The 72,089-nt window shown below is 37.0% G+C and overlaps 3 protein-coding genes across 4 annotated transcripts; 1 reads left to right on the forward strand and 2 right to left on the reverse strand.

Moving 5' to 3' along the window:
- The first annotated feature begins 2,950 nt into the window (after positions 1-2,950).
- LOC105057925 (formin-like protein 8) lies at positions 2,951-15,839 on the forward strand. Its single transcript, XM_010940648.4, has 4 exons — positions 2,951-4,380; positions 4,490-4,689; positions 13,895-14,136; positions 14,611-15,839. Exons 1-4 carry the CDS (start codon positions 3,110-3,112, stop codon positions 15,394-15,396), a joined length of 2,499 nt encoding a protein of 832 aa, XP_010938950.1. The 5' UTR covers positions 2,951-3,109; the 3' UTR covers positions 15,397-15,839.
- Positions 15,840-26,374: 10,535 nt separating this feature from the next.
- On the reverse strand, positions 26,375-35,792 carry LOC105057924 (syntaxin-61). The gene is made up of 8 exons (XM_010940647.4): positions 35,482-35,792; positions 34,401-34,474; positions 32,817-32,930; positions 32,411-32,524; positions 31,965-32,164; positions 31,251-31,341; positions 27,079-27,144; positions 26,375-26,613 (listed from the first exon to the last, which is right to left on the reverse strand). The coding sequence occupies exons 2-8, from the start codon at positions 34,452-34,454 to the stop codon at positions 26,503-26,505; spliced, it is 750 nt and encodes a 249-aa protein (XP_010938949.1). The 5' UTR covers positions 34,455-34,474; positions 35,482-35,792; the 3' UTR covers positions 26,375-26,502.
- A 6,609-nt stretch (positions 35,793-42,401) lies between these two features.
- On the reverse strand, positions 42,402-51,076 carry LOC105057923 (uncharacterized). Of its 2 annotated transcripts, none has more exons than XM_010940645.4 (9): positions 50,578-51,076; positions 50,228-50,387; positions 49,974-50,035; positions 49,763-49,857; positions 48,928-49,041; positions 45,993-46,058; positions 45,799-45,896; positions 45,244-45,680; positions 42,402-43,788 (listed from the first exon to the last, which is right to left on the reverse strand). In XM_010940645.4, exons 1-9 carry the CDS (start codon positions 51,020-51,022, stop codon positions 42,707-42,709), a joined length of 2,559 nt encoding a protein of 852 aa, XP_010938947.1. In that variant the 5' UTR covers positions 51,023-51,076; the 3' UTR covers positions 42,402-42,706. The 2 variants fall into 2 exon arrangements, with proteins under 2 accessions (XP_010938947.1, XP_073105142.1); XM_073249041.1 differs by having other exon boundaries at positions 45,799-45,892; positions 45,989-46,058.
- Positions 51,077-72,089: the final 21,013 nt, after the last annotated feature.

A 72,089-nucleotide genomic window follows, 5' to 3' on the forward strand; every position in this document is an offset into this window, starting at 1 on the left:
AGATTTAGTCTACCATGTCAGTCTGAGACTAATTCAATAAAAATTGAAACATATCAACCATTGAAAATTATTGTTGCTTCCAAGAGTAATCATGATTAACCATTGTTCAGAAGAATAGAAAATAAAACTCATGAAAGCCATATTCATGTTCAGCACAAGCAATCTTCTATCGACCTCGGTGGTGCCACGACCTAAACCAGTATCCCATATGAGCCCTTAGTAATAATCTCTGCGGTGTTGATGCCTTTCTCTACCTCATCTCTCCCTTAATTTTTTTCCTCCAATAGAAAAATTTATTGGTTACAATTGTCCTGTCATATGGACTTGGAACTATCCAATAAATCATTGCCATATCATGTGATAGTTCAAAATTTCAAAATTTTTCACTTAATGAAAAGTATAAATAGAAATAAAATATATAATTAATCATGATTAGTCATTTCAAATCAAATTTTTATCATTTTTTTTTTTTTCGAATCTCATTGAATGATGCGGTGATATTTTATTAGATGGTTCAAATTTATGTGGTAAAATAGCTCTAGTCAGAAATTTCTTCTCCCATAGCCTTGTCCAGCACCTCACTAAGTTTTACCGGACCAATTTATGGCTAATGTAGTAGGCTAAGCCTATCTAATAATTCCACCTGCAATGCCGACTGGCATGGTAATAAGTTTGGTATTTACGAGCTCCAGTTTCTTCCGAAGAAAAGATGCTTGACGTGCGACATTAATAAAAAAGAAGGGAATCGTAATAGAGGGCGGAAAGAAAAGGCTCTGCCACTGTATTTGATGGGGACCCAAACATCTATGTCTGTATCAAAGGAGCCTGTGTACCTACCTTAGGGTATCAAACATTTAATCAGCTCAGCTGTTCTTGAAAGCATTACCGTTTATGGAAGGAGCCTTTGACTAACCAACCCAAGTGGCAATTGGAGCTTCGCTCATAAACGGCTTCCTTATTAGGTAATTAATGTTCCCAGATTAATAGTTTATTGCTGAACCTGAATATTTTATTTCTTGGAGTATGTTCCATAAGATCCAAGTAGAAATTAGATGATTTCATGGCATTAGTTAATTTAGATTGTAAACATGTAGCTATTAAAATGTAGAAAATAAATAATAATCGGCAAAGTTTAAGTAAGGAAACCCATGTTAAAAATAATGAAGTTTTCACTTTAAACTAGATAAAAGCAACGACATTGGCATTGTGATGATTCCACCATGCTACTAGGTAATACCCAAACATCATTCCTGTCTCCTATAATCCAGTTGTCCTAGAATGTTTAAAACCTTTACTTATCTTTGAGAAGATCACGATCTCAATTTTAAAATAACCTTGCTCTTGGATTATATCTATGGGTTGCCTGGATTATATCTTATTTCTTGAGCTTTTGGAGTTTTATTCTCTATAACCATTAGAGGGCTCTTCATTCTACTGTTCAAGACATCTTTCTTTGGTGTGGTTGGATGCAATTCTACTATCGGACTATGTTGCCTTATCTAAATATCTTTAGTGGTTACTGTAACCCAACTTTCTCAGAACTATCCCTTCATGTCTCTGTTCTGATATTGCCAGTAGTTTGGGAGCAATCACAACAAGCTATTAGCTTTCACTTAATTTTCTACTTCTATTCCATGCCACTGTATCTATGCTGTTTACTACGTTGCTTACTGGATATCTCCCTGTAACATTTTGGGCTTTCATATCCTTTATGTACTTCACTTTTTTTACTCTCTTTAAGTAATGCAGATTCTTGTTCTTACCCCCCCCAAAAAAAAAAAAAAAAAATTCCCTACTCCATGAGGTCCTGTTCGTGTTTTATAAATAGTTTCATCTTTTATTATATTTTTAATATTAATTTAAAAAAAACTTAAAAAATAAAAATATTTATTAGTAGAGTCATTAGTCTCATAATTAAAAATAAAAAGCATAATAATTTTTTCTTCTACATCTTTAAAACATACTTTTTATCGATATATATTACATAATCAGGTGACGCACACCAAACAAATTAATCATCAAGTAAGTTAATAAACATCTCTAGACAAATCGATACATTCTTACTAGAACTTGAAATTCACCAATATACAATATATACCTGAATGATACATATTTAGCAAATTAATTATCTAGCAAACTAATACATATTTCTAAATAAATTGATATCTAGATTTAGAACATCATGTTCATCATAATATTCATCGATCTTTTTATTTATACTGCAAGCTTTTTTAATATACATTAAGCAGTGATCTGGTATACACCTTCAGATAAATTGATACATAATTTTTATAATATATTTTTTACTCGAAGATGTGTATTAGATCACTATTGGGTATGTATCAAAGAAGTTTGTAGTATACATCAAAAAATTGATGAATATGTATCACCAGTCCATGTAATGTATACTGGTAAAATATGATCTTCTAAAAATTATATATTAATTTATTTGAAGGTATATATTGAATTGTTAAATAATAAATTTATTAAATATATCTAGATGTATATTGTTATTGATGAATTTTATATTTTAAAAATTATATATCAATATATATTGATTATAGTTCATTTAGTATGTATTATTTGATCATGTATTATATACGAATAAAAATATATTTTGAAATAAGGAAGAAAGATAATACTGACTTTTTTTTTTTTTTTAACCATGGGACTGATGGTTTTGTTAGTAGAACTTTTTTAGAGGCAACGTTGCAATATAAGAAGCTCGTTTTTTTGTCCCCCTGGTGCCGGCCCCGTATGATTATTGAAAAAAAAAAAAAACTAAAAATAGAAAAAAATAGGTTGTCATGCCACGTGGCCATTCCTTGGGACCAAAAAAACTAATATAGAAAAAAAAAAAAAAAAAGGGTTGTGATGCCACATGGCCACTCGTAGGACCAAGCACTCCAACCAACAGTATCGAACTTACGAACTAAATGGCGGCACTCCTTAGACGTCACTCCCTTCCACCGGAGACGCTCCAGTTCTTGCCGCCCAAAGAAGCTTTCTCTCTCTCTCTCTCTCTCTCCCTCCGCAAATCGCCCTCCCTCTGTCTATAACCGCACTCTCTTCTCTCTCCCTTTCCGAAACTAAACCAATTCCCGAAGCCATGAGGCGAAATCCGCTGATCCTATTCTTGGTCTCACTGTCCTTCCTCTTCTCTGCCGTCGGTTCCTTGTCCGACGGCCACGGAAGTCGCAGAGACCTCCACCAGCCCCTCTTCCCCATCCAATGGGTCCCTCCCCCTCCCCCTCTCGATTCTTCCGACCCTCCCCCCGCCCCCGCCGGCCAAACCCCGACCGCCGCCAATGTTTCTGCCGCATCCTCCCCCTCCAATTCCCGCTCCACCACCACTAAAAACATCGCCATCGGCGTCTCAATCTCCGTCGCCGCATTGGCCATTCTCTTCTTCTGCGGCTTCCTCCTCTACCGCCACCGAATCAGAAGCCCGCCGGATTCCGCCCAACTAGTCGCCAGCGAAGATGGTAGCAACTGGCGGTTCCGAACACCTGGCCGCCCCGCGGCCACCTCCGGGTCGGAGGTTTTATACCTCGGGACGATGGAGCCGGCGAGCGGGCGGGTGAGCGGCGAGCTATTCAGCTCGCCGCATCGGAAGCTTAGCTCGGAGTGCGTGGTGGAGGTGCACCACCCGAGCCCCGAGCTGCGGCCGCTGACCTCGCTGACGCCGCGGCCTCCGCTGCAACGAGGGGTCGTTCCTCCGCCGGAGGCGGCGTCCGATGATGAGACGTTCTACACACCGCACCGATCGTTGGCGTCCATGACTATTGGGAGCTCAAGCCCTACGGTGTCACGTCAGAGCATCCCGAGCGTAGGAAGCGCCGGGAAGGAGGTGCTGGCCCTTACGGAGGATGCCGCTCCTCCCTGGTCCCAGAGAAGTTCTCCAAGAAGGCAGCTTTCTAATGGTTTGGCGTCCGATAAACTAATGGTACCACCGATTACCCAACAGCCTCCGCCACCGCCGCCGACGCCTCCACCTCCTCCACCACCGCCACCTCCTCCGAAAACGGAAAGGATGGTCGGGATGCGGCCATCTCAGCCACCACCGCCGCCACCTCTGGATGTTGCAGGGAAGAAAAAACCACCTTCAGGGGCTCCTGCTGCGCCAATGCCAGCTGAACTATCTCAAAGGCGTCGGTTGTTGAGGCCTCTTCCACCCGAAGGTGCTCCAATTAACATACCAATTCCTATTTCCAAATTTAGCAAGGGAGACGACTGCTCTTCGTCCCAGCCAGTTGATCGAACGGGAGACGATTTGGAGGGTGATGCGAAACCGAAGTTGAAGCCCCTGCATTGGGACCAAGTGATGGCGAGTTCGGATCGGCCAATGGTCTGGGACCAATTGAAATCGAGCTCATTCCAGTAAAGACTTTAGCTTGCCCTCAAAAATCTCATTTTTATGTTCCTTTTCTGTGTTTTTATGTAGGCAAGCTCATTGCTATTCGCTCTGTTCTGGTTTTCTCTTTGGCAGATTGAATGAGGATATGATGGAGGCTCTGTTTGTCCACAATGCCACAAATCTAGTTCCTAAAGACAGTAACAGAAGACCGGTCCTTCCGCCATTCAAGCAGGAGAACAGAGTGTTAGACCCAAAGAAGGCACAAAACATAGCAATACTCCTGAGAGCATTGAATGTGACACAAGATGAGGTATCTGATGCACTTTTAGATGGTAATGATCCTTATCCTCTTCCCTGTTCATCTAGTGCTATTCTTTGCTTGTGTCATGCTGTTCATAAAAAATAAAATAGGAAAGCATCATTTGATATTGAATCTTCTGTGTCGCTTGGCAATTATTTTCTCTTATCTATTGATGGAGGGCGATGGGTAGGAAAGTATCATTTGATATTGAATCTTCTGTGTCGCTTGGCAATTATTTTCTCTTATCTATTGATGGAGGGCAATGGGTTGTCGGATGTGCTTCATTTCAAAGTGAGGGGAATTTTTCTCATGTTCATTGTATTTTGGTGGGAAGTTATTTTCAAAGCGACTTGAAATCTGTTTGTTTGTCAGATAGTTTCCTTGGCATTACGTATCTTTTTTGGTACACGCCAGCTGGAGCTAGCAGTTTGCCACTGAAGATGACTTCTAACACATAAAGCTGGGCAGAAAGCAGTAATAGTTACAGCTATGAAGGACTAGGACTGTATTGGAGTTAAAAGAACTTTAGACTATGACAATCTTGGAGTTCAAAAAGACAAAAAAAAACCAAAAACAAAAAATCCTTTCTCTCTTTAAACAAGCTCAGGCAATTGGTCCAAGCAAGAAGTTTCTGTTAATTCAATTGTCCTCTAGAGGAAAAGGCAAAAAATAACATTTTTTCTCCAAGTCTACAGTTGGTGCATTGATGAAGGCTAGTTTTAAATTCAAACTAAATCTCTTGAGGCTAGAGTTTTTAAAGTTCAAATCACTAAGACCTTTTCATATCACATGATTTCCATTTGTGTGATATCATCAGTTCCTAGTTCCCTCAGCCCACCTTTTAATGTCAAGTTTACTTGCTTCCTGTATTGATATCCAGGAGCCTTTCTAAATGATATGTTCAATTCCATGAACGATGTCAATATTTTTACAACCTAGTAATGGGTTTTCTAGTTCAGCATACAGTTTAACAGTCTCTGGGCAGCTAAACAAGTCAGCAACTTTTAAAGCAGTTTAAGTCTATGATTGATAGCTTTACAAATGCCAAAAACTGTTAGCTTAGTTGATTGGCACATCTTTCCTAAGGTTTCCCTTGGAGGAGGTCCAAGCTTCAAATTCTGAGTATTGCTCTAAAAGACTGAGCATTACACATATTGTCATCTCTAAAATTGACTTTACAAGCAGTAGTTTGGTGCCATTGTTCTTCATTTTGAAAAGTAGGTGCCAACAATATGACTATTTTGCAAGATTTTTTTTTTTTTAATCATTCTCACTCAAAGATTCTCCAGATTCATCCATCAGTTATTCTGATCTTGGAAAGATTTTGGAATGCAGATGGAGAACCAGTCAGACTTTTTCTTACCAATATAGGTTTTCTGTTTATTTAAGCTATTTTTTAAAAAAGTGCTTATCAGTATTGGTGGCAGAGTGATCTTTTAGAACATCACTGAGACCTCTTAAATTTCAGGAGTCCTATTGAAGAAACTTTAAATCATCAGCCAGAAACACAATTTATGCTCTCATATAACATCAGGTCTCCTTTTAGCAAGTCTGGAGTACAACATACTGTAGTTTTGTAATAGACTTGCAACATAGTCTAGGTCAATGGGAACTGTAATAACTAAAGGAGCTGAATAAATCAGATGATTAAAGAAACCCCACCAAAAAGGGAATGAGTTCATTTGTTTCATTCTTTGATCTTCTTAGTATGCTTAGTTGATTATATAACTTGCTGTAATTTTCTAGGGTAGAAGACAGAATGTCAAAATGGAACAGAAACATACACAGTGAGCATGTTATGTTGACAGTGCTTACAGAAATATAAAGTAGATAAAAAATGAAACAGAATAAGAAATATCATAAACTTAGGGGTTCTTAATACTCAGAAGTTCATATATATTGAACATACTGATAATTATAAGTTGTTATTTTCTTGTGTTTTTCAAAATTTTGTTTTTAAAGCATTTTGCATGATGTTTGTTCTTTTTGTTGGCAATTGCTTGACTAACCTGGTGATAAAAGAACATCCTTGCCTTGGGTTCAATTCCACAACCATCTCCAATTAACTTATAAGACATTATGAGCTTCTATGAAATCAAAATATACTACCTAAAATTTGCATTAAGTTCTATGGGTTGTCTTGTGGCTTGGAAATCTCAGTTTCTCTGCTATATAATTATTTTGACTGAGAAATTTCTAGAAAGAGAGCAAATCATCTCTTCTTTTTTTCCTCAAGAGATGCCTGAGAGTAAGTTGGGCGAAGCGGTGCTTGATAACAGGTAATCCAACTTGTAGAGGATGTTCTTCAAGAGTCAATTGATGCCTTTTAAGCAGGGCTAGGGGTCTAGATTTAGTCATTAAAGCCTGATCCTCGAGTAATGAAGAAAAGAATGAGAAGAGCATGGCCTCTAGTCCAAAGTATATGCAAATAGTTAAAAACAATGCTTTTTTTCAAGAAAAGGGATCAAGATGATTCAAGACATGGTTTTAGTCCTTAAGATTCCTGAATACATGAACTAAGTGTGATACACACGAATTAGTCAAACTTTAATGAAAGAAGGTACTCTTTGACCAAGTTTTAGCACTTATACTGATTGGGTTAGCATGGCATTTGCTGTACAATGTCATTCTGTACCAGTCATATTCCTGATCGTATGGTAGGGCTCCATACCAACGCATACCAACCCAATTGGGTGCATGCCAAATTGGCACAGTGGTATAGATAGCTGTGCATAATACGAAGGTACATCCCTTCGTCTTGTGCCCATATCTAGCAATGTTTGCAATTATATTATATGGTCTATAAACCAGTACCATAACTTCCACTCACTGGCACAGACTGATACAAACTAGCATGCAAGGTACATACATATGTCTATGGTGCTTGTTCCTTTCAACATGGTACATACCATACTGTCTGGTCCAGTAAATTACAACATCTGAATCCATGGTCTGAACTAACCAACATATTTGGTATTTATGCCTAAGATGTGAATATTTGGCATTGCCACAATGCATTTCGTACATCAAAGTCTGGTTATTGCTATTTCAAACATGATCATTTTTGTTCTTGCCTAAAGCATTTTTTTGCCTCAGTTCTTACCTTTTAGGAGTCATAAAAATTCGTTTTTCATTTAATCCACTATGACATTTTGATCCTTATGTCTAGACTATATATCACTGAGATGATTTTATCATGAAGAGCAACATGATGGCATATTTCTATATTGTTTTAGCATTCACAGTTTCTTCGATCTACCACAAGGTGAAAGAGGATAGGGGGTCATAGTGATACTGTTGTATTCATTGTTTAGCCACACATTGAAACTGCTCAATGTTTTAACAATATGCACCTTCAAAAGAATGTGATCTATCAAATAAAACCTAATTCTCAAGGTTTGAAGTTTTGACTACAATCTAGTTGAAAGTTGAAAGTTCCATGGTTCACCATACCAGTACACACCATCTTGTATTGGGTATACTGTACCATATCGGTATTGAACTAAAACTTGGTATGGAGGGTGTTGGTGCGAGAAATCATCTGGCATTGGGGCACTAGAGTTGGTGACAAGGTGGGCCTCCTGAGCACGCGACCTGCAAAAAAGTTCCTAACCAAAGGTGGCTCCGGCGAGGATCCTCTGACGCTCAAGTCAAAATCTCGTTCAACAAAAGGAAGAGCGTGAGAGACAGAATCCTTGCGTACCTCTTTTAGGGTCCTCTTTTGATCTCCTTTATAGCGGAGAGTTGGAGCTTCACTTGGCAAGTTGGTTGGCACGATCCCACATAATTAGGGTGTGATTTGTTGGACGTGAGATTGTCACTCGATATTTTTGGGGTGTGGCAAATATGATTGCCTTATCGATCTAGCGACAGCTGTTGCCAGGTGAATATCGCATTTTGAATGGAATTGCCAATCTGAGCACGGTAAAGGCAAGAATTGGTTGGCGACAATTAGGGGTTAGTCGTCTTGTGCCATCGTCAAGATTTACTCCGTGATGCATGAGTGGTCGACCGATGAGGAGTCATCAGTGATAACGTGCAGGGGCCGCAAAGTTGCTGTCGATGAGTAAAGCTCTAGTCGGACGATCGCGGAGGATCAGTCGACGAAAGTAGTTGTTGATCTCGAGTCATCTGAGAAGATGGTGGCTGACCTTGGATCGTCGGAGATCCCTATTGATGGGCATCTGTTGGACACAGTCATTTTGGGCTCTGGATCTTTTTATAAATTCGGTCTGTATGAAATTTTCTCTAGCAAAGCGCATATTGAGTCTCGATAGACTGAACTGACCCATGTACCAAGCATATTGACACCATACCTGCATGATACTGGTACAAGATCCAATATCAAGATGATGAACCTTACTTGAAACTAATCCATGAGACTTAGTTTTAGTAAGTTTAGGCTGAAACTAACTACTTTAAGTCAAGTTTTAGGTTGCGTTTGGTGCATCGCCAGGCAATCTTGGAAGGTAACATGGATTGCCTTCAAGATAGATTGCCATCATTAGATTTTCAATAAGGTTGATTACTGTGTCTGGTACACATAGATAATGTTATAGTAAAATGACTGAAAATCTTGATTTGACAATCAGATTATTGATAATGTGAAATTAAATTCTCAAAATATCTTCAATAATTTTGCCCTAGTGCTCTTCTTTTTCACTGATGAGAAGTAATGAGAGTGATGTGGGTGTGGTAGTGGTGCGGAGAAGTGGTAGGCCGAGGGATGTGGGGAACCACGAGCACTGGGAGGGATGGAGAAGGGGTGGGCTTGTGTGGAGCCGTGGGGGTAGTGGGGATGGGCGTGGAGGAGCCACGGGGGGGTGGTGGGGGACAAGAGCAAAGGAGCTGCGAGCAGGCAAAGGAAGATGGAGGAGCCGTTGGCCAGGGATGCACGTGGAGGGGGGTGGGGGGGAGGGGGAGGGTTGGGCAATAGGTTTTGTGTGATTTTTTTGAGGGATAATTTTATCCAAAATTTTTTTTTGCAATATTGCCAAAGAAATGGTAATTTGGATAGCCACCCCTCTCCAAGACAATTCAGATCGTCTCCCATGAGGCAATCTGGATTGCCAAGGCAATTTGCATTACCACCCAAAAAGCATACCAAATGTAGTAATTCAGATTACCACATTAAATTACCAGCAATCTGGATAGATTGCCGGCTACCAAATGCAACCTTAGAAGTTTCGGCCAGTTTTTGCGAACTAACCAAGATATGCCATGGATGCTATATTTTCACATTATATTGGTATATACTGACATTATGATCTCTCCATTTCTGTTAGCATACTCGGATAATAAATTTATCCTCGGAGAAGTATTTCCTTGCAATTCAACTTTTTCATTTCAAATGACATCTTAGCCAAATTATTGGCTTGTATAGGTCTTGAGCAATTACCAACATAAATCTACAATTTATGGCCGCCTCTCTATGGTACCAGTTCTTGCTTCTTCTTCTTTTTTGCTTCAACACTTTGGCTCATGATTCCACTTTTATTATTATGGACTAGTACCAAGATCGAGTCCTAGGCAAGTTGTCCATTATATTCACAATAAGGCACGGTGAGTGTCTAAAATTGCTGGCTCTATCCATGATGGCACAGCTAGCATAAGGCAAAGAGGTTCCCTCAAAGAGGCCCAGGACATAGGATTGTGTTGCCTTATTTAGGGTGGCAAAGGTGGAGTTATGGAAGCAAAATTTGCTTTGAAGTTTCGTGCCGTCTTCCAGATCAGCTCCTAGAAGGACACCTTTTGAATGAGGAACATATCTCCTCCATTGCCTCTATCCATGATGGTCCTTTTCCATGGTGTCCATCATCTGAGTTAATTGCTATCTCACTTTCATTTCTATGTGTTCCAGATGGGCTCTTTAATGTTGTCTAAATTTTGAAAAACCCATTTATCACAATATGTACCATGGTATGTGCTGTGCTGTATTATTCTATCTCAAGAAACCTTGAGTAGATACATGGGTCTGCAGCATTATGTTCTATACTGATACATGACCATTACACACTCTTATGGTATTTTGATCCTTGATCTCATCAAACTCCATCCTAGATGAAAACAATGGTTTCTCACACACACACACACACACACACGCATGCACGTGCAGAAGAAATTTTTGAGGAAAGAAAAGTAGACAAAATAAAGGCATTGTTATTTGTAAAGCAATCCTTAATTATGTTTGTATCAAATCATGTGATATACTAATTACTTTAAAATGCAGTACATGTAACTTTGTATGCAGATATGCTCCCTTAACCACACGACATTGCCTATATGTTTTACTATATGCGATCATATCACATATGAGCTGAAAAAGGCAGTTTACTTGGTATTATGCATATGTAGTTTGCTTAGCATTTTGGGGCCACACGCAACATGCTCTCATATGGGTCCATGAGGATGAAGTAGGTTCAAATTGATATTTTGGTTTGGTGTGGATTTCAAGTGGGCCTAATATGGATATTTATTATATTATATAATAATTATCCTATAACTCTCTCTATTAGATATCAAGTACTAAGTAGAATGATAAATTGTTACCTATTATTGTTATTGTTTATCCAAAAACATATTGTCATTATTATTTATTTTATTGTACTTAATATATTTTGTTTATTTTTAAATATAAAAAATAGTTACAACATATGCACCTGCATATACCACCGGCTGCTTGCTTGGATAGAATTACCTCTTACCTCTTGGGCAAGGGGGCGGAGTTCAATTCCTATTGGAGTCCAAGGTTGGGTACATATAAGGTAGAAAAAGGTGGGGATTCACCCCTCCTAATCTCTCTCCCTCTCTCTCTCTATATATATATATAAGAACAAATGCACCCGCATATGTGGCTTGCATATTGCATATATAATTATATACCACGCAATCTCTTGACTGTCCGCGTAGTTGAATTTTGAAACATTGGATATACTAATGTCTCAGGTTCCAGTTTTGGCTGAGATCCTAGGTTTATCATGCTTATTTTAATTTTTTCCAAAACTTATCTCCACCTAGATAAAATGTTATATCATTTCATCTCAGTACCAATCACAACTGAGATAACTATAACAACCAAGATTAAAACCTTTGTTAAAATTGAGCATAATTGCTGAAATTATGTAGAAAATTGGAAATAATTGGCAGTTTGGTTCTGATATATTTGAGAGAAAGGTGGCTTTTCTTAGAAATGAGACTTGTTTGGGTCTTTGAGAGATCTTTTAAGCAGGTTTATGCAGTATACCAAACTTCCTGAGCAGTGGATTCACATGATTCATGCTTTTACTAGAACTTAGCTTAAAGCTTAGAAGGCATGTAGATGAGATTTGTCTACTTGTAATATATTTCATTGTATTAGTGAAGGATGTCTTGGAGATTCCATATGGAATGGATGACTGTACCCGTAAATTCCTTTGGAAACCTAATCTTGGTCGTTGTGTTATTTTTGAAATAATCTTCCAGCTGCCAACCAGATGGACAAGGCTATTCTATCTCGGCTGGATTGACAATCATTCATCCATAAAGTGATATTGCAGCAATTGAATAGAGCGGTAGTTTTCTTTCAAGGATTGGTAGATTCCAATGATGTCTCTTTGTAACTTCATTAAGGTCCCATCGTCACTATCCCATGCTGTAATACCATGAAATTTTGAGGAACAAGTTTTCGGGGGGAAAGTAAGCCAAATACTTGCATTAAAAAGATTTAAACCTGTGAGCATGATGGCATGCACATATGGATAACAGAACAGAAAATTTCTCTATTTTGATATATAACTTATGAAAAGTCTTGCAAGGAGGAACCAAACATGCAGATAGGATAAAAAATGCGAGTCTCATGGTCATTTTGAATGTGCTACTGCAAAACTGTCTCAGATAATTGCAAGAGCAAACTCAATGATGAAAGGCATATGAAACCATTTACGTGAATATCACTAGAACTCATTTAAAAATCTCAGCTTTGATAAGAGGCCACCAAAGGAGAGCCACATACCACCGGTATTTCACATTAAGTACTTGGATAGGATAATTGTAAAGATAGATTCAAAAATGAACATACATTAACATGGATCAGAGATACAAAGAAAAATTTTAGACAGCCTTTGGATCCTGCAAAATGAGCACATACCTATTATGTCCCATCAAGATAGCTCTCTGGAATTATAGGTTTCTGTATTTCCAAATAAGATATTCACTAGACAAAGATTGTTCAACTCCTAGGCTAGAAAACTTTTCTACCACGCCATTGTCCTGTAGAGCAGTGATAGAAAGTGTGGAAGAATCCAGAGTAATTTAGACCTGAGAACATGCACAAGATTATTTTGGAGGATCTTGGAGGATGTCGGCAAACCAAATTACTAAGGACAAGGGAGGAAACAAAAGAAAGCAAAACTTAAAAAGAAAAAAGAAAAGGAGAAGAAGGAAAAGAGATGGCAAGGGGTCATATCCACCCCAAACATCAAGGCCTGGCCTGACTAAAAACAGCCCAAAAACATACTACCCCAGCACAAAACCTAAGACTGGACCATATCCATTCAAGCCACCTAGAACCACCCCAAATTTTAAATTCAAAATTTTGAAGCTCGAAAATCATGGTATAAGCTGTGTGCTGGACTCTGATTAGTGTGGTCATGCTAGAGTCAATAATTACAATGGTCTCGTTATGTTCTTTTAGGCCTTAATTTTGAATTAATTTGATCCTCTGCTTGTTTGTTATGCTTTTTGAAGAAAAAGAAGTATATACAACTCCAAGAAACTGAGACATCAGCAGCACTTCAACCAAAGTGTGTGATCCTTATCTCGTCTTAGGATGCATATGATACTTACCAGGAATACTGGCTTCTGAGTTCAAGAAGAAGTATCTTAGAAGTGTTTGCCTGGTAGTACCCTGGATATGGGCTCTTGTTGAGAACAAGAACAGTGCTTTATTCTTTGTACTTTATTGTAGCTTCTTGTGCCATTTTATTCACCAGCATTTTTCGGACCTTATTGTAGTCATCTGATGACTGATTTGTTCATGAAGATGATTCTAATTATCTAATTATTATCATCTTCTTGTGACAATTATCTCTTAATATTGTTTTTAAATTTAGATAAGAAATAAGCTGCCATCTTGTAAACAATGTCCGTCATATCTCTTTTTTGTGAACTGTGTCTAAGTGGTGTTTTGCATTTTCTTCAATAAATCACGAGTATGTATATATTGGTGGTAGAGTGATTCTAATTGACACCTCTTGCAGGTAATCCTGAATGTTTAGGTGCTAACCTTTTGGAGACTTTGGTCAAGATGACTCCATCAAAGGAGGAAGAATTAAAACTCCGAGACTACAACGGCGACATATCAAAGCTTGGTTCAGCAGAGCGCTTTCTAAAAGCAGTGCTAGATATCCCTTTTGCCTTCAAAAGAGTTGATGCTATGCTATACAGAGCCAATTTTGAGACAGAAGTCAATTACCTCAGGAAATCTTTTGAGACTCTAGAGGTAAAAAAGCTCTTTCCTTAACTCTTTCCTTGATGCTGCATCGTTCTTCGTCATTGGAGCTTGTTTATAAGTGAACATCTGAAGCTAAAACACAGAAGAAATATAACATAAAATCTCTTTCAATTAAATTGTCCACGTGTATATTCTTTTTATTGACATTTACCAACTCTCATTAAAACTACAGCAAACAGTGGACCATGTAACTAGAAATTTTTTGAGTATGAGATAACTATATGGTCTCCATCATATAGGACGGCATGAGTCATGGTTTTTTCAAAATTAAAAAAAAAAACAAAATTTAATATATTTCTTGCTCAGAAATCTTACAAACATTGTTCTAAAATACCCAGCTTGTCTGAATACAAATTTGTGCACTTATGCTTTTGATCTTTTTAGCTTTCTCAACAAAACAAAGGGGAGATAATTTATAATTCCATGCATTAGTCAGCTAATATTTTCTCAAATATGCTTTAGGCAGCTTGTGAAGATCTAAGAAGCAGTAGACTATTCTTAAAACTCTTGGAAGCTGTTCTGAGGACTGGTAACCGGATGAATGTGGGCACCAACCGAGGTGAGGCGAAAGCTTTCAAGCTTGATGCTCTCCTAAAGCTCGCAGACGTGAAAGGGACAGATGGGAAGACAACACTGCTCCATTTTGTTGTCCAAGAGATCGTCCGATCAGAAGGATCAGGTTCTGAACCAACAGCAGCAGATCTTCCTAACAATGCCAGGGAAAAGCAATTCAAGAAACAAGGCTTGAAAGTGGTTGCTGGCCTGAGCAATGAGCTTGGAAATGTTAAGAAAGCAGCTGGGATGGATTCAGAGGTCCTGAGAAGTTACGTCTCGAAGCTAGAACTGGGGCTTGAGAAGATAAGGTCAGTCTTACAGCTTGAGAGGTCATGCACCCAAGGTAAGAAGTTCTTTGAGGCAATGAAAGTGTTTCTTAAGGAGGCAGAAGGGGAGTTGGAACGGGTTAAGGCTGAGGAGAAGCAGGCATTGGGCCTAGTGAAAGAGATTACGGAGTACTTCCATGGGGATGCAGCAAAGGAGGAAGCCCACCCACTTAGGATCTTCATGGTTGTGAGGGACTTCCTCTCAATACTAGATAATGTCTGCAAGGACGTGGGTAGAACGCATGAGAGGACAATGATGGGGACTGCTAGATCATTCCTCATCTCTGCAAGTGCTTCTCTGCCGGTTCTCCATAGGCATGATGCATGGCGAGATGGGAATGCAGATGATGATGGTCCACGATCATAGAACAAATGAGGAACATAATTGAAGTGCCACAAAATTTATGCCAGGTGAATCTGATCAGCTGCAAAGTGGTGGCATAACTTTTGAAAAAAATGTTTTAACTAGATGAGAGGAAAAACAAATCTAGTTATTGACATTAGTAGGTTCATAACTGTACAAATGGAAAACATAAGCAATTCCACCCCCGTGGAAGACGATATATATACGTTTGTTCATCTTAGATAGATAGAGGAACAGCACAAAGGAATAGTGTTGAGGAAATATAAATTTATCTGATGGAAAATAGGTTGCAGGAGCCATCTTTCATGTAATAGAATTATTTACTGATAGTTGCAAATGTTTTGTTAATTGCGTGTAATTATTTTCTACTTTATTGTGTACTGCCAGGAAACTGAGAATGAACTGCCTGAGCTTTCTGAATTTGAGAGCTGATAGGTATTAGTGAAGATAGATTTTTATATTCCTTAAATCTTTAAATCTTGCTTGCCGTTGAGGAAGGATAGTTCCATACCGGAAGGTTGGTTGGCGCTTGTATACTCTTGGGCCATCTATCTAAATGCCTGGATTTTCAGTTAGGATCTTAACATAGTATCTGAGCCCATTGATCCTTCGTCTACCGAAGCCTCCATGCTCTCACCAAGGTACTAACCAAGAATAAAATTAAAAAACATAGGTCAGACCATAGATAGGAGTAGATCATATGGCTTCAGTTAATCTATTTGGTTCGTTGGATCTTGACTGATCTATGTTTGATCTAACCAGATCCTCTCCCACCAACCCTGTTCTTCTTATGAGGTTTGGAGTGGGCCTGGCAAGCCCCATCCAAAATTTTATTAAAGAATAAAAGAAGAAGAAGGGAGAAGTTGCAAGGTCAAGGGGATGAGGAAAGAAGAGGTGATTGCTTCTACAAAACCAGATACAAAAAGGCTTACACATTCAGAGTTGCAGATAATAGATCGGTTCTTAGACATAAAGCAGTAAGTAGGACTTGTGTGTGACAATATTTTCTTGGTGAAGATCCTCAAACGAATCCGGTTGGATTTTAAGCTTGGAGCTGTGTTTGGTGCCAACTTTCAATCCAGATTTTAACTCATAATAAACAGGTAGGTTTTCTGGGTCATTCTCATGTGCAAATACTTGAGCAACAAAATGAACAACATCATAGCTTTATATATTTATTACTTTTATTGGCTAAGATTTACAGACGAGGTTGTACAAACTACATTTTTACATGATGTTGCTAATCGATCATGGAAGACAAATCCATATACTAATAGAAGCTTTCATGCATCATCCTTGCCTGTTCTATCCTAACAGAGGGTGTAGTAAAGAGAAAAGAGCTGTTGTGGTTCTCCAGAAGAAATTTAATAAAGGACACGTCATTTCATTTTTATTTCAAGATCATTTCAGAGAAAAACCTTAGGAAACATTACATGCAGAATTGGAGTTCCATGCCAACGTTAGATGGAACAGTCCTAGATGCACAAAACTGCACTTGTGTCCTCCATTAGTCTCTTGACCTTCCTTGCTGTTCTTCTCTTACACATCCAGCTCGAAAGATGAGAATTGGAAGAGAACGGTAGCCGTAACATCCGGCCCATTGGGCCTTAAACCCAAAAGCCAAAAAAAAAAAATGAAGAAGACTTCCGCAGGGAGTCTTCTTCTCCCGACCGGCTCCTAATCGGAGTCGAAAACCTCATTGAAGAGGAGTCAAACTCCTCTCCTCCGATTCTATTTAAGGGGGAGACCTTCTCCCTTCTTTCCATCGTGAAAAATTTGGAGCGAAACAGCGAAGATCGCCAGAAATCGCCCATGAAAACTCTCACCGTGCTTACCGCGATTCCTCGCCGAAGCTCGAGATAAGCATATGATTCTCTTCCTCTCTTCTCTCCCTTCCTTCCCGTATCGGTGTGCACGTTCGCCGGCGACCAGAATCATCGGATTTTGTCGTGGGAGAGGTTTCTTTTTTTTATTTTCGGACGCCGGTGGTCGTCGCCGGCCACTGGTTTGGGTTCCTCCGGATGGCGGTGCACTCTCCTCTGGCTGCCGACCATTCTCGTGCCGGCCGACCGCTGGTCGGCCAACCTTATGAGGGGACCATTCGATCTCCTGTTTCATATTTTTTTCACCCATGGAGGCCACGGGAAGAAGTAGAAGAAGGAAGAAAAAAGAAAAAAAAAGAAAAAAAAATAAATAAATAGATACATAAATAAATATGAGTGAAAATTTTTTTCTCAAAGAAAGTAGAGAGAGAAATTCGCAGTCTTCTTCATTTTTTTTCTTTTTTTTTTGGGCTTTTGGGTTTAAGGCCCAATGGGCCGGATGTTACATTCTTTCCTCTTAAAAATAAATTTCGTCCTCAAAATTTTTCTTACCTGTCACCATTGCATTGGAAGCATGTGCGTTCTGTTGAGTAAGAGCATAAATTCTTTTCTGGATCTTAGAAATCTATCCATCACCCTTGTTTTGTCTTTCATAAGTTCTTTAGCCAACTTGATTTTCAGTATTTAGCTCTCTACTTTCTCTCTCTAAAATTTTCTCTCTCTAAATTGTTTCTCTCTCTTGATCGATTTCTCTCTCCAAAGTTATCCTTCTAAGATTAGCATAGTAAAAGACTTCATTTTGATGATTTTGATCGAGTTTAGGGAAGAGTCCGATTCCAAGTGAGGTTTTAATTTGGGATTTGTTTGAATTTAATTTTGAATTAAAATTAATGTAAGAATATAATTTTGAATAATAGGTACTGAAGAATCTCCTAGAAGTTAGTCGATCTGTTCATTCAGTGCTCTGTGAAAGGTAAGTAATGAATCATCTTCTCGAAATATTTTATATTTATTCTGAAAATAAATAATTATTTTTTAAAATTATGCATGATTTATGAAATTATGTTTTAAAACAAAAGTGCTTTTGGAATATTATGGTTTGTCGATTATGCTTCAGTAAAAATTATGATATGTTATGATACAAAAGTGTTTTGATACAGATCGGATTTATGCTCTCAGCCTAACTATGTTTTAGTGGACCCTGCCAGTGGGGGTTGTGCACTGGTATTCAGTGGATCTCGTCAATGGGGGTTAAACATTGGTCACAGTCGAGGCTGTTGAGTTACGAGTATTTTAATTCGAATCGGATTTATGATTATATTATAATATTTGAAGAGATTTGATTTGTATTGAATCAGTATGAAATATATTTTTTTATATTTATTCATAGTATTGTTCTTGAAAATTATATAAATATCTGAAATATCTAGTTAAGATATTTGTTACTTACTACTGGACTGTCTAGCTCATTTCTTTTCTTTTTATTTTTCAGATTCAGATAATTAATTGCGAACGTGGGAATTAATATTAGGATAGAGCTTTTAGAGGTGAGATTTAGCATTGTCAACTTCATTGAACTTAAATCTATTATTTTATTTTTAGTGAAACTTTATTGGATGTAAGATATTTGATTTAATTACTTGAATTAAAATTGAATAATAATTATTTAAATTTATTCTGCTGTGATCATTGATATCGTAATAAGATGCCTTGCATGCTTATAGAGAGAATTCTTAATAAATATGCAGCGGTTGCTGTGACCTTCTGCTCATGATCTTGGATCGGGAGCAAAACAGTAACTCTATACAGTAAGAAAGCTAAGGGCTAATAAATGAGAGTAGGGAGACATGGGAGTATTTTTGGATGGTAGAGTAGAGTTTGACGTGGGTGTTCGATCATAGGTTTCGCAATGAGTGGTGAAGCGGAGAAGAAAGAGTTGCTTGCCAACTGAATGAGTTGGTGCTTGGTGGTATACCCCCCAACAATCAACCGGTTTCATATAATGGAAAAAGAAGTCATTTTTTATGGGCATATATATATATATATATATATATATATATATATATATATATATATATTATTTTTTTTTTATTATTATTATTTTTTTTTTTTTTTGTCAAACAGGCTATTTTAAGAAGCCTCAGTATAAATACAACCAAAAACATCCAACATAACAAGATCTTGTAGCGGGCCGGGCATGGAAATTTCATTGAATATTGGCTTTTATGGCATAATATTTTCATGGAGTCGAGTCTACATGGTGATGGGCTAGATTTGGGATTTAGCTGCTTAAAAATCATTTTGGTGGACTAGAAGTCTAAAACAAAAGGCTGGATCAATGTTCCACATAACTCATTCACAATTTCTGCTCAGGTTTGGATCTGAGACATATATAGGTCGTAAATAGATGGCCGAAATCTCAATCAAGTTAATTTGATCGTGGTGAGCACCTGAGGTAGAAAATAATATAGAACAGATTTTTGTTTCTGTATCTTAGTCATACAAAAATTACATTTTTTTTATTGCTGAAAAATCTCTTTTGTTGCATCCCATCTTCTTGATAATTTAGCCATGGCCAATGGCCACGACATAGTTTCGACAGATAGGTTCTTAAAGAAGTAAGAATTATCAAAAATGTCCTTTCATGCGCAACATTTATCATGATTCGGTCTCTCTATGTTTACTATTGAATGGTCCTTAATAATTATCTTACCCTTACCTATTACAATTCCTAACTATAATTAGGACTGCTGTGCGAGGCTCTAAATGTAACTACGATAAATGAGTAATTATCAGATCTAGGATTTAAGTTTTTGGACATGTCTGACCTAAATTGGATTAACAACTTAGTTGCTTCTTAAACCGGCCAACATTTATAGCTTGCTTCGTCACTGGTAAATGATTTGACTCCATTATTAATAGAACTCCTTTCCGGTGACTAGCCAGGGTTCAAGGTCAAGAGACAGCTTCCTAACTTTCAACAATTTAATAAGTGCAGTGTAAAATACAGGCATAGGCCAACTCAGGAAGCCTTCACTCCAAAGTTTCATGAACAACCGTTCTAGTTTTACCGGACATCGTGGAATGTACAGTTGGGTTTTTTTTTTTATCCCACCTCAACGAGGATGATCCAACAAATGGCGAGTTTGACATCAAACCATGCAAAGAAATTCGAGAAAAAAAAAATTTGTAAAGCTATTTTAGATCAGCAGACTCAGCATTTTAGTCGACTCAGTCTGTTACTGGATCAACTAAGTTCAAGATGGGTCGATCCAGTTTTAGGATGGATCGACTAATCGTGAGAAACAGAATTATACAGAAAATAATATTTTTGATTTCTGGCATGGTACAGTATTTGAGCCGATTCAATGATTTTGTGAGCCGACCCAATTTTAAGTTAGCCGACTCAGTCTGAGACTAAGCCGACTCACTGGTTGTGACGTGGTTCAGGCTAATTCTGTTTAGAGTTCCGAGACCTATTTTAAAGGAGGTATAAAAGCTTTGTTGTATGTGGCTTTCATGGTGTGTGTGAAGAATCTTTCTTAAGGAGAAAAAGAGATCTTCTTTTGTGTGTGATAGATTTTTGGCCTCTATTTATTTTTGAGGGATACTACTTATAACCATCCTTGTATTGGATCTTTTGGAAGTAGTGATTTGTTGGCTTGGCATCGTGATTTTTTTCCATTTCAGATTTTTTCACGTAAAATCTTGGTATTCTTTTTTTTTCTGTCCTATTTATTTTGTCTTTGTGATATATTCTCTTCTCTTCATCTAAAGCGAGGTTCAAGATGGAGGCAAAGGCTACACGGATGATCAGTCTGAACGAAAACAAGTGGACGATCTAGAAAACAAGAATGGAGGATCTATTGGCATGTCAAAATCTTGATGCACCGTTGCTTAGAAAAAATGCCAAACTGAGAGATATGAAAGATAGCGAATGGGAGAGACTTGATCGGAAGATTATCGGTTTCATCAGACAATAGCTTGATGATAATGTATTCCATCTTGTTTCGATGGAGATGTCCACAAAATCGTTGTGGAAAAAGCTTGAAAGCCTGTATGAAAGGAAGACTGCTGAGAACAAGACTTTCTTGATTTGAAAGCTAGTGAATCTGAAATATGTTGAGGGGAGTTCTATTGCCAAGTACCTCAACGAAATGCAGAAGATTGTGAATCAACTTGCTGCTATGAAGATAACTCTTGATGGTGATTTACAGGCCCTTCTTTTTCTTTGTTCTTTGCCAGATAGTTGGGAGATCTTGGTGGTTTTCTTGAGTAATTTGGCATCTGATGGTGTTGTCACCATGGATATCGTCACTTCTGCCTTGTTGACTAAGGATGTCAGAAGGAAATTATCAGGTATGTCCTCTTTCGATGCATTGGTTACTGAAAAATAAAGGAGTATAGATCAAAACCTAGGAAGGCATGATAGCTCAAGGAGGAGATCAAAATCAAAGATCAGAGGCAATTGTCATCATTGCAGAAAGCCTGACCATATCAAAAAGTATTGTTATGCACTGAAGAAAGAGCTAAGAGAAAAAAAGAAGGCTGAGGAAAAACAAGAATAAAAAAAGTCTTCTGTTGTTCTGGCTGAAGGAGAGGTTATTTATTGCTCATCACCAAATCCTTATCTTTATGCTGTTGGTGATAGCTCGAATTGAGTGATTGACTCAGGCACCTCTTATCATGTTACTCCTCGGAAGGATTTTTTTTTTGTCACATCAGAGTCATAGTAGTGTGCTTAAGATGGGTAACACTGACTCTTCCAATATTGTGGGGATCGGTGATATTTGTATTGAAACCAATCTTGGTTCTAGGTTGGTATTTAAGGATGTGAGGCATGCTCCGGATCTCCGTTATAATCTGCTATTTACAGAAAAGATTGATGAAGAAGGCTACTACAGTCACTTCGATGAAGGCTAATGTAAGATGACCCGTGGTTCTCTTATTGTGGCAAAGGGAAAGAGATGCTGTTCTCTATGTCCAATGGAGGCTAAAGTATGTGGTGGAGAGGTGAATGCAAGTGAAGACTATTTACTGTTAGAGCTCTGGCATAAGCGGTTTGGTCATGTTGGTGAAAAGAGTCTTCTACATCTTGCGAAGGAAAAGCATCTACTTGATTTCAAAGGTGCGACTCTCAAATCTTGTGTTTATTATTTAGCCAATAAACAACATCGTGTTTTCTTTTCAAATAAGGTTCATGCTAGAAGGAAGAATGTGCTTGATTTGATACACTCGGATGTATGCAGTCCTATATCAGTTAAGATACTTGGTGGCTATCTTTATTTTGTCTCTCATAGATGATCACTCTAGAAAGGTGTGGGCCTATCCTCTGAAAAGCAAGGATCAAGTATTCGAAGTTTTTAAACAGTTTCATGCCATGGTGGAAAGGGAGACTAGAGTGACCCTCAAATGCATCTGAACAGATAATGGTGGTGAGTACTTGGGTCCTTTTGATGTTTATTACAATAACAAGGGCATTCGACATGAGAAAACAATTCCTAAGACACCATAGTTAAATGGTATGGCCGAGCGAATGAATTGCACTGTTGTGAAGCAAATTCACTGTATGCTGTCAAATGCCAAGTTGTCAAAGCAATTTTGGGATGAAGCCTTGAGGACTGCTATTCACATCATCAATGTTACTCCAAGTTCATGGTTGGATGGCGATGTTTCAAAGTATGTGTGGATTGGAAGAGAAGTCTCTTATGATCATTTGTGAGTGTTCAAGTGTCAAGTACTTGTGCATGTGCCAAAGGATGAAAGAGCAAAGTTAGATGTGAAGTCAAGAGAGTGTATATTTCTTGAGTATCCAAATGAAGAGTTCGGGTATCATCTATGGGATCCAGTAAATAAGAAAATTGTTTATAGACGAGATTTGATTTTCTTAGAGGATCAATTTGTTGATGATATCAAGGAGAAGACAGAGATTTCAAAGGCTGTTTCTACTGATTTGGAGATCAAGGAGTTGATTGGACGGCAACAACCTGATGTTAACGATGGCGATACACAAATGGGTGCTGAAAATATATAGTTGGATTCTTCTAATGGATCAGGTGGCTCTATTGACATTGATACACAACCACAAATTGAAAGTGCAGAAGTTGAACAGCAAGCAGAGAAACAGCTATGGAGATCTGCGTGAGGGCACATTCCATTCAGAAGATACTCATCAAATTAGTGTGTTACTTACCGATGGGGGAGAACCAAAAAATTTTCAGGAAGCCATTTTGTGTGATGATGGTCATAAGTGGCTGGAGGCTATGCAAGAGGAGATGAGCTCGTTGCATGAGAATCAAACTTATGACCTAGTGAAGCCCCCCAATGACAAGAGAGCTTTGAAGAACAAATGGGTGTTCAGAAAAAAAGCTCAGGAGAAGACTTCTTAACCAAGATACTAGGCAAAGTTGATTGTAAAGGGGTTTAATCAAATTAAAGGTATTGACTTTGAAGAAATTTTTTCTCCGGTAGTTAAATGAGTTCTATTCGTGTTGTTCTGAGTATAGCTGCAAGTTTGAATCTTGAAGTTGAGCAGCTTGATGTAAAAACAGCCTTTCTTCATAATGATTTGGATGAGGAGATTTATATGGAACAATCGGAGGGTTTCAAAGTCAAAGGCAAAGAAGGACTGGTATGCAGGTTGAGAAAAAGTTTATATGGACTGAAACAAGCACCACGCTAATGGTGTAAAAAGTTTGACTCCTTCATGGTTGATCATGGCCACAACAAGACTTTGTCAGATCATTGTGTTTATGTGCAAAAGTTTGGTGATGGTGATTTTATCATACTTTTATTGTATGTAGATGATATGCTTGTTATGGGTCGTGATACGAAGAAAATTTGTATGTTGAAGGATGAACTTGATAAATCCATTGCTATGAAGGACTTGGGTGCAGTGAAGCAAGTACTTGGTATGCAGATTTCTCGTGACAGAGAGATCAAAAAATTGTGGCTGTCACAAGAAGGCTATATTGAAAAGGTGCTTCAGAGATTTAACATGGATAAAGCCAAGCCTGTGAGTTCTCCATTAGCTAATCACTTCAGGATGAGTACTCAACAATGTCTTTCTACTAATGCGGAAAAGGAAGAGATGAAACATATATCCTATGCCTCAGTGGTTGGTAGTTTGATATATGCGATGATGTGTACAAGACCCAATATTGGTCATTCAATAGGTGTTGTGAGCAGATTTCTTTCAAATCCGAGCAGGCAACAATGGATAGCAGTGAAGTGGATCTTAAGGTATTTACATGGTACTTCCAAAGTATGTTTGTATTTGGGAGGCAAAAAGCCATTGCTTAAAGGATACTCTAATGCCGATATGGTAGGTGATATTGATTCAAGAAAGTCTGACCTCAGATTATTTGGTCACATTTGCAGGAGAAGCTGTGTCATAGCAATCTAAGCTTCAAAAATGCATTGCCCTATCCACCACTGAAGCTGAATATATTACGATGACGGAGGCATAACCCAACAAATGACGAGTTTGACGCCAAGCCATGTAAAAAAACTCAAGAGAGGAAAAAAATTTGCAAAACTGTTTCAGATCAGCAGGCTTAGCATCTTAGTTGACTCAGTCTGTTATTGGATCGACTAAGTTCAAGATGGATCGATCCAATTTCAGGATGGATTGACTAACTGTGAGAAACAGAATTATACAAAAAGTAGTATATTCGATTTCTAACATGGTACAGTGTTTGAGCCGACCCAATGATTTTCTGAGCCGATTTAGTTTCAAGTTAGCCGACTCAGTCTAAGACTGAGCTGACTCACTGGTCGTGCTGTGGTTCAATACGTGGCTTTCATGGTGTGTGTGAAGAGCTTTTTTTTTAAGAGAAAAAGAGATCTACTTTTATGTGTGATAAATCTTTACCCTCTACTTATTTTTTAGAGATACTACTTATGACCATCCTTGTATTAGATCTTTTGAAAATAGTGATTTATTGGCTTGACATCGTCGCTTTTTTCTGTTTCAAATTTTTCCATGTAAAATCTTGATATTTTATTATTTTTTTTCTACCTTATTTATTTTATCTCTGTAATATATTCTCTTCTCTTCATCCCAATATGTACTAATATACTCGTTATAGACATGAATCTTCTAAACAAATGGGTGCAACCTTCCAATTTCACCATTATATATATACACACATATACATAGCTTATTGCATTTTTTTTATTGTAAACTGCAATCAAGTTGCTACTGAGTAGCTTGGTTGGCCTAAATTTCAGACCTGGGCTTGCTTGATTATTCTGCAAGCCAAATAGGCTTGGTTGAGTCAAGTTCTGCTCGATTAAATTAGAACTAAGAGTTATATCACAAAGTATTGTAGTTATTATTTGCAAATAAAAATATTATTTAATAAATTAATCTAATATACACATAAAAGAATGTTGTTCAACTATTATGTTGAAATAGAATAGTGAAAATTAATTCAAATGTTCACGTATATCTTAAGGGACCTCAAACTTACCATTCACCTCTTAAACAATCCACTCATAAGTGGCCTGAGTTTGACTCAAAAAATTAAATAATCTAACTTGAGCTCAACTTGGTAAAAAATTAGCCAATTTGAGTGAGACCAGTGCACTCAAGCTCACTTCTTACCCCGACATGCATATCGTGACACTACATAAAAGCGCCTATATTTTTCAACTTTTCAGTTCCTGTAGTATTGTGGAATAGATTTTTCCCTTGGAATCTTAAAGCAAATGACTCTAACATTGGACCCTAAGGAGTTCGAGAGGACAATTCCCTCCTCAACTTGGGATTTGCAAGAATACATGCTTTACAAATGTTTGAAATCTTTCAAAATCCAAATTTAGAATGACTTCCTGATCCCAACAAAATCCAAGATTGCTAAATGAGTTTTAGGGCATGCAGGCACTCCAGTGCATAACAGAACCAGCATAGCCAAAACCAATTGAATCCAACTGATTGGGTGACTCAACAAAAATAGGCTACAGTAACTAAGCATAATTTTTACACCAACCGATCAAAGACTTGGATCTGGGTCGGTAACCCATGCCAAATGGATGTGCATCCATACCGAGAATGCTAGTAGTGTCTTTTTCTTTTTTTTTCTTGTCTGGAACCCTATCTAGTTGCTCAAAAACCAAATTTACCTGTTCTTATATAAAAAGAAAAAAGACATGGATGATCCTTCAGAACTTGGCTACTTATCCTAACATACGTTTATGCAGCAATAGTTTGTTCAAGAGCTTGACAAAGTTTTCCCAGTCAGTTATTTACAAAGGATATGATCACACAATCATCGCTTGCTTCCTAGGTAAAGAAAACCAGAACAAAAAGAACAATAAAAAGAACTATCAAGAACAGTATCATCATAATTTGTCCCTTGGCACCAGCCTTCTTCATTACCATGGCCACTTTTTTCTGCACAAGGATAAATTTTCACATAAAAAGATGAAGGAAAGATAATAGGGACCGCAAGAAAATTAAAAGATAGTTAAAGGTTTCTGATTTTAATTTTCCAGTAAAACTACAAGGAATAAGGATATCCAGGTTTGGTATTAAACATATTTTATTTTATCACCATAACATCAAAGAAAAGCAAATAAAAGAGATATACAAGATTTAACACAGCCAAATTGAAGTAATTGAAGGGATGACAAAGAATATCGGTAGATATGAGTACAAAAAAATAATTAAGAAGAACAAAAAAAGAAAAATTGGTTGTTGTCACTTGCTGATTCCAGGAAAATATCAAAAAGATTAATAATGAAGGCAGCATCTCCAATTGCATGCAATGCATGCCACCAGATGTTTTTTTCTAGCAGAATTTAAGACAAAAAAAGAATATACAAGTATCTAAGAGATAAACACAATTGATGCACCAACCTGAACAAAGCCAAGCCGATTTGAAGTAGTTTCCACTTCCATGCTCACATCATCCAAAATCCTCTCCTGCATTACCAATGCAAGCATCAACCTTTTCAGTAAAAATATAATAAAGCAATACAAAGGAGACAAGCACAGACACGATTTGCCTCTGCTATCATGAGTGTCAATATTAACCAGGAGTATTATATTTGGTAATCTATTTATTCTTCCTTTTGAAGAAGCTTAGAAGAACTGATTAAAAATCAAAAAGAAACCAGATACATATAATTCTGAAAAAATAATATAATCTTTTTTTGAAGGGAAATGCAAGTCCAGATAATCAAAATTCGTCCAGAAACCAGATAAGGTTAAAGAAGTTGAGAAATTTATAAAGAGTTCAGGAGGGTAGAAATAAACAAGGATCAGAATCAGAGGAAGAATAGAGGGAACAGGACAGGAAGAATGTTTGGAAAGGAGAACGTGCAGGATTAAGGTAATTTGGAAAATAGTCCCCAAAGGTTTAACTCAATACTGAAAAATTTAATAGTTACACCCAGACTAAATAAATATTGGAGATAGGTTGTTGCACTTACACATACAATTCGGTTTTATCTACGGAATAAAACCTTAAACAAAACTTACTATAAGATTTTCTCTTTAGCCTCTTGAATTAATTTTCTTCAAATTTGTCCCATCATGAGACAGGAGAAGCCCACCAGACGGATAATAAGAGTAATTGTTTTTATTTAAATAAAATCTTCATCAATGATATCCCCAAACGAAAAGCAGCAACCTCATGCACCAACAAATATTGGTATTTATTGACCTAAAAGATACCAAGGGTACCAACCAATAAAACTTGAGTAAATCTGGCCTAGCCTGCCCCACCAGATTTACGGCATAAGTGGACCGAGGATTTCAAGGCCAACCATGATTTAAATCAAGCCATGATTTGCTAAGTTTTAGCCTAGCCATGCTTGACCAACTAGATGGGTATCTTATATATCAAACGTACATATAATTATATAACAAATATAATATCGACAATATTATAAATAAATTTGGATGGGACACATTATAAATACAAAATTTATACCATTAGATTCTAGAAACCATGACACATTTAAAATCAAAATCTAAAACCTGAAAATAAAAGTAAAAATTAGTGAGTAAAAGACGATGTCAGAACTAAACTTTTGGGCCCCTTTTTCATTCTCCTTCTCTAGCCAACAACCCACCTTTTCATTCATTCTCTCTGGCACCAACACTAGAGCATTATCAACTCTGCCAATCTATTGAATAAATACAAGTTAACATCTCTCTCTCGAGCACCCAAGGCCAGATTGATGTTGGTGGCCGTTAGCACCTAGCTCCCTCTCCCTCCACCTTCAACCACCCTCACCACCACCATCTCCATCCATGCCCAGCCTCCCTCACCACCACCATCTCCATCTGTCCCATGCCCCTTCTCACTACCATCACTGCCTGACTTTACCTGTTTACCACCACCACCTGTTTAGCATTTCCTCTTCCCCCTTTTTCCCTCCTCCCTCCTCCCTCCTCCATCTCCCTCTCTCTTCATGACCAAAAATAGTGGTGCACGTGGGATTAACCACAGTCCTGACATATAAGCTAAAGCATGGCTTCTATTGGATCAAGCTAAGCTATTAGTCTAGAACAGGCCTGATATTTTCAAGCTGAGTCAAGCTTGAGCCAAGTCATTGTTCCTTGGTATTGAACCATGAATGAACCTGAACCCATTCTAGTCCAATCTGCACCCGTGTATGCAATTGTATAAGGCTTAACATCTAAAATTGTTTGCCCATCAAGCAATATTTGTAGACAACCCCCAAGCTTAGCCTACTCAAGATTTTCAAAACAACAGGCCCAATCCAAGACCTAGCAATAGGGATAGAAAACACCATTGACTTACCTATTATCTAAAGCAAGGTTGTTAAACATGGAAAATAAATAACAGATGCCTAACTTTCAGTAATAAAGTACCAGTTCGATGATATCCATTTGACCACTTACACAGCCATATGATTCACATGACTGTTTAGAAAAAAATATAATCATGTGATATGGTTTTGAATTCTTAGGTGTGCAATATTTGATATCTAAAGTAGTGAAATTATAGGTCACAGTCTAATAACAGGTTACGTCACTGTCTGCTTCTTTTGAGGGTATTGTGTAACCTAAAATCTATTGCCTATAATAGGTTGCATGGAGACCCATCCCTGCTTATTCAGAGGCCTACAGCTGGACCACATGCTACAAGTCAGGCTGTAGGCCCTTGCAGCTCGGCCTTAAAAGTTGCATCTCGACTTGCAATTGAAACAGCTATTAAAAAGCTACAGGCTCGAGTCGGGCTCTCCCAAAGCCCTAACAGCTCATACCTCCTCTCCCTGAACCCCCCAACTCCCCCATCCATCTCCTAAGTCATGCACTCCTCCCTTGCAATCTAACCCCTTCCCCTTTACGGTCCACCTCCCTCACCCCACCAACCTCCAATCCACCAATCTCCCTTGCCTTCCTTCCCACTGCTTGGCCTGTGCCTCATCTCCCTCACCCCATCAAACCTCCACCCATCTCCATCGCCAACCTCGCCTTCCCTTGCCCTAACCAGCCTTCGCCTAGTCCCCCTTGCCCCACCCCCACCCAATGCCCACCCCATCTCCCTTGCCAACCTCGCCTTCCCTTGCCCTAACCAGCCTTCGCCTAGTCTCCCTTACCCCACCCCCACCCAGTGCCCACCCCATCTCCCTCGCCCATCTCACCTTCCCTACCTCACCTAACCTCCATTCATTGCCCTCCAAAAATAGGGGATTGAGTCACATGAAGCTCAAATACATGCAACTGTCCAACTGAGCAGCAGTGTATCTTGAGTTGCAGCAGAATTCCAGCCACAGGACTTCAAACAGTCCCTAAGTAGGTATATTTTGATACCACACCAATCATTTTGGATAAGCGACCAATTTTGATAGCTCCACCACTTGAAAAAGGTTTTTCTCCCTGAAAAGCATGATTGCAAACCTTTTTCCTCCCTCTCTTTTCTTATCTTCTTTTCTTTCATCATCTTCAACAGTGCATCCAATACTATCATTACATACTCCTATCTTGCTATTCATATACATATTCAAACCTATCCTCCCTCCTCCTCCTAGGGCTGATAATAAAGTCTATCTATGAGAACTTCACCTATCATTGCTTAAGTCATCATGCTTTTTATTGTTTCTGAATATTATCATATGTAAAAAAGGCTTGTTTTTGGAAGAATGTCCTTCCGAACACAAACCTAGTAACTCATTCTATGTGGTCATCTTTATCTTTTTAAATCCTTAGTTATCTTTCCAGTTGTCTTTCTACAACTCATGATTTTTCAATCTATTTACCTTGGGATTCTAGTATTATGAACATTTCCTAGGTTGACAAGATGATTTATCAAAAAAATAGACCAGGGATGATTGCACGTTTAGCCACTAAATAGGCCAGGCCCTCAACTATAGACTTGTAAAGGAGGTTCCACAATTCTTTACAGTTAGGTGGCCCTGTTCCCAAAATGGAGCTTCTGATAATATCCAATCATATCTTCAGATCTGAAAAGAAATTGCTCTGACTTCAGAATGCAATGTTCTTGACAGTATTAATAAGATTGAGTGGTAAAAAGTATCATAGAAGTCTCTCCAACACAGATAAATTGGCTCAGCAAATTACATATGGACCTTTCCTCACATGATGGATGAAGATTTACAAAGCGACAATAAGAAGTCACAAGATGGAACTACTCCTTGGCTTGAAATGGATTCCAAAAACCTGCTAGTTGATGGATCAATGGTAATACCAAATCTAGTTTAAGTGTGGATGAAAAAGGGAAGTCATACGCTAGCAACCGGAGATATGTATAAGACCACATATGCCAATTTTACCTTATCTTATTTAGAAAATGGGAAAAATCTAATGTTTGTTAGATAGTTTATAAGGAATATATCATTCCATTGCACCAAATGATAAGGACAATCTTGAATAGTTTTGCAGTCAACATGAATTTCTTCCTCATCACAAATTACTGTTGTAACCGCTAATCCATCATAACTTATAAGCAAAGAAGGTAAATAAAGCTACACATTATCATAATCAGTAGATTATGCATAAATGTAACAAAATCTAGCACATTTGTTAAACATCACCTGTCCAATGAGCTCTTCATTTATAGTAAGCCCCACATCTCCAATTCTCTGTACGCTAATGCTAAGATCATCCAGCTCCTGATCTTGTTGCCTGCAGCATCACTTGGCTGGCATGAGAAATTAGTACAAATACATGGGTCCATAATTTCAGCATTAATCATTCAAAAAATACTCTTCATTCCTCTCCGTAATTTCAGCATGACCATGGGTCCATGGTTTGTGGCTAATTTCCTTGTCACAGATGAAACAAAATCTACAAGCAAACGAACTACAAGATTTTAAAAACATTTTCAATTCTTTGTGGGGAATATGTGTATGTCTGCCCCTCCACACCTTTTTAGCACTAAACTACCCTAAGATGGAAGAACCATATCTCATATGGTTGAAAGAACCTCAATAGCTTATTTGTTACTTTCATATTTCCCAGAAGTATCTTCATGGTTGTTCATCAATTTGAAGAGTATATTGGCTGCTATTATTCAAATCCGTATACCAAATATTACTACTTGATCAGCATCCAACCCACATATATTGTGGTGGTAGAGGAACACTAAGGACAACAACTAGCCTCAGATAAGGAACCCTTCTCACAGATTAATGGGAGAATTTGCCTGGAGGGGTGACACAACATACTTTTCATATGCATCTACCTACAAGTGGGTGAATCAAGCTTTTTATGGCAAAATGAATAGAAAAGTTGGAAAACAATAATACTTAATAAGGAGCATCTGTCGATCTGATTCTGCAGATATGAAATCATCATTGTCTTCAGCAGCATAGTTGTTTGATCTTCCTGCTTGAGAAGCATGATCAATTGGAAGCCTCATAAGCTCCCTATGCATCCCACTGGGACCCAAGTTGACTGAGTTGCTTTTCTTCCTTCCATCTTCTACAGCTTTTCTCACACTATCCACCTAATAATTACTACATTCATCAAAACATCCAAGAAACTTCTAAACCATAAATCAAAAAAGATTAATCAGCATTCTAGAATCACAATCCAAAATGACTTTGCCCCAGGCCAACTTATGAGCTTTAAATTAGATTTATGCAAATGCAAAGAAATCACTGAGGTAAGAGATATAAGAAACAAAAAGGCAGTATTGCAGAAAATATTGGAAGGTTTATTAAATTAGACCTCAGGACGAGAAATATCATACCTGCTTATGAGCAATATTTGTCCACCTCCTCCTTTTCTCAAGCTCAACTTCATTGAGGCCATACCAAGCTGGATCTCTTGCAGCAACTGCAATTGCCTTATCCAGTTCATCTACCTTTCTACAGGAAAAGTAGTAGTTTACTAACCGAAGCAGTAAGATGGAACTCATATGAAGGCTTTGTCTTAACTAATAAGAGAGCACTGCAGATAGATGTGAACATAAATTGGAATAAATGATGTCTCAAACCAATCTGTGGCTACACTTATTTCTTCATTTCTTCATAATCAATGTTTCTATGGTAAATTTATGAATACTATAAATTTAAGTAATTTAGTAGAGATCATCTGTAAACTTATATTGGGAAAAGCATGATGTAATATAACTTTGGTAGTGTTGGTCATGATACCTGCCATTTAATGCTTTCGCAGTTGGCAAGAAGCTGTTTGGTTAGAAGAAGATGGTCTCCACTGTTAGCAGGGGTCTCTTCCCATCGGTGGAAACTATCATGCAGCTTATCAATCTGCCAAAAGGAGTGAACATTAACTTAGGTCTTCACATCTCATATCACAGACAATATGGTAGCAAGCAGGGCTGCTAAATATCCCTACAGGAAGAAATTCAATATGTTATTGATAGCAAAAAAAAAGCATTTGCTTGCGCACCACCCACAAAAAGTTTAAGATTAGCAAATGAAGTCACAAATAAAAATAATTCTCTAAAACGTAAATGAGTTTAACTACACAAAAGACATTTACGATAAAACAACGTTGTCCCACAGAGGAACAAAATTAAGTATTGAGAAATAAAAGATAAATATAAACAATTATCCTTGTTACATCTGTTTGGTTTCATTTTGCAGATCCTACTCCACAGATGAGAAGAACAAAATGCAGCCGATCTTTAGACTAAAACAGACACCTCCTTTTAAATCTCCAAAGATGCATCTCCACTTAATCACTCTGCTCAAATATCATTTCACCTACACTTATTTCTATCTCCATCCGCTTGCATGAATGCAACCAAGATAGTAAAAAGTTTTGAAATCCTTCCTTTGTTAATTGCAGCTGCATCTTTTCAAAATAATTTAGACTGTATTTTCTACAGTTTCACTGCAAGTTGAATCTTACAGTTATCCTTATCTGGTCTCAGCAACCAATGCTGTACCAAGGGCCCTACTAAAAAATTTAGCACTTAAAGCATTCATAAAATGTTCAAAAATTAAATCGGGTAGGGACATATAGTTGATCTGCGATGGAGGTGTTTTTGCTAATAACCCCTTTCTACTCTATCAATTGAATAAACTGTCAGCAGCTCCATTTGGCTCAACAGAGTCTGTTCAATTAGTAAAAGGCAGGTTAGCACAAGGGATATAAACTCTAAATGGTTTTTAAGCCGAGATAAAGCCAAACAGTGGCTTGCTTCAACTTTGCCAAATTAAACACCATATACTATATTGATTACATCCATATAAGCATAAATACATAAATATAGACACACAAACATACATGAATGAGGGTCAGGCACATATGTATATACAAACATACATAAGTACACATCAATTGTAGAAATGCAAGTACCGTGATCCATGCCAGTCAGGTTTTGGGTCAGTATGGTGCCAGATTGACACACGGTATGCGGTGCTGGGTTGGTCAAGTACAAGCTGACCACTAGGGCCACCTCTAGCCTACACTTTACATGGTCTAACAAGCTTAGACATTTTCTTCAACTTTATTCCGTATTTATGTCACTCCCATGCTACCATTAACATATATTTCAGTCCATCCTTCACAGTTTAAACAGAATTCCACCTCAATAACCTTACTTTACATGCATTTTATGCTTTCATGACTTTCACTCACTCTTTTTACTTTTTGGCTTTTATGACATTTCTCCTTTCTACACTTAGTTAACTCCATTCGTATATATAACTCATGCCAAAAAAATGGTTTCACTTAAAATGCACCAAAGTAGATAGGAAAACATGACTTACTGATTCCTGAATTTCATCTTTAACAATATAAAATGGATCTTGAGCAGAAGTCATCTTGCTTTCAGCAATGTTACCTACATGGATCAAGAAATATTAGTACTTGAAATACAGAATATAACAAAGGCATAAGAAAACATATTTCAGTTGTTATAAAATGAAACATGACATCTCACCCACAAAAAAAGCATGCGATAGAGAAAGGGACGATAAACAAGTCTTGGAAAGCAGAAAACCCAAAGAGGAAAGAAGGAAAGAAAACGTACATGAAACATGCGCTATATGAGAAAGTATAAACCAAGACATGACAACTGCACCAGAATACTTCCAACTATCATTTGGGTTCGCCAAATCACCCAAAAGTCATACATAGTCAATGGCATAAATCATAACTCTAATACCGCTTCCTACATGTGTCAATGTTTTCTAGTAATCAAGTCAGGGTTCATTAAGAGAGGCAAAGGATATAATATTGGATTCAGTTATGCATGTGAACAGATTATGACATTCTTCTGAAATCCAATAAAAGACTTCAATAGTTTTTTCTGACCATTATAGAGTAACTCTTCCATTACAGGTTTCACAATCCAGACCAACAAATAGAAAAAGCAAATATCTCCAGTCACTTTGGTGATATCATCTACAATGCTTGAAGGAGCTGTATAAGGTATCGATAATTTAATCTCTTACTAGGGTTTAGAAGTTGGGGTTACAATTTAAGGCTCTCCCTCTCACACACACAGACGCATCTATACGATAGCTCTTCGAAAAATGATGCATGAAGATATTATAACGATCAAACTTAATTATTTGTGCACCCATATGAAACTTTGTTAACTCTTAGGAGTCATCACAAATCTCTAATTTCTTTTCCTGGCACCTCTTTTTTGGAAGCATGCTCATTTATGGTTACACAAATTTTCTAAATCAACCATCAAGATAAACACCCCTGGTATTGATCACTCCTATCCATCAAGACTTCAACAAAGTGCATCAAGAATTTTGATTCAGACCGCAAGAATAAAATAAAAAGAAAAATAAGAAATAAGAAGGGGGGAGAGAGAGAGAGAGGAGGGATTGGCACCTGAGAGCAGCGCGCAAGGCAAAAGGAAGCGGACGCGGGAGGAAAGCTACATCCTTTGCTTAACTGTATCACGATCGGCTTGCTTCCTTGCTGACTTCTCCCTCAATCGTCCAAGTTAATAGATCCCCCTCTTAACTCTCTCGCTTTTCTTAACTCTCTCTCTCCCCCCTCCCTCTCCCATTGTTATTACCTCCCGGAGATGTACGAAAAATATGACGTCTTCCCGAAGACCCTTGCCTTGCCTTTTCGTCTTCCATTCCTTCGGTCAGGGTGCCACCGCTGGAACTGGACGTTCTGTGGGCAAAGGTCAAGGGTTTTGCGTCCATATCCTTCCTTTGTAACTTGGCCTATACTGTTTATTATTTTTTGAAGTTTGCCTATAATTTTTTTTTTTTTTTTTTTTGTGTGTTCCAAAGAGGGTATTACATAATTTATATTCACATAATAATCTATATAAATGTTGAACTGCGTTCACCTCCCATTTACCTGACCATTTGGTAGGTTGCCAAAAGACAGTAAAAGCGTGCTTCATGTGTTATGCAGAGCCATTAAGGTTATATTCAAATACCACACATAAGACATAATTTTATGCATCCGTAGGTAAGAGTGGTAATTAGATCGGATCGAAATTGAATCAAAAAATTATCAATCCAAATTCGATCTATTTATTAAACGGATCAAAAATTTAAATTTGGATATGATCTGTTTATTAAACAGATAATTCAATCCGATCTATTTAATTTATTTATTAAATAAATTAAATTTAATTAAATAGATTAAATAGATCGAATTAAATGGATTAGAAACAGATTAAGCATATTTTAAATAGATTAAATAGATCTTAAATGAGTTAAACAGGTTAAACAGATCGAGTTAAATGAATCAGAAAGAAGTTAAACAAGTTAAACAGGTTAAATGGATTATCTGATTCAATCCGATCTGAATATTAAATAGGTTAAACAGATTAAACAGATCAGATGTCTAAAATTCAAATCCGATCAAATTATTAAACGAGTTAAATGAATCGATTTATTAATCACTTAATTTTATTTAGTCTAAATTCAAATTTATTTATGATAGATCGAACACGGATCGAATTGACAAGTCGAATCATATTTTATCAGCTCTAATTACGAACCTGTTTGAACAATGGATTTAGAATGTAAATGTTATAATATTAAAATGGATCGAAGTTATAATTTATATGGGCTAAAAAATATCGTAGCATAAATTTATTTAGATTGTACATCAGTTATATATAAAATAAATATTAAAAATTTATATAAAATTAAATAATTTAAATAATATTTTTTATTTTTTATTTTATTTTTGATAAGGTTCTGGTTGTTATTGCCATTAGAAACATTGTTTAATATTATAATAGAAACCATGATTGAACAATGTTGTTTTTTTAAACTTATTCACTGTTCAGATAATTAAAAGAACATTGAAAATGTCAAAAATAATGATCCATTATATGTCAAACATTATAACAAGATAACGGTCGAAGAGCAGTCATCTCAACAGTCATTAATTTAAACATTACTGCGCCCAATGCAAGCAGCACCCCTCGTTGCTTCTTTCGGTGCTCCCCCGGTGAGATTCGGACAGAGCTATGCTCCCAGCTAACTTGTCGTGAAGACGATGGTTCTCAAGCAATATGTTGCATGTAACTTGCATGTTTGCACTCTTATTGCCGGAACTCATTCCACCTTATTCCATCCATTACTTGCATGAAAGAATCGACCTTAATTAGGCACCATTTCCTTTATAAATATGATCTTTTAACATGATAGGATCTCTGTCATTTATACTTCTTTGTAGGGATGACGATAGGTAAAATTTGGATCGAATATTATACTATCCATCCTCAAATCCAAATTTAATATTCTATACCCAAATCTTATCCGATATCCGATCAAATAAGAAAAGAGATATCCATCCCCATATCCAATAGATTCGGAGATATCCACGAGTAACCCATTTCTCCAATACCCAATCCATACCCGTCCCATACATATCCCATACTCAAAAAAAAAAAAAATTAAAATAATTTTATGCATATTATCAATCAAAACAAAATTACCAATTCAACGTAAAACGTAATTTATAAGTCCAGATTTATAGAAATCAAACATAGAAATAGAATTACAATTCAACATAGAATACATAAATAATCAAAATAATTTTATGCATATTATCAACCAAAATAAAATTACCAAAACATAATTATAAACATATATATTCGGATATAGGTTCGGATATTACCCATATTCGTAGGTCCAGATCGGATTCGAATTTGGGTAAAAAATAGTATTATCCATATCTTACTCGTACCTATGCTACAGTTTTCGAATTTTATCCGAATCTGATCAAATCCTATTTTTCGAATTTGATTGGATTTGAGTAGGATGCATACCCATCAGGTCAGATCGATTTTGTTACTCCTATTTTTTGATATCTATTAAACCTAGTCTGCATAGAGGAAGCATTAGATAGGGGAAGGGCATTGGAGGATACCAGAGCTTGCCTGTTGCATTTCTTAAATTTTGGGATTCTACGGAGATTTGAAGCACGTAATCAAGACCCTATGAAAAGCTTGATCCTAGCGAGGCAGGCTACATAACACACAGGCAAGTATAGAATCATGGATGCGGCACCAATTGTACTTGACATGCCAAGGTGCATGACATGAAGAGCTACAATTGACGCTGGAGTTGATGCACCATGCGGCTCAGACATCTTAAAGCATGATCTTAGCCAGTATTAGCAATACCAAGCTTGCAACATTTAATTACCAAAGCATTCATGCCTACTATCAGCATCTCAGCAAACCACTAAAACCTGCTGCTTCTTTGTGGGCAAGGAAAGCCAGCAGGCATCACATTGTAACATTAGATAGTTTGCAGTAGTCTTCCTGTGGAAGGGCTTGGAGAACAGTTCACAATGAGACAAATGTCAAAAGTATGTTGCCAAACCATTAAGCGGTCTGTTGAGCTCCAGTGGCTATTGGCACCTCAATTCTCTAGATGATTTACAGAAGTTAATTCCTTAAGAAAATTGTGCATCAAGAACTTCAAAGAGGAATTGGTACTGCCCCCGAAGTAAGCTATGAAACTAGATACACAAAACAACAGCTAAGAAACTGGCTACATAGAACAGCAGCATTCAAGGTGAAAGTATAGGATGTTCCATAACCGACTTCCTGTTGTCTGCCACACTGAAATCTCAGCATCTGTCACCCTAAAACACAGGACTTTCTATTGGAGTCATCCAGGACACTCCATAACATTGAGAGGGTACTGGAATGGTGTCAAAACAATCCACCCTCTCATTGTTCATGCGGATGCAGAAATTCAACCACATTTTCTGAATTTTCATTCAGGCATGAAAAAGTAATATCTGCATCACCAATTTCTTCTCCTATGGAGAACACATGAATTAATACACAATAAAATACATTCAGGAGACTACAACACTCATCACTTCAGCATTTGCCATTGATATAAAGCATAAAAGGAAATGGTCGAGAAATAAGGTGTGTTGCTCCTTTAGGGACAATCTATAATAGGCAGCACAAACAAAGTGAGATACTACAATAAGGCTACATTTGGAGGTTCTTAATTTCTAATTAACAATTGTCTTTTTACTTGATTCTTTTTTTTTTTTTTTGAAAGCTTTTTTCTGGGTGCAAGGTGTTTGGCTGCTAAAATGAAAAAGGTTTAAAATAGACACATACAAGAAAGAGATGGAGAAATCATTAATTAGAAAGTGGAACTTTCTAATTCACTGACATCAGGGTATGTCTGGATTCTTTTTTTTTTTTTTTTTTTGGTGGGGTGGGAGGTGTAAGTATGGATTTCACACAACAAACTAATGTGGATTTTTAAAATTACTTTTTGTAATTTCAAAAAGCATATAAAATAACATAAACTCATGCCTGCAGTACATCTGTGCACACCTTCAGCAACACGCTTGGGGATGTACCAAGAGCACCATTTCACAAAATACGAGCCCAGCCGTGCAACCACCATCAAATCTAAAATTACATTAAGGCCAACCCAGCTCATCTATATTTATATATTGTTCTGTAGAACCAACAATATAAGCTCAAATCTTCATCATTTGATGAATTAGAACAGAATCACAAGTCTCTTGTAGTTCTAACTTACCATGAACACGTGGAGCGTACAGTATCCATTAAAGCCAACTTGACCTTTATAAAAAGAAATACTTTCAAATACATTTAATAAAATAGAATTCACTCATTATTTTTCTTCATTCTAAAGTCTAAGTACTCTGCTTTTCCTCGTATTCCTTATAAAAGAAACTCCAATTCCTTATCTTCCTTTTTTCTTCTGTTTCTCTTCAATCATGGACAATTCACTAACCAGAGTTTAACACGAGGGAAGCTGGAATGTAGATTGAGTGTTAGAAATTAGCAAAGGTCAAAACAAGACTTGTTTCTGATACTAGACTCGAGAGAGAAGAAAACAGAGAGGAGTTTATTAGTGGCTTTTCCTTTATGCATATTCGAAAATGAACAATGATCCAGACACCTAAAAAGAGCCCAAGAAAAACGCTCCTCTCACAAGGGAAGAAAAAAAAAGGAACCCATCTCAAGAGTGATGTCATTCACCAAGAGGATGTCACAGCCAAAGTGATGTCATTCACAATGTACCATCTTTCCCGTTCTAAAAATACAAGGAAAACATTTCAGATTTTTAATATCGAAGAACATGATCCAGTAATATCATAGCCATAACATACAGATATAGATTAAGCATCACACTATCTTCCTGCACTTGGTAGGTACAGAAATTGATACTAAATAACAGGCAGACGAATTATTAGTCAATAAATATTAGACATCACTAGCCAATTGCCACTAGCCAACTTTGTTCCTTGAATACTATGTGATTTAATATATCACTCATTTATTAACCATGAGCTACATGAGGGTAAAACTCCTTTTCAGGACACTAATAACTGGAGGAAGAATTATTAGTTAAACATTAGAAATCACCAATCGGTTACCAGTGCCAGTAACCAACTTGTTCCTCTGATATTATTGGATTTCATAGATCTTTCAATAATAAAATATGATAAGGGTGTAGTTTCTCCTAAACCTTCATTTCAGCCAGCACATGAACACAGAAAAGAAGTGGGAGGGGGGAGACCGTCGATGGCTGCTGTATGGTACAGAAGCAAGCAAGAGACAATTTCAAACAGAAATAACAAGTCTACTCTATATTCAGTCAGCTCCCTCCAGAGCAGGACTCTAACATGCTGAGGTTAAGAACCTTCACTTTTGACCGGGATGCGTTGCCAGATCAGCTCCATCCATGACATGGGTGAACTACAAGGATTAAGGACTAGCACTGAAAAAAATACATGAGGCCACTATTTTTTTTCAAAACTAGCATGTTTGATAATTAAGTTATTTTTTTACTTTATAAGAGCCCTTTATTGTAGTCTGTTATAGGTTGAGAAACTTAGGCGAGCATATATTCCATCCAAGTTTAAATATTCACATCCTATATTTTAGCCAAGCCATAAGTGTAGGAGAAATAAAGAGAAATGAAACACAACAAAATGCTAAATAGGAATTCCCAAAATGGGAACCTTTCCAAAGAATAGAACTAAAAGTTCTAAAGCGAGCTACTGAAACCAATTCTACCAAATGTTTAAAAAATAAAAGGGGAATAGAGAAGTAATGATTATCAGAAGTATTTCACCTTGATACTTGAAAAAAAAGAATAGGCATCTCACCCTGTTGATTCAAGGGCGATAAGGCAGAAAAGTATTTCACCATTCACTTAATGCTTTGTCCAAGCAGAAAGTGCAAACTCGCCAATGGTCCACACTCCAAAGTATGGCGAAACAACTTTGTGATTCTTCTTCAACTCATCCAGGCATGGTTTGACCATTCATAGATAGATGTAAAACAAAATAAGAGATCAATCTTTGAGCCAAAAAAATGAAATAATCAGAGTAACCAAACCAACCCGTTTGGGGTAGCATAAGAAAGTCTCTAATTCTAAAACCAAGCCTTTTCGCATCTTTTCAACCAACAATGTAGTGAGTATCCAAAAACAAGATTTGAATGAACTGCTTGCAATATAGTAAGAAAAATAAACAAATTCCCTCATCTATACTTCATTTAAGCAACTCAAGATTTTGTGATGTTTTTTCCCAGGTTGGCACATATTTTTAGTTTTTCACGGATATGCCTAAGATTTATCTTTAGACAATGCCTCCTGATATAAAAACCTAAAATTTATCTTTAGATAATGCCTCCTGATGCTATCACTTGGCACTTTCCACAAGAGCTTATCCAGCCTGCTTCACTCTCCAACTCGAGAAATACTAGAACATGGATTTTAGATTTTATGAGAAGGTAATATTGAATCCCGCTGCATTTAGGCAGAAGGCAGCAAAGTGTCATGCTGCTATACATCCATCGATTGCTGGGGATGGTGAAATAACACTATCCAGACCAGGGAGAATAGAATCATCCTCATCAAAATATATCCTAAACACAATCAACAGAGCAGTGCTTGATCTAATTGAATTGCTAAGACGATAGTAGCTTCTTCTTCTTCTTCTTCTTTTCTTTTTTTTTTTCTTTTTTTTTTTTTGTATTAATTTGTAGGTAGGAGTCATAAAGCAAAATCATGCTCTACGAAAAACATAAAAGAACATTGGAAAGATATTAAATAGAATTTATAAAATCAATGATAATTTCAAATAATTCTGAAGTAAACATCAGTGAGTATAAGTATAAATTTTTACAGCATTGGACTCTATGGGAGAAAAAGACCTCATGCCATCCCAAAACATTCCACAAAAAACCAGTAATGGTTATCATATAAGATCACATAACAAATGTCACATTGTAAACTGACCGAAGATGATGATGCATAGGTAAAAGACCAATTCCTTTTTCTAATATGCAAGGAATTAACCAAAAAAGTTGTATACAGTCAATTCACCGTCAAACTAACCTGATAATTGGGTAACCTAAAATTACCCAGAGCTTATCTCTTACATCGTATTTCCAAACATGTGAGAGATGTGGCTGATGATGGACCAAATTTGATTCATGTACACACAAAATGAAAAAACTGTTTAGCAATCTAACAGTACAAACTGTCCCGGCAACTCATGTATATGCATTTACAGTTTCTGTGTCCAACAAATTATTTATGAAAACTGGAAGCATCTAATGGCCCACCAGTCCTGTAAAGTGCTTCTTCATCGCTCTATCTTTTCTATGATGATTTCCACCACCTCTCCTTCCTCCTCTACCCCGAGGATTTGGGTTCCCTCTGCCTGAACTTTCTGCAGCATCAGAGACTGAGTGATCCTGCTCTTCAGCATCCATCAACTTCTTGACAGCCCCAACAGGTAAGTTTCCACCACGACCAAGACCATGAATTATTTCCTTCTGGGCTTGGGCTAAAACAGCTGCTTCCTGAGCATTAGACACGCCAACTGAACCAGAAACTTTGTAGCTGTAGTTTTTCCCATCCTTAACATAAAATTGTGGCTTCTTCTGTGAACTCCATTTTGAAGTAGAATTGCGTGACGAAGTCTCAATATCCGATCCTGAAGACCTTTCTGATAATGAGCTGATCCTATTACTTGAGTTATCTGCCTCTTCATATCCTGCTTCCACAACATTCAAAACTAGATCATCAAATGAATCATCATATTCATCTTCATATTCGTACTCTGCTGCAAGGACAGCAGACCTCACTGCATCTTTAGCCGTTGAGTCTAAAACTGCAGAGTCAGGCAAGTTATTATTAGACTTCCTTGTATATCGCCCATATGATGAAACAGAAGATGAAGGGCCATCTTTGTCTTTCCCTGGCATCTTGCTATCCACTTTAGCAGGCAAGACAGAATTACAAGATGCAGATTCGAGTAGCACCCCTTTCCCTTTATCACTCTTGTTCTGGGTTGCTGACTTCGGTGGTAGAATTTGCTCTAATGAAGTATCCAGAGACAAAAGATCTTCATGAAGAGTTCCTTCTAATATCCTTTGAATAACTTCTTCGGGATCGTGGTTATAAGCTTCAAGGCAAGCTGAAAGAAAACCTTTCCCATAATCAGGGAAAAGGTCCTTAATTTGACTAATTTTAGAGTCAAGGATTACAGCCTCTTCATCCATCTGTGCTTTATCATTCAGTGAAGAGATGGGGATGGGGATCTCAGGTTCTTTATTCCAGGACACCATGGTAGCTGGTGCTGCAATTTGAGATAGGTATTGAAACTGCTCATCATCCATAAAAATCCATCCTGTAATCAGAGAGGAGACAAGAAAAGAAAGGGAGACTTTAGCATACCATAGGCAGACAGTCAGACCCAATGAAAATATAAGCATCTTAGAGATAATAGAAGATAGGGGGGGGGGAAGAAATAAGCCATAAATTGTATCAGATTTAATTGAAAACCATGTTCATAGAAATATAAGTTGCCATAGATTAAAATATTTTGCCCAACTTCTGAGCACAGTATTATGTCTGTTCTATCAAGTAACTCGTTCACAGAACCATGCTTCATGAATTACATTGCAGGATGAATTGCACATGTTTTATTTATCCCAAAGAAAGAATAGAAGGATGTAATTCCACATTGACAGACTCGGGCTTGTGAAAAAGCTTTCAACATACAGAAATACTATGACGACTTATGATTCTGAATCATAAATAGGTCCATGAAAGGGATTTCCTGCTGGCCTAAAACACACTCAGATTTGTTTCTTCCTACTTCATAGGTTCAGTTCCCTCATTGTTTTAAAAACTGCAAAACATGAGAAGAAGGTGAAAAAAAAAAAAAAACAATAGTGGGTTTAAGGTGAAAAAGCTTTCAACATACAGAAATACTACGACGATTCATGATTCTGAATCATAAATAGGTCCATGAATGGGATTTCCTGCTGGCCTAAAACATACTCAGATTTGTTTCTTCCTACTTCATAGGTTCAGTTCCCCTATTGTTTTAAAAACTGCAAAACATGAAACAAAGGTAAAAATAAAAAATAAAAATAAATAAATAAAAATAAATAGCGGGGTTAAGGTGACACCCCAACCATAGACAAACTTTCTATTCCAATCATAACATCAGCTGACCTCTAAGTTATGCCCTTTTTATTCACCCATCTACTAGATCAAAGCAATGATCATCTAAAAACAAGATCTTACATAAATTTTGTAAGTTCCTTTGAAAAATAAGTTCCTAAAACTCTTGTTTCCACCACACCAGAAGTTACAATCCTACCTTCATGTATATATTAAGCATTAAAAAACATATGGGCTCCAAAATGGCACATATTTCACCATAGGGATCCTCTACATTCCAATGTTGCTAAATTATATGATAGTTGAAACTATACATGCTGAACCAAACTTTACCTCATGTATTGGGTGCAAGGTTTTTCTTTAATATTCCAAATGTTCACCATGGGCATCTCCAACTGTACATTCAAATGACTGCTTTCACATGTATCTACTGAGACTAATGCCAGTAAAAAGTGATTGTATCTTTAGACAAGTGTCCATTTTCTGAGAGAGGTAGAGAACCTCAGATGTCATCTTCAGAATGAAAAATATAGAGCTTAACAGGCAATTAGCCTTTCTCCTTCTTGTAAGAGTATTGAACTGATACATCCCAAGATCAACCTATGCTAATGGTTTTGAAATTACTAAACGCTAAAGAACAAAATACATATGTTAGTGTGTATAAAGAATTTACCATTGTTGCGAAGGCCTTGAATTTGGCCCAGTATCTTAAAGTCCTTTTCAATATTCTGAAGAAATGTTCCACTACGATATTTCCCATATGGATTTGAAACTTCCCCATTGATCTCTTTAAAGGTTTGAACTAAAATGTCTCCTCTTATTGCAGGATCCTCGACTTTGGCTGGAAACATCTTCGTAGCAGTTTGAAGGAGACTATCATCAGTGAGTTGATCATTTAAATAGCAGAAGTCCAGCAATTTCCCACCAAACTTGACTACTCTTACTGACAACATTTTCAAACTGAGAACAACATCTTCAAGCAAGCCAGCAGATAAGTTTTGTTTCCCATCAGCCACATAACTAGAAACAAGTTTAAATCCTTGTTCTATAGACAGCAGCAAGGAATCATGTAACTTTGCCAGGGTGCTCAGTAGCTCCTCATTTCCATAACTGCATGCCAAATGAATTTCAAAATGCTATATAGTATCAGAATCAATTGGAAATTGTCAATTAAAACTATAAAACTACATGCCTAAAATCACTGCCCAATATACAGAAGTCAGTTTACCTCATTTCAAATGGAATAGAGAAGTACAAAGATGCAGGTTTGTATGCATCAGCAAAAGCATCTAAAGTCACAATGGCATCATTTATGAAGTCCACTACCTGAATACAAAATTAAATTCTTGATCAAAGATCTGGAAGTGCAAGAGAAAGAAACAATCTAAACCTGCTCAATTATTCTCAGAAAGAACAACTTGCCTCTGAAAAATCTTTATACAGTTGACTGTATCCATGAACTTCACATCCTCCAGAAGCAATTAGCACCTTTATGACATGCATAACTAAATTAAATATGTTTGTTGAACATAACCATTATAAAAAAAAAGCAAAAAATTTGTATGTTTAAAGATAGAGGCATGAATTACAAAGGCTGTTTCCAAGCCTCAATATTATGAATTTTCAGGTTTAGCAGGAAAAGCTCCATTTCAATAACATTCAGTCCACCGATAAAACAAAAAAAAAGAAAATTTTATGTTTAAAGACAGAAGCATGAATTACAAAGGCTGTTTCCAAGCCTCAATACTATGAACTTTCTTGTTTAGTGGGGAAAGCTCCATTTCAATAACAATCAGATCACTGTGGGTACAGTTATAATTATCTAACAAACAAAGGTGTCACAAAGCTAGCATGCCTAAGTATACATTATTTAGTATCTTTTCCATTCAAGCTTTCATATCATTTAACCACATAAATGGAAGAAACTTCATATCAACAGACCAAAAAAATAATTTGCCTGCCTTCAAATGATAAAAGAAAAGAGATTGAAATATGCTTAAGAAAATATTCATGAACATCAAAATCAAAATGAAAAATAATCAAGCAATCATAAGATGAAAGTTTTTCCAAATATGGTAAATCAATAGGTGCTGCAAAGAATTCCAAAAGTAAGAACCTACAATGCGATTACTATATACATTTAAAGTCACTCAGAAATGAACCAAAATAAAGGCACTCATAACACAAACGATCGACCTACTAATGATAGAAAATGCATAATAAAACATCGCGCATACGTGAGCTCGTGTGTGTGTGTGTAAACCACTGGCAGATATGAAAAATATTTCTTTTCACATGCTTGCACCTAAACTTGAGAACAATGTAACTTGGGCAAAAGAGATGCTTGCGATGAAATCAAGAAGGTTAGTTGAAGCAAGCAGAGGGAATTAACTACCCTCCAAGGTTCCCCTAGCCTCAAAAGTATCCTAGAAAAAGGATGAGAAAAATCAATATAAGCAATTAAGACCAAGAGCAATAAACACATCCTACATGGTTTCTACTTGTATCCATTTATAGACAATTAAAAAAGCTTTAATATTTAGGACAAAGGAAGGCAAGAAGTTGCCGGTACAACATGCATAGGCAAACCTCTTAAATTCGTTGAAGCTTAGTGGATCTTCCTTGCTTTAGTTTATTCCAATCATAAGACTGTTCAAATTATTGACAATAGTTTTGGCCACATGCAATGCTTGTGATAGGATGCACGAATGACTCAGATCCTTTATATAGCTAGATAATTTTGGATGAATGGATGGCTACGACAGCCTTAGGTATGTGCAGTGCACAAGGAGAAATATGGCAGTTGCGATCCCTTATAATTAAAAATCTCTTAGGTATTTATATAACTTAATAATTACACTTGTGTATAACTAATGACAGCCTTAGGCAAGTGATTCATGTCAGGGGATGCATGGATAGCTGAGATATTCCACAATCAAAGTTTCTCATTGGCTCCTTAGCCTAAAGGTTCTGCTAAATTGCCATAGATTCAAAAACATGGTAAAGAATTCAGTAAACATGTGCCCATGGTGCTGAATGGCTGAGAACTGAGAGCATTTGAAAACAATGATCCGAAAATTGGACCAGATCTCATGAGCTAGGCTACAAGAGTTTCTAGGATAAACTAGTGGTTCCACTAACTTCATGACATAAAAGGGAGCAACCAACCCACTAACTTCATGACAAGAAAGTGAGCTAATGATCTGTCAAAGGCATCATGCACAGACTTAGCAGAAGACGAAGGACCTAAAGATCCAATAAAGTAATATCAGATGCTTTAAGCAAGGCAAGCATTGTACATAAGCCAACAACATGGGCACAGGAGACATTCCTCATCTGAACTTAGATATGACAAACACCAAAGCTAATTGCTCGCAGCAAATTAAACGTTGAAGATAAGATGGGTCATTGTCCACCAATATAAAGATGAGTCACCATGTAGTCAAGGCATACAAAAAAGGACCAGAAGAATGGGATTGGTAGAAGATCAGTAAACAGTCACCAGCATAAAATGACTGCAAACTCTAATTGAGCCAAAAAATGAGAGGAGAAAAAGAAGGATGAGGAAAAGGAAGAGGAGGAGGAGTAATGCTTTAAAAGAGATTTAAATGCTACATAAAGATTTGATGGAAGACAGGAATGAATACGAACCTGAGCCAAGGTATTCAAAGTTCAATAAATGAATTGATGACACCTAACACTAGCAAAGACATGCTAAAAATAAATAAATTAAGAATAAAATCCACCAATGCTGATAAACAAATTTGAAAAACTTAAAATGGATCTTTTTAGCAGATCACAGGAACAGTCAGGTGTATTCAGGGATTTTTTTTGTTTTCAGCTGACCAGTAAAATCATTGCTCAATTTTAGCAAAACATAAGTTTCTAGTTAGTGCAAAATGATAAAGAGGATGTAAAGGAACACAGGGAGGGGAAAAACATAAATCCAAACTCTAGCCTATGAGACAAATCCAAGAAGTTATAGGAAAACCATGTTCAGTAATGATTCAAACAATTGGAGAGAAAAGAGAACAAATTGTGTGGCCCTTGCTCCTCATTTTTCTGGCATAAGTGGTGCTTGGATTACCAAACCTAGACATGGTCCAGCAAACAGCAATAATCAGCATGCAACCAGACAGCAAGGATGTCCAATTGAGTAGCAGAGCTAGGCAATGATTGGAATGTTGCACCCAACATACACAATCGTGATAGATCATGATCCCTCATATATACCACTCTAAACGAACACATCATTACATGGAGTATACATGTAAATTAGCTACACAGAAATCATGCATGGTGAAGCATTATCTTAAATAATAGCCAAATAAAAATTTTCCAAGATTAAGAACAGAACCTCTATTGATGAGCTGCATCTTTGATGCATCGTGTGAACTATGTTTAGAAAATGTGTTACCACCGAGCTGATGTTGTCAAGGAGCTTTGGCTGGGCTTTGATAGCATTTGTAACCTGGAAAGAAAAAGGAGTGATAAAAAAAGAGAGCTTTCATTTACAAATATATAAAATCAATTTTCACCAGCAAGAAACACAACAGTAAGCAGGTAGAGGAAGAAGTTAGCTCATGGATTCAATTGGCATCTACCATCAATCATTGGGTAAAGCTGATCGCTAGAGTATAAGACTGTTAGCAACTTGAGTATTGGTGATTAACAAGATTATTATGAGGCCAAAAACAGCTCTTTGTTTATTTAGTATGGAAGAAACATTTTTATCGCTATCTTTTAGAAAGTCTCATGAAATCAATTTGGTTTCTTATAGTTAAAATTGAAAAGCTCATGGGTTCGTAATGAGCCAAGATCATTATATTCTTCAAGATGAAAGCTTCTTTTTAACAATCAGAAAATGCCTAAAAGTAGTTTTGCATAAAAGATATTTTATATTGTTATGACATCGACAAATGCATCAAAGAACAATTGGACTAGCAGCCATCTTTTCAAAGAATGAGGCACCTTTATTGTACAGTATCATAATATATAAGCAATGCTAGCAAACTTTATGTGCCAAAAAAAGAAAAAAAAGAGCATGGCAAAGTACAGCTCTGGTTAACATACTTCCCCTAATCAGCAAAAGTGTTCCCTTAGTTTACTAAAAAAAGTTTTTGGATCATATACGCAAAAAAGCACAATAGTTAAAATAATACTAATAATAAAACATAAGATAAGAGCCTTACCAATAACCTAGTTAGTTCTTCATTGTCATACCCATAGATAGCACATATATCCAGTAATTTTGGCAAATCCAGCAGTTTCTTTTCCTGCAGGAGGGCTATACAGAGAAGAAGTAAAAAAGCCTGATCTGGATAATTTTCATGTAATAAGCAATGCCCATATCCAATTGTTCATAATAAGCACAAGCTGAAGCAAGAAAAACATAGATGACACCTGTGTGCTCTTTCATGCTAAGGCATTCATTTGCACGCGCTCCAGGGTCTTTATTAGAAGATCTGAAAGCAATTGGAGTTTCCAACTATTAGATTCACCACATTAGAAACACATTATGCCTTCTTTGGGTTCTCCAAGTAGTGAAATTCGGAAATTGGATGTTAATAGGTAAGTTTATACAGAATACACAAGTTATTCTAATTTTTGAATCAGATGATTCCAAGGAGGCTAGGAAATAATGATCCGTAGCTTACATTCGATAAAGGACCATAAAGACCCGACGGCATAGCTCAAGCTCTCCAACAATAACACCTGCAACAGTTCCCCTCGCCCCTCGGTGTGGGAAATCATACCATCTGTGCCTGAACTGTAAATAACTATCCAAGAACTCATGCAGCGAATCATTCGTTGCCACTGGAAGGGAGACAAGAGGGAAACAAATCCATCAAAGCATGAACCGAGAATTAAGAACGAAAAGGTTCCTCTTCAACTCATCAAACACCTAACCTAGACTCTGATAAAACCAGCTAAAATTTCCGAGCAAATTCGCAACTTAATACAAAAATGAATTAAAGAGATTAGGGTTTGAGGATCGGGGTCCCACCTTCTTGCCAGAAATCCCTAGAGCTCATCTTGAGCAGCTTGGAGAGCTCGTCATTGAGGAGATCGACGATGCCCTGCGACTCGACGGCGTCCAAGCCCCCAGCGTCGGCCCCGAGGCCGCAAGCGACCGCTTCATCCTGAGGCAAGTATCTGACGAAATTCCCGCCTCCGCCGCGCCTCCCCTTCCCTCCCGGCCGCGCTGGGGCGGTGGAGGACTCCCGCAACGCAGTAGTCAGCGGCGGCGGAGGCTTGGCGTTGCCGGGGATCGGGTGATCTCTCGAAAAGGAGGAGTTCTCTCCCTTGGGGACGAAGCGCTTCTGGTTACGGTATGAGCCCTTGGGTCCGTGGAATCGCTTAGAGGGAGCGGACGCCATGGCCTCTTCCGAGTTCCGCCGTCGCAAGCTGAGGAGGAAGGGAAGACGAAGGGAGTCAGGCTGCCAAGGCATATAAGCGGTGGGGCCCGTTTTTACATGATCAAAATGCACCCCCCCCGTTTGCGTCCTCACGGTTTTAGGGTCCACATAGATCAGCCAAGAGGGGGTTCCGAGATGGAGAACATGGAAACTATGACTTGATGCCTTGAACCAAACCAATCAAACTTTTTTTTTTTTTTTTTTTTGTATATAGGAGGTAACCAAAATAGCCATAAGGTATATGTAATGTGTCTTGCTCACCGCCTCAACCACATTGGCCAAGCTGCTAGTAAAGGGCAGGAAATGAAAAGGCTGGATAGGATTTTTGCTTTTAAAGACTAGTTGGATTTTTATCCGGAATCTAAACTTCATCATTTAATCAGATTTGCTTCGGACCATCGGCCTTTGCTTCTTACTGTGTTGAATAATGGTGCTAGAGGGCAGTCGCCATTCCGATTTAAGAAAATTTGATTGTTTGTGAAGGGATACAGGAGAAAGTCCGTCAAGTCTGGAGGTGCCAAGAAAATCATTCTCCGAGGGTGAAGTTGACTAAGCAATTACAACAGATTAGATAGATGTTGTACATATGGAAAGGATCCATCAGTAATATCTTTAAAGAGGGTCAGAAGTTGAATGATAAAACTTTTCTCCTTCAGCAAAAAGAAAAATAGCATGGTGCTCTCTCGGCATCATAAAAATCTTCATCTCCAGGAGATCTTTTGGAGACAAAAATCTAGACTAGTGTGGTTAAAAGATGGTGATACTAATACTAAGTTTTTTCACAGAGCCATCATGATGAGGAGAAGGCAGAATCGTATTACTCGAATTATGGACCAGCAAGAAAATTGTATTATAGAGGAGCACCTAATTAGAGATTATCTTCTATCTTAATTTCAGCTGAGATGGCAGGTTCAGCAAGGTATTGTGAGGTATATTTATCTCAGGCTCTGAATCTGTTATCCATGGAGGAAAATGAGGGCCTCATCAGGGCTGTTACAGTTAAGGAGGTAGAGAATATTGTCCGACAGATGCATGGGGATAAGGCCCCAGGGCCTGATGGTTTTCAAGCTTTCTTTTTTCAACATTTTTGGCATATTGTTTGGGAGGATGTTATTGATGCTATCAAGTATGTCTTCCTCACAGCTATTATGCCAAGGTATTGGAAAAAAACTTTTATAGTCCTTCTTCCTAAAAAATCTAGTCCGTGGGGGGTTGAAGACTATAGACCTATAAGTTTATGCAATACTATTTATAAGATTGTGGCATATATTCTTGTTAGAAGATTGAAATATGTCCTTCCAAGGTTAGTATTTGTGGAGCAAGAAGCTTTTTTATCTGGTTAGAGTATTGTGGAGAATATTTTAATTGGCCAAGAGATCATGCACTCTTTGTTGAGGGCTCCTCGGGCTCGTGGTCTTATGGTTAGTAAAATTGACATGAAAAAGGTATATGATCGGTTGCATTAGCCATTTATATTTCAGATATTAACTTATTTTGGGTTTCATTACCAATTTATTGGTTGGATTAAAACATATTTGATGGAGACTAATTTTGCTTTGTTGGTTAATGATTTGCAACTAACTGATTTTCTCCTACTCGGGGGCTAAAATAAGGCTATCCTCTGTCTCCATATATTTATATTTTATGTGTTGAACTCCTCTCTCAGATGTTTAAATTTGCGGTGAGCCATCAATGGTTAAGGGCTTATAATCCGGATCGAGGAGGCCCTAAAATATCTCATGTGTTTTATGCGAACGATGTTTTGTTGGTTGCTAGGGCCACGGTTAGGGACTCTATTTGTATTAAATCTATGTTAGATGCTTACTATTTTATTTTTGATCAGAAAGTGAACCAATCTAAGTCTTATGCTTCTTTCAGCCCATCCTTGTCTCATGCTGTTAAGAGATCTATTTGTCATATTATGGGTATGGGAGAAAAAAGGGAGAATTGAAAGTATTTGGGGATTCCTCTTTCTGAAAATAGATTGAGAGCCAATGAGCTCAGTTATATAAAAGAGGCGGTGATGAATAGGATTGATAGTTGGGCTTGGAGGCTGCTTTCATTTGCGGGCCGCTCCACTCTTATTCAGTCAGTGTTAATCTTATTATTTTTGTATACCATGGCTGCTATTAGTGTCCCTATTACTGTGCTTTCTTAGACTAATAAGGAGTATAGGTCATTTCTTTGGGGTCACTCCTCTAATAGGAAAGGTCTGCATTTAATTTCTTGACAAAAAATATGTTCTCCTAAATAGTGCAGGGGGCTTGGGATTGCTTCTTATAGAAAAGAGGACTCAAGTTCTTTGTAAATTAGCGGCATAATTGATGCTCAGGCCTCATTCCTTATTGGCTCAATTAGTGTCGGCTAAGTATAAATTTGGTGGTTCTTGGATCTTATATAAAAAGCTGGTTAAATGTTTGGCTATTTGGTCAAACATTGTTATTCATGGACTTCTGGTTCAGTTTAAATTTCAATGGACTATTGGGGAGGGAGGTAATATAAACTTATTAAGGGACCCCTGGATTAGTTCAATACCTATTGCTTTGTGGTGAACTTTTATAAATATAGATATTGATTGTCAGGAATGGCATGTCGGGGATCTGATTTCAATTGATAGAGAGTGGAATGGTGATATGTTATCTGCTTTATTTTCAAATGAGATTAAAGATAGGGTTTTGTCTATTCCTTTACCTAAGCATCTCTGACTAGATCAGTTACAGTAGGGCAATAGTAGATCTACAATGGTAAGATTGAGAGATGTAAAGCAATTGGGTGTTCATAATGCACTGGATTGTTACAATGGTTTATTTACTAAAATATGAGACCTTGAGGTTCCTATGAGAATTAAGACTTTTTGATGGAAGATGCTATGGCGCAGATTGCCTTGTAAAGATTAGTTGATTCGAAGAAGTATTCTTCTGTTGCAGCAGCAATTTTGTAACATGTGCCCTTATACTTTGGATTATATTAACCATGTGTTAATTATTTGCCCTATGGCTAAGGCATGCTGGTCGGTTGCTAAGAGGGCATTGGGGGTTGATTTTTATTTACTGGAGTTAAAGCACTTCACTCTAACTTCTCTGGTAGAGAGGAAGCTCAGACTTCTTACTGCTTGTCTTGCTTGGGCTATATGGTCAACCAGAAATGAAAGAATATTTCAGCATGCCAGTTTGTCTCCTATTCAGGTTTTATGCCGAGCCTTGTATTCATTGCCTAATACTCTATGGGGGATGGATTTTGTATGTTTTCAAATTAACCCATGGCATTAGGGAGCTTCTATGTCGGTCATTCTGATAGTTAAAAATATCAAATTTGTTCGTTGGCTCCCTCCTCCCATGGGTGTGCTGAAATTAAACTTTGATGCCTCTGTTACATCCCAAGGGATTGGAGCAGCATTTATTATTAGAGATTTTCATGGCAACATTTTGAGAGTGGGGGGGGGCAATTACTTAGTTGCCCTATGTACCATGCAGAGTTGGTGGCGGTCTGGATTGGGGTAGCTATGGCTTTAAATGATTTGCATGTGAATGAGCTTTAGGTTGAAAAGGATTCTTCTATAGTCATTCAATGGCTGAATACTTCGAGGCTCCATCATTCAGAGCCTTTGTTGAGAGATTTGCATGTTTGGAAAAAATTATTTTCAGACTGTTTAATTTTCTCATATTTTTTGTGAGGGTAATCAGATAGTTGATTTCCTTGCTAAGGTGGCTATTCAATCTGATTTTGATTTGCAAAATTTTGGCCCTTTTTTTATGAAATTTAAATTGATTTTTCAAGCTGATTCTTGGGGGGTTGCTTGTGAACAATGATGATGCCGATGCTGTGGAGCATGTACTCCTTTCTCTTTAGGATGATTGGGTGTCCACTATTTTCAGACTGTATTTTGATTTTTATTGACTGCTTAATTTGGCTGGGTGTTTCGGTGGCTTTTGATATTGCTATTACCTTAACTTGCTTATGTTGATGTCTATTTTATGACTAAGAGATTTTTATTTACATCGGCTTTGAGGTCCAAGATATTTATGTTTCCTCTGTGTCTTCCTTCATATCCATATTCAGAGGTAAATTTCAATTATTATGAGATTTTCAGGTTGCAGTGGCTCTATACCCTACTTACAGACTCATAATTGTAGGGAGATTTATGGTTCCAGGGGTGGCTTGTGTTTAGCATCGAGAATACTTGCCAAGGGGTACACTTCATTATTTAACTTTGTTGTTCTTTTGTAGGTGTTTAGGCTTGGTTTTTCCACGGATATTATCTTATGCCTATAGGAGAGTTGCCTATGGTTATACTCAACACAACTCTGATCTCATTACCTTCTAGTATAATTGGAAGTGCAAGACCTGCTACTATTCACGGCTACAATTAAAGTTGGCCAATACTACTACTTTTTAGTTGTTCTTCTGGTTGGAGAACTCTATGCTTTTTTGGTTCAACTCCAGCGATTCTGGTAGCTTTATATGCACCGTTGGATTTGCATATTTTCAATTCGCAATGCTCTGAAGTATTAGGTTTCATGAGAAGATATATAATTCTTGAATGTCAGCCTTCTTCTATCCTTTTCGCTATAGCAGATATGTGTGCTGTTAGCTATGTAGTTTATATTATAAATTTTTTTTTAATTTTGTGCCATAGGTGTGTTGTGGTTTTTGTCTTCTTTTTATTCGCTTATGTAAATGTTCTCATTTCTTTTTTAATATTTAGCCCCAGGCTCCTATATATTTACCAAAGAAAAGGGCAAGAGACCGGCATATATGATATATCATCTCAATGGACTAAATTCCAACCTAGAATCACCATCATGTAAAGCGAGCCCAATTGAAGTAGGACAATATAACACTTTAATCTAGTGCAGGATGTTGGCATCCTGCACCTTGAGATATACCCTCTGCTCCAATCACTTTTTCATTATCGATGCTAGAGATGATGAAGTTTTATATTCAAGGTAGCTTGTGAGAACAAGTCAAGATGCTATGCATTGGGACACCTCAATCTTCTAGTAGTTAGATTAAGTATTACCAACATTGAAAAAGATCCAAAATCTTTATTTGTTTGTTTGATTTCACAATCCATTTGCAGTAATCCAATTGTGACTCAAGAGGATCACTAAACTTATTATGAACCATCATAGCCACTTCAAGTAGATCTCGATAAGTTTCTTGATCAAGATCTATCATCGTAGCCACTTCATCCACTCTTCCATCTCTTGGTCAAGTTCACCACTTCTTATCTTTAAAACTCATGTCGACTAATTATTTGTTGTGAAAAATATAATTTATTTTATTTTTATGCAGCTTTGATTTACTAAATTTGATTGATAGTACTGACGTTTGCCCCTCCTCTACTACCATCTTGGGTGAATCAAATCTACTTCATGCTGCATGGATACATAAGGATCAACTTCTCATGAGTTGGATCATTGCCTCTCTCTGAAGAGGTACTGTCTCATGTTGTTGGTATTACTTCCTCCTTGGATGTTTGGATGATCCTTCATCGAGCTTTTGGGTCACCATCATACACCCACATCCTTCAGCTTATGCTACAACTCCACAATCTTAAAAAAGGTGATATGCCGATCTCATTCTTTCTTCGTCGGGCGAAGTACATTGCTAATGAGTTAGCGGCTGCTAGGCATCCTCTTTCTTCAGCCAATTTTAATGCAATCATCTTCAACAATCTTGGATCCGACTTCAGCAAAATGATGTCTACACTTTTAGCTCTTGCTACTCTAGTTTCCTATTCTGACTTGCTCAGTGTCCTCGTTAGTCATGAAATACATCTCTCCACTTAACAAGCTATTGTCACTGCTGTCTTATTTTCAAATGCTAACTTGGTGCACTCTTCATTTAAAGATGGATATGCCTCACACAACAACAACAACAATTATCCTCATGGCTATGGATGAGGAAAAGGACGTGAATCCTCTACTAAGCGGCAAGATTCATGCCCAGTCTATGATGTCCATGGCCACATCCCATATAAGTGTCACTTCCATCATCATGGCACTAACATTTCTCAGGCTAATATCATCACTCATCAGTCTTCTCCAACCTCCACTGCTGATTAGTTTTCTGACACCGGTGCCACTCATCACATAAAAAAGTTAAAGTAATTGGTTGGGATAATTTTCCATACACAATTCAAGTGGTGGATTGTTCTATATATAATATATACAGAGATTCATTGTATATATACATACAAGAGAGATTACAACAAAGTTCATGTGAAGTTGCAACCAAGTGCAACTAAATATGGTTTATGGAGTTGCAACCAATTGCAACCAAATATGAAATATCCTAACCATCCTGATATACCCCCTCAAGCTGAAGGGTCTCGAGAGGACACATGCAGCTTGCTTTGAAGTGTATGAAATCGAGAGTTAGGAAGAGCTTTGGTCATGATATCTACTATTTGATTTTTGGTAGAAATAAAACGAACTCGAAATCTTCTTTGAGCAACTTGATCACAAACAAAGTGAAAGTCAACTTTTATATGTTTTGTTCAAGTATAAAAAATAAGATTTGCTGTAAGATAGATAGCACTGAGGTTATTACACCAAAGAATAGGAGCATCTCTAACTAGTACTCCCAACTCTTGAAGAAGAGATTGTAACCATAAAAGCTCAGTATTAGCATTAGCAAGTGCTCGATATTCTGATTTGATCAAAGAACGAGCCACGGTATGTTATTCTTGTGCAAACCACGATATAAAATTGGATCCCATATATATGGCAGAGCCACTAAAAGATTTGCAGTCATCTAGACATCTGGCCCAATCAACATCAAAAAAAGCATGAAAGAGAGAAGATGGTGACTTAGAGAGGGGTAAATCTAGAGGTAATATACCTTTGAAGTAACGTAAGATGCATTTCACAGCATCCCAGTGAACATCACTTGGCTGGGACATGAACTGACAGACCTTATTAACTGCAAAGAAAAGATCTGGATGAGTTAATGTGACATATAGCAACCCCCCAACCATGCTGCGATATAGAATCGGATCATTGAATGGATGACCACTATGCTTGCTTAGTGTGTGGAGGTCGAAAGTGGAGTTTGAAGTAGCTTGGCTCCATCTATTTCGACATGAAGGAGAAGATTGGTGATATACTTTCTCTGAGACAGAATGAGCCCTTGTGAAGTTGGAATAACTTCAATACCAAGAAAGAAATAAAGCGATCTAAGATCCTCGAACAAACTCACGGGCAAGAGTGCGCATTAAAGTTTCAATGGCAGAAGAAGAATTGCCTGTGAGAATAACATCATCCACATACACCAAGGCACAAAGAAAAACACCATTATTTATGTAGATAAACAAAGATGCATCTATTTCTGAGGGAGTAAACCTAGAAGAGATCAAGAAGCTGCTAAGCCGATGGTACCATACAGGAGGTGCTTACTTCAAATGATAGAGCGATCGATGAAACTTGCAAACATAATCAAGATTTGATTTATCTACAAAATCTGATGGTTGAGACATATAAACCTCCTCTTGTAAATATCCATGAAGGAACGTATTATTGATATCTAGTTGACGAATAAGCCAACCATTAGAGACAGCAATAGTAAGAATTGTCTGAATTGTTATCGGCTTGACAATGGGACTGAACGTCTCAGTATAATCAATACCTTCTTGTTAGTTGTAATCTTTGGCAACCAAGTGAGCTTTATAATGATCAATGGTACTATCAGATTTGTATTTCAAGTGAAAAATCCATTTACAACCAACAATGTTCATAGCTGGATCTCGAGGGACTAGCAACAATGTGCCATTGGAGAGAAAAACATTATTTTCAGCATGCATTGCGGCTTACCAATTCACATTTTTGTCAGCCTCAGTAAAGCAAGAAGGTTCTTTTGATGTTGCATGTTCAACAAGAAGTGCATAAGAGAGAGAATGCTTGCTAGCAAGCAACACTGAAGATGGCTGAAAGCCAGCTAGCTTTCGATAATTAACAGAAATCTTTTGTCGAAGTGTCATTGAATATTGAGAGATTGGTGCAGTAGCCGGACCTGCCATATTAGTAATGAGAGAAGTCGACTCATCATATGGGATATGTTGCATGGAAGTAGGTGAAGAAGCATTTCGTGGTGGTGGAGAGGAATGTGGGGATGTAGGTAAAGAACATGCATTAGTGGGTAAAGTAGGTGAATGTGAAGTAGTAGAAAGAAAAGAAACCAAACTTGGAGCAACCAATGGAGATGGTTGTGCCTAAGACGGCCATATTGTTGAGATGGCAAGCCAAGGTTATGAATTGGATAATGGTGGGAGGGCCCAAAATAGAGACATCTTTGAAAAGAAAAGAGTGCTTATCAAAACGAACATGACGAACAATATAAAGACATACAGTATGAGGATCAAGACAATAATATAGCCAAGATGATTCAGACTATACCCCAAAAAGATATAAGAAATGGAATGAAATTCAAATATATGTTTGTTATAAGGCCTTGTAAATGGATATACAGTGCATCCAAAAATTCGAAAAAAATTATATGATGAAGACCGATTAAAAAGCATTTCAAAGGGTGGTAATCCATATAGAACTAGTGTAGGTGTGCAATTAATAAGAAAAGTAGTAGTTTCAAAAGCGAAGTGCCAAAAATATTGAGAAACAGAAGTATGGGCTAGTAGAGTAAGACCAGCCTCTATGGTATGATGGATTTTTTGTTCAGGAGATTCATTTTGTTCATGGGTATAGGGGCATGCAACATGATGAGAAATACTACAATTGATAAAATAAGAGGTGAGTTTTTGATATTCACCACCCCAATCAAATTGAAAAGTTTTTATTTTGTGAGAAAATTAATGTTCAACAAAAGCTTGAAATCGTAAAAAAACAGACAAGATATCAGATTTTCGGACAATAGAAAATAATCATGTAAACTTAGAAAAATCATCAATAAATAAAACAAAGTACTTGTGACTATTAGAAGTGAAAATTGGAGTTGGACCCCAAAAATCACTAAATACAAAATCAAGAGGAGCACGACTATGAGATCCTATAGAAGGAAGATGGAGATGAGCAGATTTTTCAAACATACATGAAGAACATTTATTCAGACTCGATTTAGAAGAGCACGAAAGACCATGATGACGAACAACTTGTTGAATGAGATGTATGTTGGGATGACCAAGACATTGATGCCATTGATCAATGAAAACATGTTCACTTAAGAAAGCAATAGCAGACAAACTTTTATTTTGTGAAAAGGGTTCTTTCAGGCAATACAAGCTATCTTTACTCCTTTCTTATGGTAGAGTTGCTCCTGTTGTTTGATCCTTTACCATAAAATAATCAGGTAAAATTTAAAAAAATAGTTATTATCTTTAGAAAATTTTTGAATAGAAAGAAGTGGTTTTGTAATAGAAAGAACATGTAAAATATTGGAAAGAGAAAATGAACAAGAGGGATAATTAAGAATAGTAGACCCAACATGAGAGATCGACAAACCATTACCATTACCAACATGATAGTGATCCAGCCTCTTATAGTCATTCGAGATGGAGAGACTTTAAAAAGCTGGTGTTATATGATGAGTGGCACTGGTGTTAGGAAACTAATCAATAGTAGAGGTTAGAGAAGACTAATAAATAACCATATTAGCCTGAGGAATGCTAGTGCCATGATGACGAAAGCGACACTTATACGGGCTGTGGCCATGGACACCACAGACTGGGCATGGATCTCATCACTCGATAGAGGATTCACATCCTTTTCCTCATCCATGGCCATGAGAATAATGTTGGATTTCGGGGGTACAGCGGAAGGATTAGGTATTTAAAATTTTTATTAAAAATATCCGATGCACCGAAAATCCTAATGCCCAGAAACACTTGACTATATCAATCAAAGTACAATAAAATAAATTTGGATCAAAAAAATAATTGTAACATTAATCCAATTTTCACAAGATGTCTAAGTGTCCATCCTCCAATGGTGATCCACAAGAAAATTGAACCAAGCACAGCGCTCCTTCTTCACCTTACTTCAAGAGTTCTAGCCCTTAGAACTCAACCAGCCATCAATCGATCAGATCTTCCCCCAGACCTGAGTCTGAATCTTTCTGAACCATCCACTAGACTTGACCATCTTTTTTTAGACCTCTAAAACCATTAGAGCTATTAAGATTAGGCTTATCTTAAAAGAACAAGCCTTGTCCTAAAACCTAGAGTTGTAAGAGAGGGAGAGAGTGAGTGGGTAGGGGATGTAAGAATTGAATGATCACCCCATCTGCCGTCCCCTATTTATAGCACTAGATGGAGCACTAATAGAGAAGGCATGCCTCATCTGGAAAGGTATATCAAGTTCTCGTATCACTTATCTGAGAGTCCTTAAATAGAAGGACTCTTCAGGGGGTGATACGTCGATTCCTGCCTTCTTACGCATGCATGCCTAGAACGAGATACTTTTCACATCTCTTCACACATCAGATTACTGTAAAATTTTGCTACATAAACCTTTGTCCAAATAGAAAGGTTATCCCCAAATGACACATTATTTGGATAAGAGTTCATATGTGAGAAGGACTCTTCACCGAAGAGATGCGCGAGCACCTTCTCCCTGTCGCGTGCACGCACGCCCAGAAAAGGGTGTGAAAAGCAACCTTTCTTAATCTGATAATTTTTTAGATTTTTACCACATGATCAATACTTAAAATTAATCCTTATTACAAAAATAATCATATAGAAAGTCACTTAAGACTTCCTAAACAAAAGGAGTCTTTGCATCCCTTCATGCGTCCAGAAAAAACTGTCGCACGTGCAGCAAAGCTTCAAGCAATTTTTTCATGCACAATCTAATAGATTTTTCATACCTCAAAAAGTGTGCTAGGTGGCTCATCATCTGATCTACTTGTCATAAAAAATAGAGGCTCAAAATAGAAGGATTCTTAGTCTTCTCTATGCCACAAATAAAGTATGCATGCATTCTGCATATTAGCGCCAAGAGCCCTTCTTAAGTTGGACTCTTAGTTATTTGGTATGTACACTAGATATGGTACCTCTTTTTAGCTGCTTCAAGGTGGCTTGACCTAACCCAAATGCCCACCAAGTTGGGCTAGCAAATAAGCAAGGCATGAGACCAAATTGATAGCTAGGGATTCCACACGTGCTAGCATGCTTATCAGAACTCTGATTGAATCCAAAATTTTAATCAACCTTTTTCAAAAAGGTCTTTGGTCAATTTTCATATGTGTGTGACCCATTGAGTTTCACATCTAGCTGGCAGTAGGTTTGGGTTCAAGTTGACCTAATTTGATTAAAATTTAATCTAACTGATTTAGGTCCAATCGAGCTAATCCGATTTCAGTAATTAGAACTCTTTCTAATTGGCGTTCGAATTAAACTCTTTAATTCAATCAAAAATTTACAAGTCAAGATTGATATCTAGCAATATATCATGACTATCTAGAAGATATAAAAATTAAATAAAAATATCAAATATATCATTTAGTGATAAGTTACCGTACAATACAATCCTTCGATCATCCCAGCACCCTGAATATATTCATGAGTATGGAATCATGTTAAACTCAAACACATATTCATATCGATTCTCAATTAACCAATGATAACTCCAATGAAAAAAGTATTAGAAACTCTTTCTAATCTCCTTCCTACTTTTAGCCAAAAGATTTTTTCTGAGTCTTCTACGAATGAGAATACACAGGATGCGATCTCCTCTTATTAGGAACGATCGATTCCATGTTGACCTACTCACAACCTTCATATACACTCCACCATATCCAAAACATCCCGTACATGTCTTAATGCCATGCCTGGGTATGAACCAAAATATGGGTTCATGTGCACAAGATTCTATGGTGGTCTCAGGTCTAAGGATCACTTGCACAACTCCCACTTAGAGAACCATCTTTGACATACAAGTAAGGCTTCCATAAGATGTTCTCTTTTAATCGAGTCAATTCAGTGGACTCATTTTTCAAATGAGCATCCACATCCTTGTATTAGTGTCCCACATAAGTGGCTAGTGAGATCTGCCACCCTCTCTATCGAGCATAAATAGGATGTGCCAGTCTATTCGAAACATTGATCTCCGACTCAATGTTCCTACGATCAAAAATATTTAAGATTAAGATTTTAAAATTTTAGATCTCACTAGCATGACCCATTCATGTCTTTTAAAATCGTTGTCCTAATCTTTGGGGTTCATCATAATCTTAGACATAATAAGATGCAGCTAATATAATGAATCAATACCTCAAATAATAAATGTCATTACATGAGTTGAAAAATTATAAAGAAAAATTCCATCGCAACACACTTACGATTGGCTTATAGGGCACTCTTCTTTCAATTTTTCACTTACACTAAAGTCAATCGCGTTTGTATCTTATACAATCAAGATGGCGATCATTTAGCTGCTGTGGTATGGCCTTAGTGAATGGGTCTGCTATATTATTCTTTTTGTCTACTCATTCAAGGACAGCATCTTGTCTCTAATAAGATGGAAGTATCTGAGGATGTGCTTGGATCTATAATGAAATCTAGGTTTCTTTGCTTGAATAATGGCCCCAGTGTTATCACGATAGAGTGACACTAGTCCTTCATTCTTAGGAATGACTCCTAAATCCATAATAAATTTTTTCATCCAGACAGCTTCCTTAATGGCTTCACTAGCAGTGATGTACTCTACCTCAGTAGTTGAGTCAGCTACTGTCTGCTGCTCGGAACTCTTCCAACTCACTGCCGCATTATTTAGAGTAAACACATACCTTGATATCGACTTGCTATCATCCACTTTCCAATGATCCTCCCTTGGATCAGCTTGAAATCTGATAGCTATGTCCAAAGCGTAAGCTATATCAGGTCTGGTACATAGCATGGCATACATAATTGATCCTATAGCCAAAGCATAAGAGATTTCATTCATCCTCTTTCTCTCCTCTAATGTCTTAGGATACATTTTTTTGGAGAGATGTATACCATAACTTATAGGCAGGTAACCTCTCTTACTAGCCTCCATATTAAACCTCTTTAATATGAGATCTATGTATCATGACTGGAATAAGCCTAATATCCTTTTAGATCTATCTCTATAGATCTTTGTACCCAGTATATAGGATGCTTCATTCAAGTCTTTCATGAAAAATTTATTCGATAGCCAAGTCTTGACTGATTACATTATTGGGATATCATTCTCAATAAGCAGTATGTTATCGACATACAAAAATCAAGAAGATAACAGCACTCCCACTTGTCTTCTTATATACACATGGTTCATCTTTATTTTTGATAAAGTCAAACTCTTTGACTGTTATATCAAATTGGATGTTCCAGCTCCTCGAAGCCTGCTTTAATCCATAAATGGATCTCTTTAGCTTACATACTTGATTTGCCCTCTCACTTGAGATAAATTCCTCTGGCTGAGTCATATAGACTTCTTCTTCTAGATTATCATTGAAGAATGCAATCTTAACATCCATCTGTCAGATCTCATAATCGTAGTATGTTGCTATAGCAAGCAAAATTTTGATGGACTTGAGCATAGCCACTAGTGAGAAGGTTTCATCATAGTCAATTCCTTACTTTTGTCTGAAACTCTTCGCCACCAACCTAGCTTTGTAGGTTTCTACTTGGCCATCTGCTCCGATCTTCTTTTTGAAGACCCACTTGCACCCTATTGGAGTCACACCCTCAGGTGCATCAACCAAGGTCCACACTTAGTTAGTGTACATCGAGTCCATCTCAGATTTCATAGCTTCTAGCCATCTGTCTAAGTCTCTGCTCATGATAGCTTCCGAATAGGTCAGTGGATCATCATCCTGAATGATGTTGATCATATTGTCATCAAATTTCAGAGGTGCATGATGCACTCTATCTGACCTTCGAAGAGGAGGTGTGTATTATGGATGTACCTCATCTTTAGATACTTCTGATTGAGGATCTTCTTATGGTCCAACTATTGGTATTTCTGGATCGATTTATAAATCATAAACTTCAGTAAGTTCAATATTCCTCCCACTGCCTCCTTTTTGGATAAGTTTATTTTTCAAGAAAGGGACATGCCTACTAACAAACACCTTGCATTCAGTAGGATGGTAGAAGTAGTATCCATTAGTTTCTTTAGGATACCCTACAAACCTACACTTTCTGATCTAGCACTAAGCTTGTGTCTAAAAATATTTTTGACATAAGCTGAACAGCACCAAATCTTAAGATGTTTAAGATTAGGCTTTCTTCCCTTCCATATCTCATATGGTGTGCTTGCAACAGACTTTGAAAGTACTCTATTTAATATGTATGCGGCAGTCTCTAGGACATATCCCTAAAAAGATATTAGGAGATCAGTGAAGCACATCATGGACCGCACCATATCCATTAAAGTGCGATTCCTCTTTTCTACTACACTATTTAACTGAGGTGTATAAGGAAGGGTCCATTGAGAGAAAATATCTTTACTTTTAAGATGATCAAGAAATTCATTGGATAAGTATTCTTCTCCTCGATCAGATCGAAGAATCTTGATACTTTTTTCAGTTTATTTCTCAACCATACATTGATACTCTTTGAACTTATCAAAGGCTTCAGATTTATGTTTCATAAGATACACATACCCGAACCTTGATATATCATCTGTAAAGATAATAAAATAGGAGTATCTACCTCTAGCCTGAGTTATCATTGGTCCACATACATTCGTATGTACTAGGGCTAACAACTCACTTGCCCTCTTTCTATGTCCAGAAAATAGAGTCTTGGTCATCTTATCCGTGAGACAAGATTCATAAGTTTTGAATGATTCATAATCATACGGGTCAAACAATTTCTCTTTGTATAACTTGTTTATCCTTGACTCACTAATATGACCAAGACGGTAAAGCCAGAGATATGTGATATTCACATCTTCTCTCTTTCTTTTCATATTTCTTTCAATATAAAAAATATTTTCATTGAGTGCAAGAATTAAAAGATTTTTATCAATATAACTACTGCCCTAAAAGTTATTAGAAAAGAAAATGGAGCATCCATTTCCCATTAGCCTTATTTTATAACCTTGTTTTAATAACAAAGGTATAGAAATAATATTTCTAATGACCTTTGACATGTAATAACAGTCTTTTAATACTAAATTTTGTCTGAATGTAAATCAAGTATACAGGTTTCCATAGCCTCCACGCTAATGAACTCTCCACTTGTGCTATATAGCTCGAGGTCACCTCTTTTCAGACCTTTGATATTCTGTAGTCGTTGTAATGAATTACAAATATGCGATCTACAGGCAATATCTAATACCCAAGTATTAGAGTCTGAGCCACTAAATAAAAAATAGATTTGTATCATATACACACCTTTTGGTGCTATACTTGCACCCTGCTTTAAACTTGCAAGATTATTCTTGCAATTATACTCCTAATGTCCAAACTTGCCATAAAATAAATAGTTAATATCCATATGGACATCTTTTGCATTCTCATTATTACTGACCATCCCAAGTTCAAAAATATCCAGAACATTGGAGTTCTTCTCAAATATGAACCTAACTTGCAAGTTCCTCAACCCATCCATATAGTTGGGATCGGTCAACATATTTTTATTTATGGTGTTATACAGTGAAAATAAAGAAGCCATAATGCAAACTTAAATCTACATAAATAAAGAACAATAGTATAAGCAGACCACTCATGTTTGACATGCATAACTAGATGAAGACTTTTAAACTAGTTATGTCTCCCATTATTTTATCGGATATCATAGCCCGCTCCTATGGTAAACGAGAAATCCTAATCTAATTTCTTAATAGGGTTGAGACCCTAATCCCTCAATGAAGCCTTGTGGATATCACAACAAATCTCAATGAGTTCAAAGGTAGAAAAATCTATCCAATTGCATCTCATGCAACTCTCAATATAACCTGCCTCTAAAAATACTCATAGCCTTGTGGATATCACAACAAACTATAATATTTTTAGTTAAGTCAAACCCTTCATTTCTATACAGTCATATCTGAAAAATGCTGCCCTTGTGGATATCACAACAAAGCAACATATCCAAATATATCGTAAAGCATATAATATGCACCAAGACAAACCCACATCAATCTCCATAGCAAGTCTTGTGGATATCATAACAAACCTACTATGGTTTTTGACAGGATATTGACTAGGCATAAAGAAAGACATATGTAGTGTTCTAAATACTGAGCTACCTTCATTCAAGATTCGAACAAATCCAATTGATCAGAAAAGTATTAAGATTGATGGGGTCCCCCCGTTGTTTTTCTTAAACATCAATAAAATTAGCCAGACCAGCAATGGAACCAATTAAATAACTACCGCATTTGAAGTACTCCTTAGACACCAATTGATTAATCGATTCAAGAAATAGGTCAACTACTGATTCATAACACTGTAACTTAATATAATTTTTATGAGGACTTTAATGGTCTCAAGCACATCCTAATTCAATCATAATGATGCACTATTATAGTTATATCTTAATAATCATAACAACTAATCATGGCATCTATTTATATCTCTAAGATATGAAATCATAATCATTCAATATGATTATAACTAAGCATCTCAAGCATATCACATATGCATAAAGTTCTAATAACATGCATGAATACAAAATATTTTTTTCGCAGTTCTTCTTCTTAGGACATCACAGTGGTACCCCTATATACCATAAGAGTACCCTATTGAATAGGAAGAGAGGGTCTCTGAACCCTACTTGCTCTTATGATCGAATGGCCTAATGATGAATTTCAATTAGAGTACTAAGCTACTAAAAAATTTTACATATATATCATGTATTTTATATTTAAAATATATCTCTAAGATATACTAGGATTTAGATGTTCAATCGGGTTCAACCCTTGAGCCGACTTGAACCAAACCAAAATTTTATGTTTGATCACAATCAAGACAATATTTTAATCTTTGATTATATAGATCAAGGTAAGCTCTGATACCACTATTAAATTTTGATGGTGCAGTGGAAGGATTAGGTGTTTAAAATTTTTATTAAAAATACCCAATGTACTAAAAACCCTAATACCCAGAAACTCTTGACTATATCAATCAAAGTATAATAAAATAAACTTGGATCAGAAGAATACCTGTAATGCTAATCTAATTTTTACAAGGCATCCAAGTATCCACCCTTCAATGGTGATTCACACAAAAATTGAACCAAGGACAGCACTCCTTCTTCACCTTGCTTCAAGAGTTCTAGCCCTTAGAACTCAACCAGCCACCAATCGATCAGATCTTCCTCCAGATCTGAGTCTGAACCTTTCTGAATTATCCACTAGACTTGACCACCTTTTTCTAGACCTCTTAAACCCTTAGAGCTATTAAGATTAGGCTTGTCTTAAAAGAACAAGCCTTGTCCTAAAACCTAGAGTTGTAAGAGAGGGAGAGAGTGAGTGGATAAGGGATGTAAGAATTGAATGATTACCCCATCTACCATCTTCTATTTATAGCACCAAATGGGGCACTAACAGAGAAGGCATGCCTCATCTGGAAAGGTATATCAAATCCTCATATCACTTATCTGAGAGTCCTTAAACAGGAGGACTCTTCAGGGGGTGATACGTCGATTCCTGCCTTCTCACGCGCGCACGCCTAAAACAAGATACTTTTCACATCTCTTCACACATCAAATTAGTGTGAAATTTTACTACATAAACCTTTGTCTAAATAAGAAAACTATCACCAAATGACACATTATTTGGATAAGATTTCATATATGAGAAGGATTCTTCACCAAAGAGACGTGCAAGCACCTTCTCCCTGTCGTGTGCGCGCACACCCAGAAAAGGATGTGAAAAGCAATCTTTCTTAATCTAATAATTTTTTAAATTTTTTCTAAATGATCAACACTTAAAATTAATCCTTATCACAAAAATTATCAGATAGATAGTCACTTAAGACTCCCTAAACAGAAGGAGTCTACGCGTCCCTTCGCGTGTCCAGAAAAAACTGTCACATGCACAGCAAAGATTCAAGCAATTTTTTCATGCACAATATAATAGATTTTTTATACTTCAAAAGATGTGCTAGGTGGCTCATCATCTAATCTACTTGTCATAAAAAATAGAGGCCCAAAACAGAAGGATTCTTAGTCCTTCTCCAGGCCACAAATAAAGCACGCATGCATTCTGCATATTAGCGCCAAGAGTCCTTCTTAAGTTGGACTTTTAGTTATTTGGCATGTACATTAGATATGGTACCTCTTTTTAGCTGCTTCTAGGTGGCTTGATCTGACCCAAATGCCCACCAAGTTGGGCTAGCAAATGAGCAAGGCATGAGATCAAATTGATCTCTAAAAGAGCTAGGGATTCCATACGTGCTAGCATGCTTACCAGAATCCTGATTGAATCCAAACTTCCAATCAATCTTTTTCAAAAGGGTCCTTGATTAATTTTTATATGTGTGTGACTCATTGAATTCCACATCTAGCTGAAAATAGGTTTGGATTCAAGTTGATCTAATTTGATTAGAATTTAATGTAACCAATTTAGATCCAATCAAGCTAACCCGATTTCAGTAATTAGAACTCTTTCTAATTGGCATTCGAATTAAACTCTTTAATTCAATCAAAAATCTATAAGTCAAGATTGATATCTAGCAATGTATCATGACTATCCAGAAGATATAAAAATTTAATAAAAATATCAAATATATCCTTCAGTGATAAGTTATCGTGCAATACAATCCTTCGATCATCCCAGCACCCTGAATATGTTCATGAGTATGGAATCATGTCAAACTCAAACACATATTCATATCGATTCTCAATTAATCAATAATAACTTTAGTGAAAAAAGTGTTAGAAACTTTTTCTAATCTCCTTCCTACTTTTGGCCAAAAGATTTTTTCTGAGTCATCTACGAATGAGAATACACAGGATGCGATCTCCTCTTACTAGGAGCGATCGATTCCATGTTGACCTACTCACAACCTTCATATACACTCCACCATATCTAAAACACTCCGTACATATCTTAATGACATGCCTGGATATGAACCAAAATATGAGTTTATGTGCACAAGATTTTATGGTGGTCTCAGGTCTAAGGATCACTTGCACAACTTTCACTTAGAGAACCATCTTTAACATGCAAGTAAGGCTTCCATAAGATATTCTCTTTTATCGAGTCAATTCAGTGGACTCATTTTTCAAATGAGTACCCACATCTTTGTATTAGTGTCCCACACAAGTGACTAGTGAGATCTACCCCCCTCTCTATCGAGTATAGGATGTGTCAGTCTATCCAAAATATTGATCTTCGACTTAATATTCCTACGATCAGAAATATTTAAGATTAAGATTTTAAGATTTTAGATCTCACTAAAATAATCCATTCATGTCTCCTAAAATCATTGTCCTAATCTTTGGGGTTCATCATAATCTTAGACATAATAAGATGCAGTTAATATGATGAATCAATACTTCAAATAATAAATATCATTACATAAGTTAAAAAATTATAAAAAAAAATTCTATCGCAACACACTTATGATTGACTTATAGGGCACTCTTCTTTCAGATAATTGTTATTGTTGTTGCATGAGGCACAGCCACTGTTAGATGAAGAGTGCACTAAGTTAGCACTTAGAATTAAGGCAGCAGTGGCAACAACTTGTTGAGTGGAAAGATATATTTCATGACTGATGAGGAGACTGTGCAACTCAGAGTAAGAAACTGGAGTAGCATGAGCTGCAAATGTAGACACCATTTCATTGAAGTCGGATCCAAGATTGTTGAAGATGATTGCATTAAAATTGATTAAAGAAAGAAGGTAACTGGCAGCCACTAACTCATCGGCAATGTACTTCACTTGATGAAGAAAGGATGAAAACAGTATATCACCTTTCTTAAGATTGTGGGGTTGTAACATAAGTTGAAGGATGTGGGTGTGTGATGGTGACCCAAAAGCTTGATAAAGAGTCATCCAAACATCCAAGGAGGAAGTAATACTAACAACATGAGCCAGTACCTCTTCAGAGAGAGAGAGATAATGATCCAACTCATGAGATATTGATCCTTACATATCCATGTAGCATGAAGTGGATTTGGTTCATCCGAGGTAGTAGTAGAGAAGGGGCAAACATCAACACCATCAACCAACCCTAGTAGATCAAAGCTACGTAAAAGTGGAACAAACCGTATTTTCTGTAATAGATAATGGATCGATGTGAGTTTTAAAGATAAGAAGTGGTGAACTTGACCAAGAGATGTAAGAATGGGTGAAGCATTCATGGCTGAAGAAGCAGATGAATTAGAGGAAGAGGAAGTAATGGAAGAAGCCATCGTAAAGAAAGAAAAAAAAAAGAAATGATGGAAAGGAGGATATGACCCACTCTGATACCAAGTTAAAGTAATTGGTTGGGATAATTTTTCACACATAATTTATGTGGTGGATTGTTCTATATATAATATATATAGATTCATTATATGTAGACATACAAGAGAGATTACAATAAACTACAACTGTTCACATAAAGTTGCAACCAAATACAACTAAATATGATTTGCGGAGTTACAACCAATTACAACCAAATATAAAATATCCTAACCATCCTGATACGCTCCAAGCCTGCCCCCTGGTTGGGACTCTTGAGGATAGAAAAAATAGAGGAAAAACATAGAAAAAATCAACGAAAACAAAGAAAAGACAAAAAAAATTTAAGGATAATACCTTTTTATGAGCATTTTTTTATCTTTTCACTTCTTTTTCTTTTCATTTCATTATCTTTTTCAAAGATCTTCGGAAAGGAGAGCACTTGAGAGAGATTAGAAGGGTTTCTTAGGTTTCGATTGGGTTTTATCTTAGGTATATAAGATTTTGTGTGAGTTATAATGGTGTGAGTTGGTTCCTTGAGGCTGTGAGAGCTTAATCTTGGTAGAAGCATGATACTTTATAGGGTTGGGGGTTTTTGATTGAAAGGATTCATCTTTGATCCTACTCAGAAAAATGTATAATCTTCATAAAGGTCGATCAATTCGTCATGTTGTGACCAATGCATTCTATCTGATTTTTAGATATTCATATTCAAAGACATATAATCAATCATATAGAACTTGACGACTAGATCAGAAGCAGCAAGCATAAGGAGATAGCCA

This window comes from Elaeis guineensis, chromosome 15 (genome assembly GCF_000442705.2).
Source record: "Elaeis guineensis isolate ETL-2024a chromosome 15, EG11, whole genome shotgun sequence".
Classification (NCBI taxonomy): domain Eukaryota; kingdom Viridiplantae; phylum Streptophyta; class Magnoliopsida; order Arecales; family Arecaceae; genus Elaeis; species Elaeis guineensis.

Bases quoted from the DNA above. Each gene is read 5' to 3' on its own strand.
- LOC105057925 (XM_010940648.4), top strand. From the start codon at position 3,110: ATGAGGCGAAATCCGCTGATCCTATTCTTGGTCTCACTGTCCTTCCTC. The intron at 4,381-4,489 runs GTAAAGACTTTA...TCTCTTTGGCAG, and splicing joins TTGAAATCGAGCTCATTCCA to ATTGAATGAGGATATGATGG. The intron at 4,690-13,894 runs GTAATGATCCTT...CACCTCTTGCAG, and splicing joins ATCTGATGCACTTTTAGATG to GTAATCCTGAATGTTTAGGT.
- LOC105057924 (XM_010940647.4), bottom strand. From the start codon at position 34,454: ATGACTTCTGCTCAAGATCCATTTTATATTGTTAAAGATGAAATTCAG. The intron at 32,931-34,400 runs GTAAGTCATGTT...TCCTTTTGGCAG, and splicing joins AAGATGAAATTCAGGAATCA to ATTGATAAGCTGCATGATAG. The intron at 27,145-31,250 runs GTGATGTTTAAC...TTGGTAATGCAG, and splicing joins ATGAAGAGCTCATTGGACAG to GAGAGGATTTTGGATGATGT.
- LOC105057923 (XM_010940645.4), bottom strand. From the start codon at position 51,022: ATGCCTTGGCAGCCTGACTCCCTTCGTCTTCCCTTCCTCCTCAGCTTG. The intron at 50,036-50,227 runs GTAAGCTACGGA...AATTGCTTTCAG, and splicing joins TTTATGGTCCTTTATCGAAT to ATCTTCTAATAAAGACCCTG. The intron at 45,897-45,992 runs GCAAGTTGTTCT...TTTTGTATTCAG, and splicing joins TGTATAAAGATTTTTCAGAG to GTAGTGGACTTCATAAATGA.